At 36.0% G+C, this 72089-nt stretch overlaps 4 protein-coding genes and 1 non-coding gene across 7 annotated transcripts; 3 read left to right on the plus strand and 2 right to left on the minus strand.

The window, feature by feature from the left end:
- The first annotated feature begins 5391 nt into the window (after positions 1–5391).
- On the plus strand, positions 5392–8256 carry LOC110777428 (histidine-containing phosphotransfer protein 1). 2 transcript variants are annotated; one of them, XM_056843684.1, is made up of 6 exons: positions 5392–5903; positions 5993–6123; positions 6232–6300; positions 6909–6980; positions 7154–7226; positions 7994–8256. In XM_056843684.1, the coding sequence occupies exons 1-6, from the start codon at positions 5757–5759 to the stop codon at positions 8054–8056; spliced, it is 555 nt and encodes a 184-aa protein (XP_056699662.1). In that variant the 5' UTR covers positions 5392–5756; the 3' UTR covers positions 8057–8256. The 2 variants fall into 2 exon arrangements, with proteins under 2 accessions (XP_056699662.1, XP_021837723.1); XM_021982031.2 differs by having other exon boundaries at positions 5420–5903; positions 8016–8256.
- A 3763-nt stretch (positions 8257–12019) lies between these two features.
- TRNAV-UAC (transfer RNA valine (anticodon UAC)) lies at positions 12020–12092 on the plus strand. The gene has a single exon. It is a non-coding gene; the product is annotated as a tRNA-Val (tRNA).
- A 5868-nt stretch (positions 12093–17960) lies between these two features.
- LOC110777425 (uncharacterized) lies at positions 17961–20350 on the plus strand. The gene has a single exon (XM_021982027.2). It carries the CDS (start codon positions 18183–18185, stop codon positions 20094–20096), a length of 1914 nt encoding a protein of 637 aa, XP_021837719.1. The 5' UTR covers positions 17961–18182; the 3' UTR covers positions 20097–20350.
- A 1700-nt stretch (positions 20351–22050) lies between these two features.
- Positions 22051–24771, minus strand: LOC110777426 (gibberellin receptor GID1C). Of its 2 annotated transcripts, none has more exons than XM_021982028.2 (2): positions 24204–24771; positions 22051–23653 (listed from the first exon to the last, which is right to left on the minus strand). In XM_021982028.2, the coding sequence occupies exons 1-2, from the start codon at positions 24240–24242 to the stop codon at positions 22613–22615; spliced, it is 1080 nt and encodes a 359-aa protein (XP_021837720.2). In that variant the 5' UTR covers positions 24243–24771; the 3' UTR covers positions 22051–22612. The 2 variants fall into 2 exon arrangements, with proteins under 2 accessions (XP_021837720.2, XP_021837721.2); XM_021982029.2 differs by having other exon boundaries at positions 22051–23468; positions 24204–24619.
- An 18315-nt stretch (positions 24772–43086) lies between these two features.
- LOC110777427 (uncharacterized) lies at positions 43087–48511 on the minus strand. Its single transcript, XM_021982030.2, has 5 exons — positions 48118–48511; positions 46764–47355; positions 45594–46024; positions 43948–44046; positions 43087–43600 (listed from the first exon to the last, which is right to left on the minus strand). The coding sequence occupies exons 1-5, from the start codon at positions 48246–48248 to the stop codon at positions 43384–43386; spliced, it is 1470 nt and encodes a 489-aa protein (XP_021837722.1). The 5' UTR covers positions 48249–48511; the 3' UTR covers positions 43087–43383.
- Between the last annotated feature and the right edge of the window lie 23578 nt (positions 48512–72089).

Genomic DNA, 72089 nt, shown 5'->3' on the forward strand with positions numbered 1-72089 from the left:
GACCGTGAAATTACTGTCACCGTTGAAGACACCAATCAACTTCTCTCGGAGCATGGCTCAATATATCGATATTGCAACTTTTTATGATGTGAGTTACCTAAATTAATTTTTATCTCCTAATTTTTTTTTTTCAAATGTCTTAACGGTATTACGCTATATTTAGGGATTTAAGTGAGTTGTGTGATGAAGATGATAGACTCGACAATGCTTTTGGATTCATGTTCCCGGAGGTGATCTCGAAAACCATGTTGTATGGTGATACATATCGTATTCCATTATACATGACGAAATCCATTGGAACACTCAGTTCAAAGCCATTCATCTTATGTCCACACTACGAAAAGTTCGAAAATTTGAACTTCATTTTTAATTGATTGTTATAAATATAATTTTTTTCCCAACAACATAAGTTTATTGTTTGTACGTAGGAATCAATGGATTCTTTTAGTCCTTTTCTTGGGTAGACGTGGGATCTACATATTTAATTCTATAAAGAAGAAGAGAAATTTGATGATTAAGTGCCCACTGAACAAGTAAATAAAGTATTTTATGAATTCTTTTCATTTACATGATATAAAATAAAGTATTTTATGAAGTATATATATAAGTCCCCTTTTATCAAATGTGTAGTGCTTTTCGAAGTTACAAGATACTAACTGGAAAATCTAAAGGAACTAAATTGAATTGGATTGCGGAACATGTATAATTTGTTTATTATTTACCTAAAGATCAAGTTTATCAAAATCAAAACATATAATTTCATATAAATTTTACTTGTGTTATTTATTTTAATGCATGTAAAGTCCTCGACAACCGGGATCACTAGAGTGTGGTTACTACGTCATGCGTTTTATGTACGAGATAATTACAAATCATCATTATAGTCAAGATCTTACTACGGTATGTGATATACTTTATCTATTAATTGAAATAGACAAAGCTATTGATCATCGATCCAATTATTTACACTTGTGTGTTTTTTAGGATTTTTCAAGAACATTGTCTTATTCATTGGAGGAGATTAACGAGGTTAAAGATATTTGGGCTTATTACTTTTTGACCAATGCCGATATTTTTCTTTGAACTAGATCTCTAGCTAGCTCGTTTGTTGTAATATTTAACTTAACGTTTATGTTTAAAGTGTAGTTAGGTTCGTTATCAACATGTTGGTTAATCTATGATGGATTTTCCTTTTATAATATTGGGTTGTAAATTGTATCGACAGGTTTATGTATAATATAACATTCCCAATATTGGGGAGGGTCAAATTACAAAGGAGACTCTGCCAAAATTTTCACCTAATTTACTTTTATTTTTATGCTCTATATAAAATGAAGTTGCTAAATAAAAATATCTGGAAAAAAAAAAAAACACAATTGCGTCGCATATTAGCTAAAATTGCGACGTAAATCACATATTTTTCAACATCCTGAAAAGTCATTTGCGTCGCAAATTAGCTTAAACTGCGGCGCAAATGACTTTTTTTCAATATGCTGAAAAGTCATTTGCGTCGCAGTTTAAGCTATTTTGCGACGCAAATGACTTTTTTATGTTGAAAAAAAAGTCATTTGCGTCGCAGTTTTAGCTAATCTGCGACGCAATTGACCCTTATTTGAGTGGCCCAAATGTGCGACGCAAATAACTCGCCCAAATATGCAACGCCAATGACTTTAGTCATTTGCGTCGCACCGATGTGCGACGCAAATGGGCTTAAATGACCGAAGCAAATGAGCACTTTTCCACTAGTGCATATCATTATCATACTGGAAAACATATTAGCGTACACAACCTAAATCACGTTTTAGGTCCTTTTAAAGATTGATGTTAAATAGTACATTCCACACACCCACAAATGATATGACTTTAGACTTTCACAAAACTTCTCAACAATTTAAAAAAATGGCTTACTATGAAAACCAAACATTTGTTTTCATATATTACTCAAAACCATGTCATTTAGTTAAGGCTCTATTATGTTCGGCTTATTTTGACTTATCCAGATAAGTTCAGATAAGTTAAGTTAAGTTCATATTACTTCAGATAATATAAGTTCAACAAACATAACTTTTTTCAGACATTTTCACACACAAATAATTTTTTTTCAGATAAAATAAGTTCAGATAAGTTCAGTTAAATTCACATAAGTTCGGATAAGTTCGGTTAAGTTCAGATAAGTTCAGATAATATAAGTTCAGTCAAAATAAGTCCAATAGAACGGAGCCTAAATAACACTTTCAACTCTCAAGGGATAAGTCATTGAATTCAATGAAGGTTTGAAACTCAATATTTAATCTGTGATGTAAAAAAAACTTGAGCACATCTCCCGCATATAGATTAAAACAACCAAACATACTATCACCTTGGAAAACTAAGAACTGAAATTCTCCACACAAGTCATTACTCTAAACAACTATGAGAATTAAAATTCTACACAATCAATATGCATCAAGATATTGATGAGGTACATATACCATTAAAAAGGGTGATAAACTTAACACACAAAACAAATAACATAAACACATAATTCTTATCCTCAAGCATGAGAACTCACAGCTAATGGTTTTACCACTTACAATCGCTTTACATACCTTTGACAAAAGAGTGTGCAATATAGGAATGAAGGTCAAATCGTTCAAGAATCTAAGAATCTAATTTTGATACATTTACATTATAAAATAGCCTAAAATGCTAATAATAAAAAATTATCAGGTAATACATACAACATTCTATTAATAATGAAGTAATTGTAGTAAAAAAATAAATAATTTTAACGGGTGGATGGATGATGGATCGGGTGACAGGTTGGATGAACCTCCATCCGAATCCGACCCGACTTATCACCCGATCCACCCTCCACCCATTTAACATCCGATTTCATCGTGTTTTCATCCATATATTCGTTTCGGGTGGTTTGGGTATACGTCGGGCTCGGATGAAATTGTCGCCCCTAGTTGGCATCCCAAGTTTTTCTTTAAAAAACACGGTTACAAAAACACTTTTCGGGGTTTGGTATATCATCTATCATGTCATATGGTGGGACAAAATTAACTCCACTTTATCAATTTTTTTAAAAATATACTTAGGGGGCGTTTGGTTGGAGGTCTTCAGGAAAGGGAATGAGAATAAACTTGAATGATTCCCTTTGTTGTTGTTGTTTGTTTGGATTTTTTTATCATTCCCTTTACCCTCTTTTCTATTTCACTTACCCCCAAATGCTTCTACATTGATACCCTACCCCCCAAGGTATTTCTCATTCCCTTTCCTTGACCACCCTTGACAGACCATGAAACACCATCTACCACCTGCACCACCTTCACCGTCAACCCACCCACCGTGGACCCACTTACAAGACACCACAACAACACCACCTGGAACCACCTTACCACCGCCGACCCACCACCCCAGGGGTGGAATTAGGGGAGCTGGCGGGGGCCATGGCCCCCCATGATATGTTCAAGTATTAAATATGCACTACAAAAGCACATGTGTAGTATAGCTCAAGTGGTTATTTTCCTTAAAAATTGGAGGGTGCAACAAGGTACAAGGTTCGATTCTTAGCTCCCTCAGGTTTCGCCACCGCACCACCCCACCAACATCCACCTCCCAGACCGCCAATAACACCTCCAAAACCACAACTCAAGTCAAAGTTAATCGCCCTTGTAACGGTGATCGGAGGCGTCGGATCTCAACCTAGCAACAATGGCGGTCTGTAAAACAATACAATAATCTCCTGAAGACAGTGAAGATCTGAGATGCGTCCTAAAATATGCAAACAAGTCTGAGTTGAATCATTAAGTCAAATTTAAGACCAGTAGATAACTCATCTTCAATAAATTCCAAATTTTAATTAAATTTCCCATTTTCTTTAAATGCCTAAGGTACCCAAATCACCATTAAAGTGGCCATGTATTTCTCCATTTTGAAGTGAGTTAATTCGCAATTTATAATGAAGGATGGCGGCAACAGTAGAAGAGCGGCGACAACTTTTTGAGGGGACGACGGCAACGGAAGAGGGGCGGCGGTTGGAGGGCGGCAATTGAGGGTAGCGGCAGGGGATGAAAGTAGCAAAGGAAAGGATATAGATTAGAGGAGGAAGGGAGGTAAAAATAAATGTTATCAAAGGGTTTCATTCCAATTCCTCTCCTTTCTCTTTCTTCGATTCATTCCTTTTACCCTGTGTGAACCAAAACTAACATTTATTTCAAGTTAGTCGGTCTAACTATACTTGTCAATGCTTAAGGGTTGAGCCACTCGAGAACATTTGAACATGTGTTGGTTACTCGTTTTATCATATGCTGGGGCGAAAGTTAACTTGGAATAGAGAAGTGAATAAGGAGTATGGTAACTACAGGGAAAAAGAAACTTCCCATGAGAATGTACAGTAAAAGGAATGGAATTTTGTGTGGAAGTAACGCCTAAACGGCCAAACTGGCGGATGGGGTACCTACTTCCTATCTACTCCTTTCCTCGCATGATAATCTACAGTAAGGAATCTAGCTATCTCCCAATTTATCCATCCTATTTTCCTACTCCAAATATGCATGCCGGAGTACATTAACGGTCCGTTTGGTAGTCGGTCGTAAATTGTGTCAATGAGAATGAATTTGTATGTAAATTTGTAAGGAAAATCAAATCCATTCACATTGTAATGCTAGTTCACTCAAACTTATCTCTTTTTCTTTACAAATTTCCATTACCATCCATTGCCATTTAGGGAGTGGTATTATGTGGGAATGCAAATTTATGAAGAAAGACACAAGTAAGAGACAAAATTTCATTACCATGGAAATCATGATGTTAATTTCTTGCCAAATAACGCTTGGATTTATTCTCATTCCTACCGCTTATTATCGGCTACCAAACGGGCCGTAACTACTTTAACCGTAACTCTAGAAGAGCCAGTCGATATAACCCAAACCAAAACATCCCGGTTCATATCCGAATTAGGATCACTCAATTTGGATCCCATTTTAGTTAACTGACCTAGTGATCTTTATATATGTATACATGGTAAAACTGACACGATTTGAATCATAACCAAACTCGAATGACCTGACTCATACTCGAAATGAATGATTTGAAATTGACCTGAGTCGAAATGGATTCGACATGAACCTGATTTCTTAGCAGTAAGTGTCAAGGGTTTCATACTCTCTTAATTAAACGAGTCGAGTTGTTGTTGAGGTTTCAACCCGCTTATTATTCGGCAAAAGCTCAAACATGAGTCACATGACCCGACATGACATGTTTTCCAACTCCAATTATCTGCATGTTTGAGGCATTGTGGGCTTTTGGGAAATAAATACGGAGTAATAGTCTGCTTGTTTCAACTTATTTTATCTTGTCTTGACCATCTCAGCAAAAAAAATAGTTCAAATAAATTTTATTTAACAAAAATAGTTCAAATAAATTAATTTCAGTCAAATCCTATCGGAGCAAAACAGAGCATAAGTGCAAAAGATTCATTTCCAAATGTCATACACTTTCATACTTGTTACTCCGTCACGTAGATAATTGTCTTTTACCTGGTCTAAACACACACAAAAGCGTTCACCTAAAACAAAACACATAATTATTTTATTCAAATCAAAAAAATAAGTCATTATTTTATGAGATCTTCTCTCTGACTTTGTTGTTTATATCACTCTCTCTATTTATTTTATTTTTATAAAAACAATTCAAAAGTTAAGATAATTTTCTCTCAAAAACATTATTAAGTTAAGATAGTCTTTTCTCGATACGCTCTCTCTATATATATGACAAATCCTACGAACGATACAACAATCATAACAACCAACATTTTCAAATTACTGAAAGAAAATCTTCTTACAAAAAGAATGAGTAATCGAGTTACTGAGTTGCAGAAGGAATTCGTTTATTACACTTCTTCCTTGTTTGATCAGGTACTAATCACCTCTTTCTCTCTCTAATTAGCTTTCTTAATCTTCTTTCTCTCTCCAATTAAAGCTTCTTAATCTTGAATGAAAAACAGGGGATTTTGAATGATCAGTTTAATCATCTACAATTACTGCAAGATGAAAGCAACCCGGAATTTCTAGCTGAGATTGTCAATCTTTTCTTTCAAGATACTCAAAAGCTCCTTGATGATTTGACTAAAAATCTGTTCGTTTTGTTAATTTTTTACTAACCTTCTATTTTGGTGTAATTAATTAATTAATTAAATTAATTTTCTCTCTAATTAAACTAATGTATGGATGACGTACAATGCAGAGAGCAAGAGAATGTGGACTTCTTGATGCTTGATAAAACTCTCCATCATATTAAGGGCAGCAGCTCCAGGTCATTAATCTTTCTCATTCTCTGATCATGAAAATGGTGGTTAGTGAGGATCTAACCATTTTTAGTTTTCGGTTTTATGATTTTAAAAGTCATATAATTTTGATTTAATAATGAACTAAAATCAGTCATATTTATAGTTATCATGAAAATGACAACAAAAAAATTGAAAATTACTTTTTTGTAATTTTCATATTTTTGTTTATATTTTTCTATAAATCAGAAAATAAAAAAAACGATATCAAACGAGGCATAAGATTATCCTCTACTCGTCTATATTTAATACTTCGTAGTTGAATTGAGAGTGTAATTGATTTATTAATCTAGAAATATTTAAGTTGGTAAAAATAATGATTAAAATAATGTAGGCGGAATTCAATTTTATGTCTCGAGATTTTATTCCCAATATTAAACCATAAAATTTTTGTTACCATTTTCTTTTAATCGATTGGATTGTTGTAAATTATTTGGTTAATGTTAAGAAATTGCACCCTTTTTTTATAATATAAATGTTAAGAAATTGCACCTTTTGTAAGGAATTGATGATTTTTTATTTTAATTTTTAAATTATTTCGGCTAACTATATGTTTTGGGCCGACTAAATGATGCAGCATTGGTGCAGTAGGTGTGCAAAATGCATGTGTTGCATTTGTAACTTGTTCGAACGAGAAGAACATTGAAGGGTATGCACTATGCTAGCTTTATACGTAATACCCAATACAAAGTATTATTCTACACTACATACACAGAGTACTCCGTATCACGAGTAACTTGTATACTACGTACGTCGTAGTAGTATTACGGAGTACTTAGTACTCCAGTCGAATTACTAAAAATATGATGAGATTCTCTGTAGATGCTGGAGATGCTTGGAAGAAGCAAGGAATGCATACAACGTGGTGAGGAGCAAGCTCGATACCTTACTTAAGGTGAGGATCAATTTTTGGTTTTATGATTTCTTTTATGGTTTTATCAATCCCAAATATGTATGTTTTTTTTTTTTTTTTTTTTTTGTGTGGATTAGTGTATGATTGTATGAGCTAAAATGATAATAAAAATAGGAAAGGAGATTCAAACTTGTGACCTATGGTACAAAAGTCACCGGTGTTAAAAGTGATGGTTCTTAGTTAGGCCTTGGTAGGTCCTGCCCACTCGGGTGAAATATGTCGTTGTGTATTTTTAGTTCTGACCCTTGAAATTTGAACATAATTGTATAAATTTCCTACTATATTACTTACTTTTCTATAGGTTCTCCTCGTAAAACTGTTCAATATCTGTCACTGAATCCTAACTATTGAATCAAGACATGATTAGTAGTAAAGCGTGTATGCTAACCCGCTGCTTAATTCCGTGATCAAGAAAGGTCATGTATTCTTTGTCAAAAAAACTCTATTTTTGGATGTTCGGAAAAGCTATGGCTAATGTATACTCGATCCGTATATATATACACGGCTTATTATTAGACTTCTCATTATGCCATGAAATAATCATGTAGAGAGAGTATCCATCAATCATCATATTTATACTTCACAATTCTTCCGTTTTTATTTAATGGATGCAATTTCACTCATTCATACACATTTATTTTACCAGATTTTTATTTACGCGTGAGGTAAAATATACCGCGTCTCTTATTATGTTTTTACTTAAAGGATTGGGAGTCAGATTGGGACAATGTGACAACTAATTACACCAGGTCATTTGTTATGTTTTTATAGATAGAGCAAGAGATTGTAGCAGCTGGTGGGTCAATTCCTAAGCCATCAGTCGAGCCAGATGAGGAATAGTGCCAGAAGTTATTTCATCAAAGAAGAAACAACATCATGAAGAAGTATTTTTGTCGTTTTCCCTTCCTGTTAAAGAGTAGACCAAACCTAAAGGAATGGTACTAGTACTTTGTTCATATTCCTATTTTGATTTCAGTAATAACAACCTTGTAAGACAATTATATTTGCTCTCGATCTTTTTATTCCGTGTAAGCAAGCAATTTTATTTCTCAATAATCTACACCATACGGTAGATTGGAAAATTAAAAGGGAAACAAATCATGTGTAATGGATCTTATCCCGTCTAAAATATGAGAAACATGTGTTTGAAAGTTCTCATTGGAAAACACAAAGAAAAGAGAGTGAAAATTAGAGAATCCCACGTTGGAAAAACTATTCATATTCTCCTTGTTTATTAATTGGGGAATGGATTGTAACCCTTGTTTAAGAAAGTGTGAGAGTGGTATGGGTGGACACATAACATATTCGCGCGCACAGGCCGTGGTATGGGTGGACACATAACATACTCGCGCACACAGGCCGGGCCATGGGCCTTCGGCCTTGGGCTCTTGGGAATGCTGGAATGCGGTGGGTTTTGTTGGCCAACCTATTCTTTTTGGTACCCGGTCGTTTTGGTTAAGTCGTTGTTACGGGAATCTGCATTGATTACGTAACCGTTGGATTAATTAACCTCAATGACGTCCGTTACAGCAGTTATTATTTCTGACCGTTTTTTGTTGTTGCAATATTCATTGATTCAGTTGTTTCTTTCTGTTGATTTGCTTTCATTCTGATTACTTAAATCATAACTTCACTTCAGTTCAAATAAATTTACACATAAATCGTTCAAATACATCTTCCAGAAATTCGAAACACATTATTCTCTTTCACAAAACTTGCTCTCGGTTTTGGGTATAGTTCTGACTTCATCCGTTTCTGTGAGTGCACACAAAGTCGGAGTTGCGCTAATCCTGGAGGGCGACCGAATTCTGTTCTACTGCATCGGGAGGTAGCGTGAAATCGTCTTTTAGGACAGTGGGTGTCCACGACGCAACGATTGTTCTTCATTCAGTTCATCAAATCAGATAAGTTTGTTCTAATTTTGGTTTAATCACGACAACATAAACACTAGGCCATACCGGAAAAAACCAAAATACAACTGAAACAACTATTTAAATTTTGTTTGATCTACGTTTTTTTTGACATAGAGTTAACATACATAATTTAAAGTTTTACACACTATTACAAACACTAAGGTCTTTAAAGACCATTACATCTATTACAATAACAACAATGAAATACATAAACTTCGAAAGGCCCGCAAATTCCTCTCGATTGATCCCTTTATTGTTGACGCAAATTCCTATTAACTAACCTTACACACAGATCCCCAAGCATACTTCCAAAGGAAATTACTGCCCCCCACACACATACTTCACAACTAACAGAAACTACTTCATTACAGGGAAAATGAATAGCACTCAATATTTCCACAAGGTTGACTAACAAGCGCAAACTGCAAGCACACACATAGTGCTCACGCCAACTCCAAATTGAAAAAACCCACATAGCTTTTCCAATTAAAACCAGAAACCACAAAGGAACTTCCATCACAACAATCTCATAAGGGTGATAACTAACGACAACGAGAAGAAACCAAAATAAAACTACCCAAAACATTATATTAAAGGAAACCATACTTAGAACAACTAAAAAACAAAAATACACAACCAAACAAGGGAGGTATGGCACACGAGTTAGGCAAGATCAAAATCCCAAAACGGATAACCTTAACTAACCTTTACCTTTACCGTCAAGATCAGGATGGTTCGACACTAGCTACAAGACGGCAGCACAAAACTTTACCGTCTAGATCGGGGTGGTCCGACGCCACAAGACGGCGACGATTAGAAACTTGGGATATGGCAAGCCAAAAACTCAGAAAACGGACTCAAAAACCAAAACCAACAAACGGGAGAGAGCAAATCCAATTAGCGTTTCCAATTCCAAACTAAAACCCTAACCCTAAACTAACCTTTATCAACAAACATGGCGGCGACGCTTAGGACGGGGAGCTGAAAGAAGCGCGACAGTGAACTCGACCCGATCCAATACCTCCCAACAACTAAACACCACAATTCCGGCGAGAAGCGAACGAATTAAGAGGGGGTGGAAGCAGAACTTGGTTCCTCTTTCAACTCCTCAAACGAGAGAAACTACCCTTACTAGGCTAAAGAAACAGAAAAACCACTACAGAAGCGACACACAAGCTCGCCGGTGGTTGTTAAGGCGACGACCACCAACGAGCTTGTGGCGGCGACGCTAGGGTTTTGTTTTCGTGGGTTTCCTTGGAGAAGAGGAAAGTTAGATAGAGAAAGAGGGTTTTTTTTGTTCTGTTCGATCTACTTTAACATTTTACTAGAAAAGGCTTTTTTTCGATGTAACTTTGTTTCCTTACAATAATAAACTGAAATTCCAAAATGATAATATTATGGAACTAAAATCATCTACGTTCATTATTTTTTCAGAATAAATTAAATTAAATTAGGAGGCCATTCTTACCTACGAGAAAAGAATTGAATGACTTAATTCGAAGTGTTGAACCGAACATACATTCATCCTAAACTAGAAAATGTATGGTTTACTAGTCTTGGTCTTTATTGTCTATGAAAATGGAACATTACTTTTATGGTATGAGAAGTTGGGGCAGATATAATATTATAATTCCATGATACTATTAAAAATACCATTATTTAAAAAGAGTAATAACTAAGTCCATATTCTGTCCTTCGTTTTTTAAGGCTTTGTACTGTTAGCTACCCACTCATTTGGGTATATTCTTGATTCTTGGAGTGTATATACCTCAAATTATAGCAAAATAATACGAGAAATCTTTTAGCGCTTACTTCAAAGTAGTATATTTGCATCACGAAATATAAGCACCATTTAATCGATCAACATTTTCGGGTGAAACGTTGATCTAAAAAAAACGTTTATAATTGAAAAAAATGGTTGATACATGACATCCACCTTAGTAGAGCTTTGTTAATAAAAGCATTCAGTTAATGTGAGAAAATACATTTTTCGCACATATTTTAACAAAATTAACTAGTTTTTAGGCACATCGACGCCCCTGGTTACTGCATTACCAACATTTATATTATTTATATTTGAAAATTAATTCCTTTTTTTACATTTATTAGTATTCTTTTTACAATGATAGCATATAACGTGTTATAACTCAAAGGTAAACACTTCATTGTTATGAGGTTGTAGATTCAAATCTTATACAAGCTCCATTTCTAAATTTTTAAATACATGAAATGAATTACTCGTAAACAAAGCGATACATGACACATAAATTTCTTTACAAACGCATTTTATATATATATATATATATATATATATGTGTGTGTGTGTGTGTGTGTGTGTGTGTGTGTGTGTGTATATATATAGTATAGATTAGTAGTACACCCGTATACGTACACTAAGGTATTTGTCAAACTTTATAAAAGCTACTAATAAAACATACATATAATCTGCAGCACGGTTAATTACTTCTCGGTCTACATGCCGCAAAATATGATTTTCAAAGTGAAGTAGGTGTTAGACGTCATCTATAACAACTGAATTTTCCACGGACATTGAGCACGTTGTTGCAAATCTGAATAATCAGTAAATTATCTCCCTCAATAAAAATGTGTCTAATATGTCGAATATTGTTTTCAATTGCCAATAATAACCCATTGCTTTGATATGTCAAATATGTAGAATGTTGTTTTCAATTGCCAATAATAACCCCATTGTTTTGATAGTTTTATTGTTGGTATGTATCATTTACAAAAAAATCATATTCTTCTTTTGCCAGTGTCAAAAAAAAAAAAACAAAAAAAATCATATGCGAACTATTGTCTTTACATACAAACTTAAATACTAAATAGTAAGTAACATCCTAAGTTGCTGTGGTGTAGTGGTTATCACGTCAGCTTTACACGCTGCAGGTCCCCGGTTCGATCCCGGGCAGCAACAAAACTTTTATTATTTTGATTCACATCATGAAAATAATACTGTTTTATGGTTTTATTTAGGACAAATTATTTTTTACCACCTTAAAAAAATCCAAAAATTATTTTTTACCACCTAAAAAAGCAAAAAATGTATTTTACCACCTAAAAAAGAAGTAAAATTTGTATTTTACCACCTAAAAACGGGAAATTAAAGAAACCGTTATATGGATCCACAATAACGGTAATATTTCAGATTATTTTTCACTTATTCCCGCGATTTTCCGTATTTACTCTGTTGCCTTCTCTTCCCCATCTTTGTGTTCTTCACTTCTGCTAAATTTTGTACCCAGATTTCCTCAATTAATTCACGAAAATAAAATTTCTCAAATTCAATTACTTCTTCTGATCTTTGCAAAGGAGATACAAGAGATTATTTAAGGTATTATTTATTTGTGCCAAAAATCATATCTTATCAATTCGTAATGAGTAATTGAAACGATGTTAATTGTGTTTATAAACCAATTTGTGTGTGTAATTGATTCCAAAACATGATGTATTGTAAGAAATTTTCCGAATTTATGATTCCATGACTTAAATTAACCCCTAAAATTGAAAATAAAATTTAGGGTTCATAACAATTTTAAATTGGGGATTTATTGAATGTGAATTGTTTTTTCAAATTAATGTCAGAAAATGCTAATTGAATTTATTATGAACTAATTAGTATCGTTTTTTATATGTCAATTATAGGGGATGATGTCTGCAAATAAGCAGTAGCAAATAGCAAAGCATAGCATAGCAGATAAGCAAGCAACGCTCGTACATCATAAAGTAAAAATTAAACTAGGAAAACTAATGAACTTGTGCTTGAACTATCGAAATGACAATTATCATGGGATAAAAAGGAGATAACAACCTGTTTGTTTCTCTTATCAACGGAAAATTATTTTGCCTAATAAAACCAACTTTTCTTTCTTATTAACAGAAAATTCAGTCTGTTTGTTTGTTTCTAATAAATAAACTTGTTGAAGCAAAACAGAAGCAAATTAAGCAGAATAGCGTAGAATAGCATAGCATAGCAAAGCAGCAGATAGCAAAGCAAAATCAAAGCTAAGAAGCAGCAGATAGCAGATTCAATATAGCAGATGCAAAGCATTAGCAGAATAGCATATCAGCAAGCAGTAGAAATAGCAGATGTCAAGTCAAAGAAACTCACATGAGTAGTTGGTAAAACGGTTTCTTTAATTTTCCCGTTTATAGGTGGTAAAATATAATTTTTAGATTTTTAGGTGGTAAAAAATAATTTTTTGATTTTTTTAGGTGGTAAAAACAATTTGTCCTCTTATTTATTTAAGTAAATTTATAAGTAGCCTATAAAAGTGATTAGTTTTGTTTTGATTCACAAACTTTTTAGAAAGGCCGATCTACGATAATATATTGTATATATGGTGGCTTAAAAGAGGAAGGTTGTTCTGTTCTTTTAATTACCCTTATTGATGTTATAAATTTTCTTTATTATAGTTATAAGTTACCTTATTTTCAAGGCTATTAGCTCAAAGGGTAGAACAATGTACAATATTGTACATGGTGTGGGGTCAAGCTCCACATAGCCTACTACCTATATTACATTTGTGTATTGATATGGTGTATATTTTACAGGCGATTAGCTCAAATGTATATTTTCATTTGTGGTGTTGTATTGGTCATAGTTTATAACTTGTAACAAACATATCACTTTTGATTATGGTCACTTCATTGTTTATTATTAGGGTCGCATTTTTCAATCGTTAAGGTCACATTTATCTTAAAGTAAGGTAACTTTAGTCTCAAATAAGGTCACTTATATCTTTGATCTGGTTCACTTTTATATTTAGATGTACAGTAAAATACCGTAAATCGGAGGCATACAAAAGTTTTTGGTTTTGATTTCCATCATATTACAACTGCCTTGGGGATTCCTTTATTCACACAAGCTTTAAATGTTCGAGATTATTATTATATGCATGCCGATATTATACAAGAAACCAAAATTTGTTACGAAGTATGAGATTTTATAACTTTAGATTGCACAATTGCTTCCATATGGGAAAATAAGAAAGATTCTATACTCCGTATGTGATTTTATTATAATTTCCTTAATGCTTATTTCATATTAGATACAGCGTAATTATTTTTTAAATTAATTCAATTAAATTGTTGTTAATGAGGGTAGACAAATGCTTGTTCATTACCCAATATCTCCAGGTACGGGTTGCCAATACATTGACATATTTTTATACGCCACTATGGACCGTGGTGCACATAGAGCATAGTGCACCAAAAGAACATATGTGTATAAGCAAAAGAACATGACACTACGGCAAAAGAACATGCGATATAATATTTCACTTTTTTGTTATAAAAATAATATATTATTTTACTATTTATTAAAAACCTAAAAAAATAAAAAAAATACTCATGTTCTTTTCTCGTAACCAGATATTCTTTCAATTATATACTAGTGTTCTTAAGGTGCACCATGCTCTATGTGCACCATGGTCCACCTTCTAAATTGCGCAATTATAACTTCACCAATGAATATGCTAAATTTAATCACATCTCAATAAAATATACAAAAACGTGTATAATAACAACGTCATCATACATTACAAGTTTAGATGTAGTCAAATTCAACCATAAATGGTGTATAAGTCAAACCAAAATCATATTACACCCAACAATTGCAACAATAAAATGTTTATCATGCTTAAGTATCTTCATAATTTCATTTATTACTATGAATATATTGATTTTTGATGGGTCGGGTTGAAAATCAGTTTGGTCGGGTTATGACCGTTATTTTTCAGGTTGTTCGGGTTCGAATAAAATCGGGTTTTGAATCATAAGATTTTGTTTCAAACCTAGTATGTTCAGGTCGATTTTGTAACAGGTTTCATGTCGGGTCGATTTTTGACAGGTCTAATTAGTTAAGATTCTCTTTTGTTTAACTTATTAATTTGAGACAAAATAGAATAATTTCAGATAAAGTAAGATAAATTAAGGAAAAGTTTTCATCGGGGAAAAAAAAAATGTAACAATTACAATAGTCTTCCATCTTTACCATTTATTCTTACAGAACTAACCACGACTATTCATCATTTTGAGTTGAAAAAATTAAAATAAAATAAAAACACTAAATGAATCCTACATTTTGAAATGGGCGCATGCAACTTGTGAATTTACCAACTAAAATATTTGAGATTTTGGAAATTTTATCTATACTAATATAGTAAAAGGCGTTTTGAAGAACATATACGTGTCACGTAAATCTCTCCTTATTACGCCACGTCAACACTAATTAGCATCATGACATGTCATTACAACCAAAAAAATCTAACAAGGATCGAACACCAAACCTCTTTGATAAAAGTTATACTAATATATTAAAAGACGTTTTGAAGAACATATACGTGTCACGTAAACCTCTCCTTATTACGCCACGTCACCACTAATTAGCATCATGACATGTCATTACAACCAAAAAAATCTAACAAGGATCGAACACCAAACCTCTTTGATAAAAGTTACACTTCTTACCATCTTAACCAACTACAACTTATGTAATATCCTTCCATATAAGCCTATATATTCTTTTTACCATAAACAATACATTGAATAAAAGTGAATGCAAAAAAGGAATGATTATTTAATTCTTAAATGTTCAATTATTATTTTAAAGAAAAGGATCCGGCTTTGTTTAGATTTTTGGATGTGGGGTTTAATCGGGGAGGTTGTTAATCGACCACTAATCTTATGTCACCACCGTAATTTGATGATGACACCATCTCTACGTGCATATATTTAAAAAAAATCCCGAATAAAAGTCAAAATCCGGGGCAACTCCCGGGTTACATACTAGTTATTAATGAATCTAAGGTCGTGTGGGGGTTAAATAGCTACGAGGTAGCATTTGATGGGTTCACTAACGTAAACATATCTTAAAAACCTATTGACTAAGTGTTATTATAAGAAGTAATTGAGGACTTACCTATATGGATGTGAAGATTCGCCATCTTCTATGAAAACTTGGGCGATTTCCTAGAGCTTCTATTAGACCTACTATGAAAATCAGATATTTTGAAAGATTATTCAATTAAAATATTTTAATAAAGATATAACATGAGATGACACGTATCATTCCTGGTGTGTCTTTTTAATATTCAATTAAAATATGGTGAAATCTTTTCGACATGAAAAAAAAGGAAAAAGGAATTGAAAAAATACTAAGGGTTCGCCAAGACGTAACACATGTCATTCATAGTGTGTCTTTTAGTATATAGTAATAGATACTCCCTCCGTCTCAAAATCATCCTGTTTTCTAAATCGGGCGTCCCGGAATTATAATTTTGTTTCTAATTTTGGCTATTAAGGTCACCACTTTCTTGTACTATATTAATTAAACATGCATTGAAAACCTCATTCATGTACTATATTCCACTTTCATATGTACTACTCCCTCCGTCCCTTAATACTCGCACCGGTTTGACCGGTGCGGAGTTTAAGACATTTGAATTGACTTATTAATTTAATGGGTGTTAGTTGATAGTGGGGTATTATTTAATATAGTTAGTGGAAAATGTGTAAGAGGTGGGGAGTGGTGAGTGGTGAGTGGTGGTGTGAATTTTTAAATGATTTTTTGTAGGGAATAGGGGTGTATGTAGGGTTAGTAAGTAAGTGTGAGAAATAATATAATATTGGTATAAATTTCCATTTATAGAAGCGGTGCAAGTATTAAGGGACGACCCGAAAAGGAAAGCGGTGCGAGTATTAAGGGACGAAGGGAGTATATTCTCTTTCTGTGTACTTTATTCCACTCTTCCATACAACTCAATCATCATTTGTTCTTTATTCCATTTTTCCATTTACTATATTCCATTTTTCTTAAAACCCATAATTTTTATAAAACATGACTATAAATATGGGACAGAGAACTCTGATTGCCGAAATACTTTCGAAGAGCCGCTCCTCCTCTTTTTTTCTCTCCCTTTTCTCTCTTCCTCTTTCAAAACCCTAATTTTCTAGGGGCTACCACCAACCATTAGGTTGATGGTAAGCCCCATTTTTCTTGTTTTTCATAGCTTTTGATTTCATGTTCGAAATAAAAACTCCATTCTCTTCCTATTGGATCGTTTTTTTACCCATTTATTGGGTTATCTGTACCCATTTATTGGGTTTTATCTCTCTCCTTGTGAGAGTTTGGGGTCATGTTCTTAATTTCGCAGGAAAAGTTGATTTATTGATGAAGATTTGTGCGGGGTTACAACGGATGGCATTCTCACGCCTACAATCAATTGAATCGGATTTAATTCAATACCAAAACTACAAGGGATCGAAAGACCCCCTCGTTGAAAGCTGTAACAAACAACGATGTGAAAGAGGGTATTCATCATTGTCAGATCTCATCTACAACGATCGTGGTTTTGCCGGATTATAATTTTATTTAATCCAAATTGTTTTGTATTTGTTAGTTTTGATTTCTATTGTAGATGTCATATGACTATTTTATCAATGAACTATTTTTTACCTTAAAAAACAAAAAATGGGACGGAGAGAATAGATAGATAGATATAGATTTTCCCAAGGCATTAACATTTAAATGAGTCAAAAACATTGCATCAAAGCCCAACTTCTAGCCCAAGCCCAAACCCAAGCCAGTAAGTCACCAATCGTTAATTGGGGAATGAAATTTTAAATGGCAAACGAATAACCCTATCACGTGGAAAACACGTGGCATGAAGCAAGGCCTTCTTTCCACCTTCTTTGTAACACCCATAAAAATCAAAACGTTCCTCGAAAAGTGCAAAGACATTTTTGAATTTGAATTGCAAATACATCTGTCCTTTTATTTTCCCTCAGAAATTAAAACAAATAAATACTTCGTATAAAATTAAAAACCCTAGATTAAAACCCCTCTTTTTATCTCAACTCCTTTTCAAAAAATTCCCTTTTTATCTCCTCTTATTATCAGCCGTTGAATAACCCTAGAAATTCCCAAAACCTCTCATTTCCAATCTCCATTTACCCCACCAAATCAAGAAAAGTTGAAGCTAAATTGAATCAGACCCACTCAAATATGGCCAAAAAGAAGAATACCCAGCAAACTCAAACCCCAGAAATTCCCTCAAAAATGGAGGAAAATAACCAGCTTCCCGCCGCCATTGATGAACCTGCTGCAACTGAAAAGGATAAGGTTAAAAACTTGCAGAATTTGAATGCAATGCTTCTCAGGGAGACTGTTGAGAAGCGGCAAGAAGTCAAATCGCTTGACTCGGAGCTGAGTAAGTGTAAGTCGGAGATTGAGGAGCTGAGGGCTGAGTTGACGCGGGTGAAGGATGAAGGGGTTGAAGTGGGAGTGGTGAAGGAGGTGGTGTCTGTTTTCATGGAGTCGGAGATAGTAGGGTTGCTAAAGAGGGAGAAAGAGGAGGTGGTGAAGAGGTTGGAGGAAGTGGAGAGTGAAATGGGGGAGGTTGCGAAGGAGAGGGATGAGATGGTGAAGGCGAAGTTTGATGGGGATCATGAGATTGGGTTGATGAAGAAGCTTGAGAAGGATCTTAGGAATGAGATTAAGAGAGAGAAAGAGAGTGTGAATCAAGCGATTCGGGAGAAAAATGAGTTGAATCACGAACTGGCTGTTCGAGTTGAGGAGGTGAATATGTTGAGGAAGAATCTGGGTGTGGCGGAATCAAAAGAGAGGGATACAGTTGTAAAATTGGAAAGGTTGAAGGAGAAACACGAGGTTTCGGTGAAGGAGGTGCAAGAGAAAGAAGAGGAGATTGAAAGGCTGAGAAAGGAATTGAGTTTGATGGGGAGGAATTGTGTTGAATTGGAAGGGAGAATCGAGGGTTTGAGTGACGAAAAAGAGGCCATTTCTAGGGAGAATGGAGTTTTGTCTAAGGAGAAGAATGAGAGTAATGTGAGAATCAGTGAATTGGAGAGGGAAGTTGATCAGTTGAATGGTGTTGTGTCGAGTGCAAAGGAGGATGAGGAGAAATGGCGGGGGAAGTTTTATGAATTGGAGAAGAGTAATGCTGGTACAATGGCAGAACTGGTGGATGTGAAGAAGGGGTTAAGTGATTTGCTGGAGGAGAAGGCAGAGAAGGAGAGGGAGATTGAGAGTTTGAAAGGTGAGAAATGGAGTTTGGAGGCGAAATTGAGAGAGACGGAGAAGGGGCTAGAGAAAGCAAAGCATGTTAAGGAAGAACTTCTTCAACAGAAGAGTAAGTTTGAGGAGGTGCAAGAGGTAGTTTCTAGGATAAAGAATGACTTGTTACAGGCTCGAAGTGAATTGTCATTGGTGAAAGAATCAAACAGGGATAACATGGAACTGAAGAAGAAATTAGCCTCTGAAATTGATGATCACAAGAGTGAATTAGCTCGAGTTACCAATGAAAAGGATGAGGTTAAGAAGACATTAGATGCTGAGAAGAAGAATGGGGTGACATTGCAAGTTAAGGTATCGGAAATTTCGAAGAAAATGGAGGACACTGCCAAAGTGATTGAGGAATTAAGGGCTGCAAGTGATACCCTTGTGGTTGAAAAGAAAGAGATAGAGAGCAAGTATAGCAAACTGATGGAAGACAAGGAGTTGTCTGACAAAGATTTCGCTACAATCAAGGAGTTAGTCAATGAGTTAGAGGATTCAATGAAGGTGAAAACCAGGATGTTCGATTCTGTTGTAGCAATGGTGCGTAATGCTGTTGTTCAATTGTCAATGGAAAGCGAAAAGAAGAGTGAAGTTGAAGGAATGAAGGTGAATGAGCGAGGCATGAATGGTGAAATGGAACCGATATTGACAGAATTGGAAGCGATGAGGTCGGCATTTAAGAGTAGGGAAGAGAAGGTAGGAGAAGTACAACAGAAAGTGGAAAACTTGCAATGCTCTTTGATTGAGGAAAGGAAGAAGAAAAGCTTTTGGACTTTGGTTTCATCTGCAACAACCATTTTGGCTGCTGTTGTTACCTTTGCTTATGCTTCAAAGGTTCGTTGATTGGTGGTGAATAGTGAAGAAATCCTCCTTTTTGCTAAAAGAGATGTTAGAATGACTAATTTTGTTGACATTTGAAAAACTAGGATGTTTTCTTCTTTTATGAAAGGAAACATTGGTTTAATTTTGTTTTACTCTTACTTGTAGTTGTTGTACTACTTTAGTACTACTCCTCCTACGGTCCTACTACTACGGAGTAATGTTCTTGGTGAAATTGCAATGCAATAATAACATATGAATGCAATCTCGTTCGATTATTATGGAGTAGCATTCTTGGTCTTTCTTGTATATATACATGAGTACATGTAGTTTTCCTGTTTTAGTCGGTGTCAAATATAGTTGGCACTCGAGAGTATAATGGATATTTTGATTTGATTTGCAATGACAAAGACTGAGGAAGAGATGGTACGCAATAATAATACTCCCTCCGTCCCATAATTATAGTCCCGTTTGACCAAAAACACGGGTTTTACATGTGAAAGAGAATAAAGTACATAGAAAAGTGGAATATAGTACATGGGTGAGGTTTTCAATACATATTTAAATAATATAGTACATGAGAAAGTGGGGATCTTAGTAACCAAAATTAGAAACCCGTGTATATGAATATCATCTCGTTTGATTATTCTCGATCTTCCGTGTATATACTCCGTATACTTTTACTCCGTAATACACATATCCTTGAGTAAACCTAATTTGAGGTCCGTGTTAAATACTGTCGGCAGCACTAGAGTATATAATTATATATGGATATTTTGATTTGATTTGCAATGAAAAGGGCCAAGGAAAAAATGGTACGGAATAATAATAGAAGTCCTCTTGTTTGATTATCAGTATTCTATATTTTTACTAGTTTTAGTTCCGTATAAAATATAGTCCACACTCGAGTATATAATGGATATTTTGATTTCATTTGCAATGACAAAGACTAAGGAACAAATGGTACGGAATTTTGATAGCTGTTTGCACAAATAGGCAAAAAGGGGGGTTGTCCTATGAATAAATCCAAAGTCCAACCACCAACAATGATAAGAATTATTACAAAAAAACCAAAGAAAAAAAATAAAAAAACAATGAATGTAAATTGTTCTTGTTGGGCAATTTGCTTTGATAGTTTCTTCCAAAGAGGAAACCCCACTTTCTATCCAAAACAATCCAACTACAATCAAATCATATGTTTAAAACACACTTCTTAATTGCTAACATCCATAATAGAGCAAATAGACCACACATAAACTATTCAAAGGAAAAGTTAATCACATCAAATTGAATAAGAGGACACCTCCAAAAATAAAATTGATGATGTTTTAAGTAAAGAATAATTGATTGTTTGTCTTCCAATCATTTCAATTAGACTTATTAAGAACTTCTTTAAGAATGAATTGGATAAGATGAAGATGAAATGACTACCTAATGCCTAATGGTGTCTATTACTAAGGTTGTCTTTTTTTTACCTGATGGGCGTAGGTGATATTTGTAACAACAACAAATTATCGCCTCAAACTTACTCCGTATTTTACAAGCTATGTTATTTGAAAGCAAACGTGTGTCCAAGTGTTTGGAATCGACTAATTTGTGAAAATTATCCTTAGAAGATCCGACATTGATCATGGACGTGAAATGGAGAGCTGAGTAACATAGGCAACTTTAAAACAAACTGCAAATCTTATGAAAATAAAAATGACACAAGAAATAGAAAGACAGGAGAAAACACAAAGGCCAAAACACAGAAAAATGGACGCAGTTGCTCCGAAAACTGGCTGATGATTAACATATGGTGAAAACAGTTATATTATCACCTACAAATACTTCAAAACTGGTCTGATCCTCTGTTCTTCACCTTACTCCGAACAGCTCCCGCTTCGGAGAGTATGCGGGAATTTGTTCAAACAAATAATCCAGCATTAACACAAATAAGGATGAAGAAAATAAGCTGCTAAGTACAGGGTTTCAAGAATAGATAATAGAATTAGCACACTTCTACACTTAATATATTGAAGATATATATATGTATACACATATAAAGGTTTTACAGTATCTATGGAGAAACATGTTGTCCATGTCCTCTAATTAGCACTATACTACTATTAGCATAGTCACAAGCTCCATTCAGTAGAGCATTGAAGCCTGACTAATAATCTACTTCTCCACCTTTTCTCAGCCAGAAGCAAAACCAAACAACCAGCAATCGCCCCGAATTGCCCACAACTCTGTAAACACCTACTAAGACTACCAACTTCATACAATTCTGGAAAGTGCAAACTACCCCAGTTCAGGTAATTCGGACAATCTATCAAACAACACTAATTAATTCAGTTTAAGCCGTTCTGCACCCGCAAGAAAACCTACAATCATCATCACTTTGACCACTGAAGGCAGCAACTAGTTAATCTACCCATACATATTAAACAGATATCAAACAGAGTAATTAGCACTACTCACATGGTAGGTTGAACACAAGAATGGAGCGAGGTGCCCCCATAGTGCTTGTATTAACCTTACTCTTTAGTTTCATCGAACTAGCTAACAGTAAGACCCATAAAGTTGCGAATTTCATCCATTACCGTGTAGAAGTGACAGTTATTTGGCAACAAGTAGAACCCAATTGTTGCTTCCTCCAAATATAGTAGCTTCACATTATGTCCAGCTTTTTTCAACCCATCTACATATGCCAATTGCCAATCTTGAATAAGATCCAACCCCGCTACCACTACGAGACTTTTAGGAAACTTCAATCCTTTGAGGCTTTGACCATGTGGACCAAATATATTACATGCTGGATGGTCCCGATTTTCCCCTTCAGGAAGAAATGCTCTCCAATACCAATCACGATCCTGCAATGTCACAAAATATTTCCCATCTAAACGATCTTCTGATTTAGTTCTCTCTTGCCCACCAAACATAGGATTGAGAAGAATATTTCCCAGAACTTCGATTTCAGAATCAACTGCTCGTACAGCAACATGATGAGCTATATTACCACCGGAACTATCTCCGGCCAAGTATATATGTACTTTTGAGTCCTTACTTTGAAGCCACTTCATTGAATTCACCCACTTGAGAACAGTCCATCCATCATCATAGGCACAAGGGTATCTGTTTTCAGGAGCACGCCGGTAGTTCACAGAAACCACAACACCTTTACAAACCCCAACTAACCGACGACAAAGTATGTCATAGATAGCACTGTTGGAAGATGAATGAGCAAAGCTACCCCCATGAAAAAAGATTATCACAGGAACAACAACATCAGACTCAACAGGTTTCTCAAAGTCAATAAAGCTCCACACTTGACCGGGTTCCTCTTCTTCTTCTTCGTGTTGCTCTTCCTCTACCACTTCAGCTATGGCTGGACGATATATCCTACAAAGGAGACTATTACGGCGATCAACCACAACATCAAACGAAATAACACCATCAACTGGCTTCGGATTAGCAGGAACTTTACGATCAAGATATTCAGCCAGGTGACGGTTAAAAGTACCATCAGGACGCCGAAGCATATTGTAATGCAACTTGAAATTCGATATCAGGATCCATGTATTCAGAGGTACAACCCTCTATACATCAACAATAACAACAACAAATATTAACGATTGAATCCACCATCAAAGCTCAAAATCAACAAAACCCCACATCAATTTTAACAACCACAGTGTAAAATAATCCTTAAATCTTAACATAAAGCTATTACCCAATTAGCCCAAACTGATCAGTACAGAATTAGTAACATTAACTTGCTATAACTATACAATTGCAGAATCAAAACCCTAATTAGTGATACCCACCAGCAAAAAGAGGCTAAATCAGATTTAGAAAGCCACGGACCTAACAAAAACACAAGCTAAAAATGCTACTAGTACTAATATAACAAAAATGGCAATAAATCAAACACAAACATGACAAAAAAAAAATGCAATTTTATTAGCTAAATAACAACAATTATCCCTCAAAAAAGACCCAACAAAAAAAAGGGGGAAGCTATTAAATATAAATAAATAAGAACATACCCAGAAAATTTAAGAAATCTGAGCAAATATGAACAAAATCAAACAACTAAATAAGCCAAAATTAAGATGAAAAAAAACAAAAAATGGTCAAAAATTTTACCTTAGACTCGTTAACATTAACTTCGTTATTTCCAGCCATAGAGAGAGAATCTCGAAAAGAGCTCAAAAACCCAGATAAATTCTCCAAAAACCCAACTCACAATACATCAGAAATACAATATATATCCAACCCAGAACGCGTGAAAAAGGACAGTAAAATTAAAGAACCAGCTAAGACAAACCCAGAAATTTAGTTAAATTTTTATTTTAGAGTGATGGGAGTAGTAATAATAAATAAAAGAAGAGGAAGAAAAAGGGGAGCAGAATAATAACCAGTGTGGAAGTAGCTGCAATTTGAAAAGATGCTTCAAATTTAAGGAAAATTTTAATTTTAATTTTTTTAAAAAGGAAAAATTAAAAAAAGGAGTTTATTTTTTTGGTTCAGCAAGAAAACAGGGAAGACAAGGACAGGGAAGGAAAGAAGAGAAGGGGGGGGGGGGGGGGGGGGGGTGCACAGGATAAAAACGTGAGGCGTATAATAGTGACAACGTAAGCCACGGCTAGCAAGCAAGTTGGGTGAATTGGCGAATTGTATTTGGACGCGATTGAAGTCTGAGGATGAACAACACAAATTGAGCGGTGTGCTTTGTGAGTTTAAGGTCTTCAACAAGCTTTTTGTGGGCCCTTCTCCAATTTTGGATTTTAATCAAGTTTTCAACAATATTGATGACGTTTCTGCTTTTTTTTTAATGTCATTTTGTTGTTTTCTTACTTGTTCGTCCTTTCCTCCGTGTTAACTTTCGAAATTATTTACTCGCTATTGGGAAGACGGTTGAAAAAGTTTGAATGGACGAAAGAAAAAAAATTAATAAATTGAATTATGAGTATTTTACGGAACGATTTCTTTCAATATTATTTGAAGATTCGTAAATTTCCAAAATACGCTATTTTTTCACTTATTTCTCACTCTACCGTCCACGTCAGCAAGAAAACGGTCTAATATTTTTTATAAAATCTACAATAAACCGCTATCTGAAACAGTGTTTTAAAGGGGTAAACCACTATCTGAAATAGCGGCTTATGTATTTAAGGAACGACCATTTCAAGTAGCGGTTAACCCCTTATAAAACCACGCGGTTTTATAATAAAACTGCCATCTCAGATGGCGGTTCAACGCTGAACCGGAAAAAAGAAAACTTTTCTTTCTGCCTTGCTGACGTGGACGGTATGGTGGGAATTAAGTTAGAAAGTAACGTGTTAAATACGGGCCTGGGCCGCACCCGTCATCAAGAGAGATAGTCCACTTAACAAGTCCAAATGAGGTTCCACCTTAAAACCATATGGCAATAAGGGGAGTAGCCCCTTAACCTTATTAAGTGATTAACTCTCTCATCTCTTCTCAATGAGTGTCTTCTTTGGGAAGGCTTTCTTCAACACTCCCCCTCACGTGTGAGGTCCACTTTTTAGTTCGGTCACATGTGATGTTTCGTGGGCCAGAGTGCGTTTCTCGACACTCCCCCTCACACGTGCCATTTTAATTTGGCCCAGAATATTAACGGTCCAAGGTCCAAGTCGTGGGCCAGGCTCTGATACCATGTTAAATACGGGCCTGGGTCGTACCCGTCATCAAGAGAGAGAGTCCACTTAACAAGTCCAAATGAGGTTCCACCTTAAAACCATATGGCAATAAGGGGAGTAGCCCCTTAACCTTATTAAGTGATTAACTCTCTCATCTCTTCTCAATGTTGGACACTCACATGTGTTCTTTGGGAAGGCTTTCTTCAACATAACATATTTTGGGAATTATTGAATCTTTATGCAATATTGTAGGAAATCGCTCTATTTTATGAGCGGTGAATTAAAATAGCGTAATTAAGTAAATCAACGTGAAATTAGACATCGCTCGAGTTTTTATGGCAGACGCATTTGTATTTTATAAGGATATCCAGAAAATCAACATACTCAATATAAAGAAGTTATACACTTAAGGAGACAATCTTTTAGCCGTCAATTGTATCAAAGAGATCTGATCTATACCGTGAAAACTTCACAACATTATTAATGACATCAATGCTCTTTTGCAACACTTTGATTTCTGGGATATCAATCATGTCTACTAAGAAGCTAATTAGGCAGCAGATTGGATTGTTAATGTTGGTAATTTAGTTATCAGTAGTATATAGGGGGGTACAAATGAACTGAGCAGATTATTACCTTGTTCATGTTCATTTAATTTAGGCGAGTTTGAGCCCAAGCCTGACCTTTCAACCGAGCTCCAATAGTTGCTCAAGCTCGGTTCGTTTAAGAGATTTTTTGTTCGTGAACGATTCGCGAATGTCTTGTTTATTAATCGAGTCGAGTTCATAAACTAACTGTTTTATCAAAGGAGCTTCAAAAGTTGTTCAAGCTTTGAACCCGTTCGACGAACGGGCTGGTTATATGTTGGTCGCGTAATGGAGTTTATAAGGTATGTTGTTCTTAAGCAGGTGTTAGATGGTGTTTAAACCAAATGACAATAATAAAACTTTACAACTTATGAAGTCTTGTCTTTTTAATCATTATATTTTTCTGCGTAGGTTAATCTTCCTGAAAAAATAGATCCACTTTAAATCACCTATTACCACCAATAACATAACATTTATACAAAGACCAAACAAATTTGCAATTATTACAGTTTAAGACTATACTCATGTTATCCAATTAAGGGAAAGGTTTAACAAATTCTAACTATGGAACTATACTCACAAAACTTTTCTTATAAGAGAACTAAAACTAATTGTAAGTTCCCTTCAAACTGATTTTGAATGAATGCTGCAGGAGAAGGGGAGAAGATTTGGGGATTGAATTAAATTGACATTGAAAATAATGTAGTTTGGAGAGTTAATGGGAAGGTGAAGAATGAGGAAGATGAAGTAGGGGACAGTGGTTTAGGTATAATCAAGTTGAGTATCGATCCTAATTTTTGGTATAATTCTAGTAAATTAAAGAGACGAGATTAGTAGTATACTACGTAATAACTAATGACAATAAAGTGGAATAATGAATAACCATTAATTTTTTTATAACAAATTAATAAGGTTGGGACACATGTCCTCAAAATGGCATTGCTTACGTGTCATTGAAATGATGTTGGTTGACACATGTCCTCAAAATGGTGTTGCTTACGTGTCATTTAAATGATGGTGGTTTTGTTTTTCAAATACTAGGTATTGATGAGCATGAACGGGATTAAACCGAGCCCGAGTAGTTTATTGAGAGTTTCGACTCATTTGCACCCCTAATTATGTATATGTATATTGATCTTTTGTAATAGATTGTATTTAGTGTCAATTGTAAACAATGATTACTTAGGTGTTCCCAGGGGGCCTCCTAAGTTATTTTTCTTACCTTGTATTAAAAAATAGAGTAAATCAACGTGAATAAAAAGGTATACGAAGTAATTGTCTTCCAAAAAAATCATTTTCGAGTTGGGATTGGGTTCCATGGTCGAGGATTATGGTTGATTTAGAACGCTAATTTATGGTGCGGTATTTTCATTCGTATTATTTATCGATTTTTTATCTTATGTTTATTACAATTTTTATATAAGGTGGTTTTACACAGAAGATCATCTTGGTGTCATATAAGTTAAGCGATATAACCAATTAGTTAAGCACGAAAACTAATTAGTTAAGCAATTGAACTAATTATTAAGCAATTGAACTAATTAGTTAAGCAATCAAAGTATTCTTATCGGTAAAGAGGTCTTACACAAAAATTATAGTTTGTTTATAATGATTTTTTTTGGTAGGTAAGGAGAAAATCTTATTAGGAAAAAATCATGCAAGATAAGTGGACAAGGCCCTTTAGACCATGTGCATCCTTGACCTTCAGTCAAATGGAAAATAATTTCTCTTTCATCATTCTCCTTCTTCCACCTCATCTTCCACTAATTTGACATACCACTTACTTAAATCCCTCATTTATCTTCTACAATATTGACTCAAGGTCATGATTTTTTCTTACTACATTTTTACTTTTACTTTTACATATACTCCACTTTAAATTCACCTTCAAACACAATTATTAATTTTAACAAACAAAGAAATCTGAAATTAAATTAACATACGTGGCATTGTAAAAAACTTATCCTGAAATTTGTACACACGGGGCATTGTAAAAAACTTATCATGAAAATTTTCTTAAAAAAATAAGATGCATCGCATGCGTGGCAGCACATGAGCCCAAAAAAATAAATATGCATTGCATGCATGCATACAGTAAAAAATGATTTTAGCCAATATTAATTAACCTAAAATAATACTTTTTATGCAAACAGGTAACAATTATTGCATAGGCTCCATGCAAATTGCGCTTTATTTGACCCCACATCCCTTTTTAATTAACTTGACCTTGGGTCACATATACGACCCGAGTCAAGTTAATAAAATTTTAACCCTTACACACTGTCAACATTGTAGTCATTTTGTCCTGTCAATTATCACTTGACCCAAACAACATGTCAAGGTTGTATGTGCTCTTAGGGAGAGGGGTAGCAAGCGAATCCTAATCTCATAACGTCTCCTTAGAAGATTTGATCTACAAATTTGAGGTGATTACCAATAGAGCAAGCCTTGTTTGGTATGTCATATTGATAGTGAATGGGTATTGTATAGATTCATCACAATATATGGAGTATGTTCTTAGCATGTTATTGCACTTTCTTTTCTTTCTTGTCTGATTTCGAGTAGAAATGTAGGATATAAAATGGGTATTATACGAGTCTATAATATCTAGATTATTAACATTAAGTAGAGTTAGATAAGTTATTGGTTCATATAGATCGTATTCTGACTAGTCTGATCAAGCTCGGTTGGAACAATATAGACTCGTATTTTCAATCACTATTCGACAATATCAAAATTATTCAAAAAAATGTTGCTGATATTCGTACGCGCATAATGACATACTCCATACATAAGATATGAAGTAAGATATTATATACTTCATCCATTCCGCAAAAGATGCATCATTTTTATTTGCACGTATGTCAATACGCTTATATAAACATTAATATCTCTAAATTCGTATAAGTAAAAATTATAAAAAATTGATATTTGGAATCTTTGCATTAATACGAAATTAACAAGATCTCACTTGACTATGTTTTTTCTTACACAACAGCGAAAAAATGATTGTCAAAGAAGATTGATAAATAGTACACAAATGAGAAACGATGCATCTATTGTGGAACAGAGAAAATATATAACTTGAACCGATTAGATCCAATTAGTAACCAACCAAAGTCCATATTTAACACCTATATTGGCTCTACGTGGCATGATTAGCTGATGAATTGGATCCGGACCGAAGTCGAAAAGAGTGGGTCACAAACCCGTACAACCATGCTGCCATTCAACTGACAAAAAAAAAAGCTGTAAAGAAACTGAATTTACTGTCTCCACAATTACATCTCAACCCCTAATTCCCTAAAATGAATGGACTTCACGTGACATTGAAACATAGATTAAAAATGATCACGTGACAATCCGCCTACTTGAAAGTAGAAACGAGTTCTACCAAATTGGTGATTTGATCCGAAATAAGAAATGGTGCAAATCTAGAATACCCGAAACGAGCAACCAAAAAATCAAAATGGAGTAAATGTGGACCCACTCTAGCTTACTACGGAGTACTACCAATTGTTTGTACTTGTATTTTTATTTTAAAGATAAGGACAATAGTAATAAAACAAATTGTTTTAACAAACTTTATTTTATGTCACATCTTCAAATTACGGAGTATATGCCTTATCTCTTTTTTTTTTAATATGAGGTGGAGTATGTCTATTTAACAATAAATGAACCAATCATTTTTTTTTGGCAAATCATTATTGGAATATTATTTTAATTATGTCAAAATATATATCCAAGATCAAAAGGTCTTGCACTACTCATTACTATATTAAATCCCGTTACTACAAGAAATTGCACCATTAACAATCGAAAATTCAATCGCTAAAGGCTATAGTGGTGGAATATCATGTCGCAAACTCATCATAAAAGGGGGCCGTCATTGATGAAAAATTATGTCGTTAGCCCGTCCTAAAAGGCATTTGTTGCGGTATATGATTCCCGATTTTATTTGGTTGTTACCTCTTGGGCGTTGAGGTGGTGTCGTCTCTTGGGCCGCTGAAGCCTTGGGGTGGTTTCGACTCTTGGGCAGCCGAAGCCGAATGAGAAGAAGCCGGGGAGAGAGAAAATTCAGCCACCGCAACCGCGAGCACCGTCAAAACAAACACCCAGAGCTTCTCATCTTTCGGAGAAGCCAACGTCGGAGAAACAAACGTCGTGGGTTCGATGATGATAGGAGACAGAAAAGAAGGGATTTCGAGGGGTGATGAGGTTGATAATTGGGCCTCTATGAAGAAGTCAATTTCAATGATGGATAGTGGAAGAGGGTAGTGGTGGTGGTGCTGGTGGGGAAGGGGTAGGGGTGATTCTCAGATAATGGTAATGACGAAGAAGAGGAGAGAGACTTCCATGGGAAGAGGAAAGAATAAAGAAAAAGAAAAGAAGAGAAGAAAGAAAAATAGAAAAAAAATAGAGTTAAAGTTAACGGAAAAGTTAACAGAATAGACGGAAAATGTTCAATAAGGGTATTTGATGATATTGTGTTAAACCTCGGGGGTATTTGGTGCATTCTAGAAAGTTTAGGGGTATTTGGTGCATTTAGTTAAACCAGCCTCATGAGCATTTCATGAAAAAAAAAAACCGTTTATTTATTTATTTTTAGTATGAACTTACTTTTGGCGTCAAGTGGAACATGGGTTGTAAATGACGCAATTTGGTGAATTTTTACCCCCAATTTTCTTCTACTTTGACGCTACTTGCCAAAAAGTTGGACCAATCACAACCCATGATTTGACATTATTTCAAACCAGTTGGGTACATGTAGCCTTTTCAACTTTTAAATGTACTTCATCAATAAAAAATATCTATTTTATCCTTTGGCAAAAAAACACTATCAATCATCGTTTTCTTACACAATTTTCATTTTTCTTAATCCTCGCGCATTCTTCCAAATATGACACTTATTTAGAAACGGAGAGGGTACTTCGTACCATATTACTCCATATTTAAATAGGAGATATACTTGGTCAGACACGGGTATTAAGGAAGAATAATTGAATGAAATAAAATACTCCATATGTTATGTGTCATATTTCTATTTTTTAACTTTTTCTAAAGTGGTGTTCCCTTATGTGTCATATTTCTATTTTTTAACTTACACTTTTTTCCACTTTTCCGTACATTTTTCACACTTTTCCATAAATCATGATTATTTTTTCTTACACATTCTACACTTATTCACTTTTTAATCTCCATATTCACTTTTATTTGTACTTTAAACAATTATCTACTTTATCCTTTCCCCCACAAAATGTTAGGTTATGATTCGACCTGTCAAACGGGTCGGTCGGGTCGGGTTGTAAAAAAATATTTTCGGGTTCGGGTTGAATCGGGTCGGTCACTTTCGGGTTCGGGTTTACAAATGCTTGTTCAAGACCCAGAACTTTCGAGTTCGGGTCGACCCAACGGGTTGAGAGATTTTAAAACGCACATTATATTTTCATTAATTTAGGTGATAAATATACAAAATATGGGTACAAATTAACAAATTTTCCTACACAAGTGTATATTTAGTAAAATTCAACCATAAAAGGCCGTATAATTCAAATTAAAATCATATTACACACAACAATAGTAAAAACAACGTGTTTATTATGCTTAAATTTTCTCATAATCTCATTTATTACTATAAATACAATGATTTTCAATCGGTCGGGTCCAAAACGGGTTCGGTCGGGTTTTGACCCATTACTTCTTGGGTTGCTCGGGTTACGGGTCACAAAATCTTGTTCAAGACCCATTATTTTCGGGTCGGGTTCGGGTCGGTTTTCGGGTCGGGTCGATTTTTGACAGGTCTAGTTATGATACATATGAACAACATAAATCATGCGGAAAAACCTTAATGTCAGGAATCATATTAATTGCACATAATCATATAATTAGTCTAGGATGCATACACTTTGTAGCGTGCCCTCCCTAGCTGCGCCCGAACCGAACAAGAACAAGTCTTTAGGACTCCAAGTGTCGTCCCTCCGTAGAAAGTCCACAGCACGTCCGAATCCGCCTTAAGATTGACCAACTAGAATCGCCCTTAAGGTACTACTTATTTTCGGCTAATAGGGCAAGTGTTTTGGCTGAATTTTTTTCTTAAAAATCTTACCTTTTGAATACTTGAATTCGTATCCATAAATTGTGATCCTAGGCACATATTTATAGAGTCATGGAAAAGGATTTAGAATCCTATTAGGATACCAATTAGTTTAATTTAGAATTCCATTAAAACTCTATTTAAAATAATTCTATCTATTAGGATTAGGATTTAATCATAGAACGAATTCTAATAGTTTTAGGATTCGTATCGAACACAAACGTCGTACGACCACGAGCCTACCGCACGACCCGCGCAGGCCTTGCGGCCCACACGAGCATGCGTAGCTCGCAACCCCCGAGCGCGCGCGCCATGCCTTGCTGGGCCTGGCCTTGCGCTGGGCCTGGCGAGGCTTTGGCAGCGTGTGTGTTTGGCGCTTGGCTTGCTGGACGCGGGCCTGGCTTCGTGCTGGGCCTTTGTCTAGCAAGTCTCGTCCGATGCTAATTCGTACGATGCGCTTCCGATTAAATTCCCGATTCCGGAATTCATTTCCGATACGAACAATATTTAACATTTCCGATTCCGGAATTAATTTCCGTTTCGGACAAATATTTAATATTTCCGTTTCCGGAATTATTTTCCGATCCCGATAATATTTCCGATTCTGACAATATTTCCGTTTCCGGCAATAATTCCAATTCCGGCAATATTTCCATTTCCGATAATATTTTCCTATACGTACCATGTTTCCGTTTCCGGCAACATAAACGACTAGGATAATATTTATATTTCCGATACGATCCATATTTCCGTTTCCGGCAATATCATCGTTTCCGGAGTACTCATTTACTTGCCTTTGACGATCTTAGCTCCCACTGAAACCAAGATCCGTCGATTTCGAATATCCATAGATGGAGTATTTAATGCCATTAAATACTTGATCCGTTTACGTACTATTTGTGTGACCCTACGGGTTCAGTCAAGAGTAAGTTGTGGATTAATATCATTAATTCCACTTGAACTGAAGCGGCCTCTAGCTAGGCATTCATCTCACTGAATTATTAACTTGTTAATTAATACTGAACCGCATTTATTAGACTTAACATTAAATGCATACTTGGACCAAGAGCATTATTTCCTTTACAAAAAACACTCACACATATTGTTTTTTTACACACTTTCTCATTTTTATTAATTATCGCGCTACCCTCCATAAGTAACACATATTTAGGAAATGAGAGAGTAATAAAGCAAGTGGGGTTGGGGTAAATATTTTAATCAAGTAAAATAAGTGGGGCCCATTAAATTTTAGGTGTGGGGTGAATGTTTATGAAATTAATTGTTTAATGTGGTAGTGGGTCATAGGGTATTATTTAATTAGATAATGGAGTTGAAAAATTTACTAAAAATGAAATATATCCCCTATTTAAACACAGCCGAAAATGGTAAGTGTATTTCCTATTCAAATACGGATGGAGGAACATATACTCGGTATAAACCTTAACTTCTCTATAGAAGTTCGCACCCTAAGAATATTCAAGTGTACCTTTTCTTCACGGAATTTCTCTCAATGTAGAATGAATTATATGCATAGCTATATGTAGGTCTAGCGTATGAAGTATGTAGCCATCATCCTGGTAAGGTGGTTTCCTCCTATCTCAGGAGTCTTCAAACTTAACTTTGACGAATCGCGCAAATCAAGCTCTGCAACAGCAGGAATTATCATCAGAGACAGCAGCGACAACGTAATCACGACAACGACCTTCAACCTCGGTACTATCCAGTGTATATGGCTAAAGTCATGGCTCTTCACGAAGGTATTATGGAAGCTTTAAAGCTTAACATCAAGAATCTCCATATAGAGGGAGACAATCTCCTTTATTAACACTATTAAAGGCACCTGGAAGACCCCTTGGAAATTGCATAATATTATAGAAGACATTCAGAACATGCTTTAGATCGAGCTTTGATAAATTCACAATCAAGCATATCTTCAGAGAGGCTAATAGGGCAGCAGATTGGATAGCTAATGTGGGTCACCTAGTTACAGATTCCATGTATATTCAGATAGTAGTGGTCAGGAACTTTGTAAAATTCTTCAGAAGGACAGCTTAGGAGTTTACCTCGAGCGGAGGGTCTCCTAACTGTTTGTGTATTCTTTTCGTTACCATATACTTCCTCCATTCTTTATTAAATGACACAATTTTTTTGTCACGTTTGCCAATGCAATATTTCAACCATTAATACCTTTTATTATTAATGGTTAAAAATTATAAAAGTTTGATATTATAAAACTATAGGATGAGACGATTATAACAAGACCCCACATGACTATATTTTTTGTTAAGTATAAATCACAATTGATGGTCAAAGTATATTATAAGAATAGTACCAAAAGTACAATTGTGTCATTTGAAAAAGAATGGAGGAAGTATATATAAAAAATAAAAAATAAAAAATAAAAAATAAAAAATAAACAAAAAGAAAAGTGTTGGGGTATGTAGTTATATACGAATGTACCTACCAATTGAGGTTGGCATGAGTGGTTAAGGGCCTCTTGCTCCTTAACCAAGGTCTCGGGTTCGAGCCTTGGAAATGGAAAAAATCTCAACTGGGAGGGATGCTGCCCATCGAGGTACCCATGCAAACTCCCACGGGAGATTACCTCGCCGAAGGCGGTGGGAACTCCTCGTAGTAGAACCAAAAAAAAATATACGAATGTACCTGCTGTACTCTTAGAGCAATAATTGGAGAAAGTTGTCAATTCATTTTTGAAGCGCGTCTTTGATCGGTTCCAACTAGCTAATGACTCGTTTGGCTAGACTATGGAAAGATATTAAAGGTCACAAAACAGCTTTAACTATGGGATAATTATTAATTTATCATTGCGTTTGTTTTGACTTATTTAACTTATTAAAGTATAAGTTCAAATAAGTTCAGTTTTGGAAAAAATAAATTTAGAGAAATTTATTGTCAAATTTAGTTAAATTATTAAACAGAGACTAAAGGGCTCGTTCGGTATCACTGTCAGTTTTCGATTTTGGGTTTTTTGATTTTGTAAGTCATATGATTTAGATTGAATTATTAACTAAAAATAGTCATACCTATTGTAATCATGTTAATTTTGAAAACTGACAACAAAAAACTAGAAACTATGTTTTATGGTTTTCATATTTTGGTTTTTAGTTTTGTAAAAAACAGAAAACTGAAAACAAAAAACGATACCGAACGAGCCCTAATATGTTTAACAGTTAAATAAAACACAATGAAGTCATGATCTTGAGATTCATATTAAGGGTTTGTTTATGATTCGTCACAGGTTATGATCCCCTCTTCCCGATCGGCTTTTAGCTCAATTTACACTGAAAAGGTAGTTAAACCAAATTATTCTTTGAACAACTTTATTCCAATTATATTAGTAAAACAACATTTAAGATGAGCAATTGGAAGAAACTATTTGAAAAATAAGTTATTTTTAATGTGATTTGACAAAACTATGTGGGGATGTGAATTAGTGCATGTGCCATTATAGTTATATACCGCAATTAGCACTAACCCTGAAATGACTTTATCCGTTAATACATGATTTGTTTCATGCGAAGGAACCATTAAAAGAAAAAATTCACTGATAAGGTGTACAATAAATTTATTGTACATCGGTATAACTTTTATCCAACTTATAAGTTTTAATATGTTTTTATTAACTTTTATATTACGAAAAAAAAATTAATAGAGAAACATTAGGATTAAAACTCTGTTCTATTCGGCTTATTTTGACTTATTTCAGACAAAATAAGTTCAGATAAATTCAGATAATATAACTTCAGAAAAGATAAGTTCTTTTTAGACATTACCACACATAATAAGTTTATTTCAGACAAAAAAAGTTTTTTATCCAATTCAGATAATATAAGTTCAGCCAAAATAAGTCGAATAGAACCGAATCTAAATAGTTACCTTTTACAAAGTACTCCCTCCGTTCCTAAATAAGTGTCACATTTGGGACTTTGCACGGTAATTAATAAAATTGTGAAGTGTGTAAGAGGTAATGATTGAAAATGTTTTTTTTGGGGAATGGATAAAGTAAATAATTGTTTAATTGAGTAAAGTACAAAAAGTAAAGTGAGACAAGAGAGAGAAATCAGAAAAGGGATGGACCACTGCCACATCATCAATCCACTTACTTAAAAAGCAACCAATCAAATTGCAGGAAAAAAAACCAACAGCCAATAAGATTTCATTAACATCAAATACACGGATGAATCAGAAAAGTGGGGACAAATCCCTTTTAGAGGGAAAATTTGGCACCAAAAGGGGACTTTTCCCTCCATTTTTCATTTATTACATGAGGAGAGAGAATTTCTTCAAATCAGAAACAAAAAAACAACAGAAAGTCATAGAAAAAACGCCAAAAAAAACAGGGGAAGCTTCCTTGCTTTGGCTTCTTTTTGCTCAGACCATGGAAACAAATGATGAAGATCAATGGCAAGAGGCTGCTTGGAACATCAATGATCATTGGGTGCCTGAATCGGATGAAGAAGGGGACATCATTGATGAACAGGCCCAATATTTTGATTTGAGTGACCCGACAGAAGATACGAGGGAACACATTGTATTTCCTTTTGACCTCAATGAACCAGCAACCAATGAACCCACTGAATATTTCCAACAGCAACATTACAGGCCACGGGGTCATCAACGCAAAAAAAAGCCAAGGCTCAGCTGTGACACAAGGTTGCAAATCCTAATGTGGCTTTTGAACAATCACAGCAAAGGGGACAAGGGCAAACCCTATTTTGGGGCCATGACACACGTTGCTCGAATCTACAATTATCCTCCAAGAACAGTTTCAAGAATATGGAAGACAGCAAGGGCACAAAAAGAAGCATTCCAGAGATACAATATGGCAACCAAGGCAAAAAATGCAGGCAGGAAAAGAATTCAAGTTGAACAAGACAGCATCACAAAATTAGGCATGGGGGACAGAACATGCATACGGGATTTGGCTGAAATGTTAAGTATTGGACCCACAACACTTTGGAGAATGATCAAACGAGGTGATGTTAGACCACACACAAACCCTCTACATCCCGGTTTGCAAGACCCTAATATGCTACAACGTGTCAAGTGGGTTCTAGATTTACTAGAAGGGGACAGTCCACAAACAAAGAGGCAATATCTACCAATGTTTGACTTTGTACACATTGATGAGAAGTGGTTCTACTTGACCAAAAAACAACAAAGGGTGTACTTAGGGAAGAATGAACGAGGCAAGTACAGATCAGGCAAGTCAAGCAAATTCATACCAAAAGTGATGTTCACAGCAGCACTGGCAAGACCAAGGTTCAATGAAAACGATGAATGCACATTTGATGGGAAATTGGGCATATTTCCCTTCACTTATCAAGAAGCAGCAAAGAGGACATCAAAGAACAGAGAAAAGGGGACAATGGTCACCAAGGTGGTTGAATCAGTCAGAAAAGAAGAGACAAGGAACATGCTCATCAATGAAATCGTTCCAGCAATCATGCAAAAATGGCCACCAAGTGAAGGGCCAAAAACAATATTCATACAACAAGACAATGCAAAAACGCACATTACTCATTCTGATCCACAATGGCAACAAGCACATCAACAAGGAGACTTCAAATTCATTCTTGTTCAACAACCACCAAACAGCCCCGACTTAAACATTCTAGACTTGGGTTTTTTCAGGAGTATTCAATCTTTGATGCACAAAAAAATGCCTAAGGATGTTGATGCTATGATTGATGCAGTGAATCAAGCATAATATGAATTAGAAGCAAGAACACTTGGGAATGTGTGGTTATCATATCAATATGTCATGAATGAGATGTTAAAGGCAAAGAGTTCCAACGATTACGATTTACCACATGTGAACAAGGCAAGACTTTTTAGTCAGGGAATACTTCCTATTCAAGTCATTGCACCAATGTGGGCAGTACATGAAGGTTGGGACTTATTATATGGTATAGAAAATGAGGCAGCAAGGCAACCAGGGGATAATGCACAAACAGAGGCAGCAAGGGCTAATGCACAAGTCAGGCTACATATTCCAAATGCACAAACACAAGCAGCAAGGGCTAATGGACAAGTCAGGCCACAAATTCCAAATGGACAAACACAGGCAGCAAGGGCTGATGCACAACATAACAGAGCAAGGCAAGCAATGTAAGACATACCAGAAAGGTCTAATGCACAACAAAACAGAGCAAGGCAAGCAATGGAACAATGGGAAGAATGGGAAGACATACAAGACCCAACCAGACCATCTAGGGGACTTAGGATTTTGGGCTGATACGAGGGTACAACACTTGTTTGTTTTGGGGACATGTATTATTTTGGGCCAAGTAGTCACTTTTTGGAAGCTTGATTGTAATCAATACATGTATGCAAAACAATTTGTAAGATACGTAACCTTTTGAAAACATGAATGAATGAAATTTTTGGAAATCAACAATGTAATCATTTATAGCTTCATCACACATCAAACATGACAATATCATATAGACTCAACTAACAAAAAACCACCAATAATGATCTCAGAATGTCCCCTTGCATCATAGAAGTAAACCCAAACTACAAACACTTAGCGCCTGAAAAGCATCAAAATTGATACTAGTGGCAGCACGAGTGTTTGTAGTTTATTGGATTTATTTCTCAGCGTATGAAAGACTCATCACTGATCACACACAACAACGGGACTTAAAGGGACATTTAACAACTCAACTAACACGAAATGAATTGCCTTCCCGATCTAATGCCAGTTTATATGTGAAGGAAACTATTCGTGTCCTAACACATGAAAACTGGCAAAAGATCAAAAAGCCAAAACAAATCATGATACTTTGATCTCAGATGTCCCCAAGCTTCATCGAAGCACACCATGAAAATAAACCATTAGCACACAAAAGCCTCGAACAGTCAATGACTGGATGCTAATGGCGCACTGTGGTTTATTATACATGGATAGTTCTCAGCAAATTTAAAGACTCATCACAGACCAGCACAACAGGGACACATTGAAGACTCATCACAAACCAACACATCATGGCAGCACGTACGGGCAGACATATTGTGACACTTATTTAAGAAGAAGGGTCAAAACACCACACATGAGATCATCAAATGGGGACATATATGATCATCAAATGGGGACATATGATCACCAAACAAAGGGACAATTTGCATCAAGTAAAATTTCAAGTCAATATCATCAAAGGGACATATGATCACCAATTTATTGCCTTTAACATACATTGTATTTGCATCAAGTAAAATATGGGCATAAAATAGGGGCAAATTTTCATCAATTTTGACCAACAACATAAAACGGGGGCCAATTTTTTCACTACCAAACATGGCAATTCAAAGGGGCATATAATCATACATGAATCAAAACAGGGACATATAATCATGATTCAAAACAACAGGGACATATAATCATGAATCAAAACAGGGACATATAATCATGATTCAAAACAACAGGGACATATAATCATGAATCAAAACAGGGACATATTTCATGAACAAAAAACAGGGGCATAAATCATGAATAAACCCTCCAAACTCCACATGCAACAACTACTCTCCTTCAACAAACAACAAATCCAACCCTGCCAGCAAGAGATCACACTTGCTGGCCTACATTTCAACAGCTAAACATGCATTCTAAGGAAAGCCAGAAATAGAGAGAGAGAGGGAAGAAGAGAAAACTCCCCTTCGTAGACATGCAACACCCACAAACTTAGGAGAACGAACATGCACCCTCAGATTTTTCACCAGCGTCATCAGGACCGTCGTTCACAACCACTGCTTCCGGTGGTTGCCCAGAAACTAGGGTTTCAGAACCCCCCACATCGACGGTTGTTGAACCACCACCAGGGGACTTTGGTGGTGGCTGATCAACCTCATCGTTCGGAATCAGAGATTTAGATCCACCACCAGGGGACGGAGGCGGCGGCGGCGGAGCTTTTCCCTCCACCGTTTTTTCAGAGCCGGTAGAAGGAGAAGCACAGAAAGAATCGTATCTCCGCCGTAAGTACCGGAGATATTCACGGCTGTAGCTGTGCTCACCTTCACAATACTCACCAAGATCACAGTGAGAATCGGTGCACTCATACTCAAACGTTTCCGTCTTTCCTTTGTTATCATCGGAAGACGAAAAGCCATGAAAACTCTCCGTTTTCTTGGAATCCATCAAACCAGAAATAACAGGGGCCAAAAAAACCAAGATCACCCTCAAAGAACACCGAACAAACCCAGAAAACCCTAGATCAACCAGGTTTCCCACAAACACAACCAACAAACCCAGAAAATACGAGATCACACAAAAACCCAGAAAACCCAAGTCACCGACAAACCCAGAAAGATCGAGATCACACAAAAACCACAAGATCAACCACAAATCGAGATCAAACAAAAACCCAGAACACCAAGAACACCCAGATCAAACCGAAAAAAACAGATTAGCCCAGAAAACTCAAGAACAACGAAAAAACAGGATCAAATCACTCAAAAAAACAAGATCTCACAATAAACCCATATCACCCAGAAACCCTAAATCACCCAAAAAACACCGATCTTCAAGATCTCCAACCCAGAAACCCAGATCAACCCAAAAAACTCGAAAAAACCCAATTTTTTTCAGAAAAACGAACATGCAAAGAGATCTCACAAAAATTTCAGCCACAAAAACACAAATTCAAAGGGACTTTAGATCAGAAACCCTAAAAACCCAGAAAACCTTCGCAAATTTGAGAAAACGATTCAAATTCTAGAGAGAGAAAGAGAGGAACGAGAGAAACAGAGGAGAAAAATGAGAGAATGAATGTGAGAAATGAATGAGAGAGAGAGACGAGTGAATATGAGTGGGTGGGTGGGGGGATTTATGGGGGGACCAATTTCCCACAAAACACAACTCCCCATTTCTGACTTTCCTATTTTTTTTTAAAAAAAAAATCGGTTTTTTTAAATTTTTTATTATTTTTTCAGCACATTTTTTAAGAAAATGTTGGTATTTTGTGTAATTGTTGGGAAATGCAAGGGTATATTGGTAAAGTGTACGTGTCCAAAAAAGGAAATGTGACACTTATAAGGGAACGCTATAAAAGGAAATGTGACACTTATTTAGGAACGGAGGGAGTATTAGTGATTTTGAAGGAATAAATTTTATTAAAATGAGAATAAATTTCATTACAGTTTTACATATATCGTGGTAACCTTTACTCCGTAAATATTTTGAGTTACACCACATGTAAAAAAAATCGTGAAGAACCATTAATCTCTTTTATTTGCTACTTTTTCTGAAAAGATGCTTGTAAAAAGTAACTCCATTTTGTAAGTAAAAAACGCTTTGTATTTCGATATCGGTTTTTGTTTCCATTTTCCTTTTTTATACAAAATTAAAAACCAAAATATGAAAACCATAAAAAGTAGTTTCCAGTTTTTTTTTTGTGTCAATTTTCAAAATTAACATAATTACTATAAGCATGTTAGTTTTTAGTTCACGATTCAATCTAAATCTTATGACTTTCAAAACCAAAAACTGAAAACTTACGATGATACCGAACAAACAAAGCTTTTAAGTCAACGAAGCAACGACTTGGCTGCCTGAATAAGCTATAAACATGACGTTTGACCCAAACTCTATAATAAATCGTTTCTCAAACGACTAACAACTACTCCCTCTGTCCAAAGGAATGTTCGCAACGGTTTGACTTTTTGTACTATTCACATAGTTCACTTTGAACCTATTTTATTTATAGTATATGAAATTAATATATTGTTGGCTTCATCTTAATATATATTTTCAAAATATTAATATTTTATAAGTTTATATAATATATAATTGATGATATTGATGGTCAAAGTTGTGCATTGACAAGCGTGTTCAGTCAAACCGTTGCGAGTTTTCCGTGACAGAGGGAGTAACAATTAACAAAGGTCTTGTATATGGCTATATGGGTAATCGATATTTAGGTGTAACCAAAATTTATTCTCCACCAAATGATCAGCTTTTCTTGTTTGAATATAATTTCAAAATGAGCGAAGAATTTCCACTTATACGGATATCACAATTTCTTATTTACAAGTGGTGTGCAATAAATATTTTAGACCGAAGTAAAAGTTAACCTAAAATTCTTAAAAGTTATGGTTTTTTTATAATAAAAATTGTTTATTCAAATTACTAACAATGTATAAATTAATCATTTAAAAACATACTAAAAATTATAAAAATTAAAATAGAAGTTACAAAAAAAAGCTAGTAAAAGTTATCCAGGTGTACCATAAATTTATTGCACAACTTATGCATACATGACCTTTTATACGAATATAACTAGTTTTTGGGCCCGGGCGATGCCCGGGTTACTACATTAATGACATTCACATTTACTTATATTTTCTTTTTGCAATGATAACATGAACACATGTAGCTTAGTGGTAAAGACTTTAATGTTTAAACTCAAGGTCAAACCCAATGCAAACCAAGTTTGATATTTTTTTAATGTGTATGAAAATTACATTGAGCAAACCACCCATAAGAAGAGCGCCACGTGTCACATAAACTTTCTTTTAAACGCCTTTTAATATATAGTATAAAAATAATATTAGAAAAAATATAGAGATGTACGAATATAACATCCGAGTAGATTTTGTATGCAGACTTTGTACGGAGCATTAGATAGACCAAATTTACATGGTACTTGTGAATCTGTGAGACATGGAAAATTTCAACACAACATCTGTAAAATAACTTGTAAAAGACAAAATATACAGATGGCAGAGTCCAAATATGGACCATTGTTAATGAGCTTGCTCTAAATTCATGAATTAAGATACAATAACAAATTCCCTTTTTCAATCAATTGAATACATCATCAATGGTTAACACTAGACATACATTAAGGTTGCTACACTAGATCATCATCATTCACAACACTATCTCCAATAGGTAACACTGTAACATGAACAGATGCATAACCAGGTTACATACGAAATTGCTAGAACAGCAAGGTCGTTCATGAAGATGATGTCCATATGTAAACCTGACCGCCACTAGTAGCACCAGCCAGCATCCCAACGTTGCAGGGGTGAGCATCATACCGACATGGAATAGCCGTCATATGAGAGCTTTCCAGTGTATGCACCATCTTTTTCTTTGTCACTGATAGCACATCTACTCTTCTTTTCATATTTCCAACATAAAGGTGTGTATCATCCCAACCCCATACAGCTCTGTTCACATCAGACACCAAAATAAGTCATAAATGTGAAGTATGAATCAATGTGTATAAGTTGGGGAAAGGGCAGAAGTTGCAACAGTTGCATGAAGAAAATTCAATTTCTGGCTTTCTGCTAATGCATGGACATACTAAAAAGCTATGTTAACATATATATAGCGCAATCATTGAAGTACGTCTATCCCAATATTATGTAGTTTGAACTTTCAAAATAAACTAATCTGAAGTATAGAAATTATACAAATACATATACACCAGCTGATAAGTAAATGTAAGTTGCATGGTGAGAACTGAGAAGCGATGTTTTTAACTATAGAACTACAGATTGGAAGTATGGTATACCTGAAAGTCGAGATCCATCTATTCGTCAAATTATCATGGGGAATCATGAACGTATCCTCAAAATTTACACCTCCAAGCACACCAATGGTGTCATCCAAACTGCACAAGAGGAGAAAAAAATAAATAAACAGGACATAAGAAACCATGGAGCAGCAATCATCATCCACAAGATGACAAGATTAGCAATCTACTCATCTCCTTTTAATAAAGCAACTTGCTCAAGAAAACAGGCCCCCGTATTGGAACTAGATTGTATTGGCCCATGGGAGAACAAAAGGGAGTTTCAAAATTCATAACCATTCCAATGTACTGAGACAAGAACCATGAAGAGATCTTCCAGCTGAAACAAAAACAAAACTGAATCTAGTTCCCAGCAACTGTGGTGTAAGGGAAGTCAAAATGTTCGCAAATCTCTCGTTCAACCCAAAAAGAAATATTTATCAAATACTCGGGTCATATCTAACTTCAATAAAATACTCCCAATAGCATCAACTGCCTGAAAGACGACTCTGACCTCAGATCCAACAAACCACAATCTATAAAATGTAACTAAGTAAAAGGAGCTTTTAAGGAGGGAAATGACTCAGTTAGCTTGATTCAGATACTGAAAGCCCCGGCAGCTATTAACACCATGAATAGCAGTTTGTGCAAACATATTGCAAAGTATCTTCACACAGTAAAACTTGAGCATGAAATATCAGAATTCTTTCCAAAAGTTCATAAGCATCAAGGTACGAGGTTCCACAGGTTACAAAGTTAAGATCATGCTCCGTAATACCAACAATACTTTCTCACTTCTAATAATAAAGTAGGAAAGTCTAATACAAGAGTCCAATAACTCTTGAAGCAAAGCAACAATTCTAATACAAGAGTCCAATAACTCTTGACGCAAAGCAACAATTATTATATTTTTCTTTACAGCAAACTAAAACCTTGTAACACTTAACAGTGACCGAGGTTTGCTAGATCGAAATATCATCACAGATGAAGACAACAAACTCAACAAGATATCACTTACCCAACAGCCAGTATTCTATAATAACAGTGACCAAGGTTTGCTAGATCCAAATATCATTACAGATGAAGACATCAAACTCAACAAGATATTACTTACCCAACAGCCAGTATTCTATAATAACAGTGACCAAGGTTTGCTAGATCCAAATATCATTACAGATGAAGACACCTAACTCAACAAGATATTACTTACCCAACAGCCAGTATTTTATGATAAAAGGAATAAATATGTCTGCAGCTACCTAATAAACATGGAGTAACATTTTGAAAACAACTACAGTATAAATTTGTTTTGCAAACTACCCTTTAAAGACGTTTTCTTAAAGTAACATTACATTTAAGCTAAAAGTAACCAAATTTGACCCTCGACTCCATTGTCAGTCAAAGGCGATAGCATAATCAATATTACATTCACTGGCAATTCAAAGTTGTATGATGATCAATTTAAGTCAAGTTAGATCATGAATGAAATTTAGGTAGTAACAAAATGTTTTAAAAGGTAGTTATTTGAATAACAAATTGCACAAGGTAGTTTTTTCTATTAGAGTAGTACATGAGGTGGTGTTAAAAATTTTCCCTGGGAGAAAATATGCCAAATGAATATAATTTCCTACATTGTGGTTATATACCTTGTTGTTGCCACGCAACGACCAGATGGAGAAAAATAAGCAGAGTGTACAGCTCGTTTATGCTTGACATTCCACAGAGCTTTGCCTTCAGGATGATCAGCTTTTATTTTAACATCCATTTTTCTAAGATCCCACAAACAAGCAAAACCATCTGTAGAACTAGTTGCCAAGATATTTGTGTCTGTTTGGCTAAAATCAATGGAATTTATCCTTCCCACATGCGGGTACAAGGAGAACGAGATCTCCCCCGCTCTTTTATCAAACATATTTAGACCCCCTGGACCCTCACCAAAGTAAACAGAGTTCACATCATTTGGCTGTTGCGCAACAGACAATAAAAAAGAGCGATCAGTGCTAGAGTATACAAGTTCAAACTTCTCCCTCTCAATATCAATCATCCGTAGAAACCCATCATAACAGCAAGAGTATACCTGGACACAAAAAAATCAATACGATTTACAAAAACAGGGAATTTAATGAAGATGACTCGGTTCTAATACAAACTTGGGAACGAAAAAAACAATCATCCCAAAAAACAGTCAGAAGAGAAACTATCATCCAACCAAACCAGAATATCAACGTGAAAGTTCCTTTAAGATTGATGTACTAGTATTTCAAGTTTTCAACATAAACATGTTTTCACTTGAGCACATAAATTTCTCACAAAATAGTTGGTTCATTCCATCCTTAGAATCTATATTTTTGGTATCTTTCTCCTTCATACAGGATGAGAAGGAGACACAACCATAACCATTACCAAAAACAGACCACGCTAAAATATTGTTATTGTTGCAGATACCATATGATTAATATGAAGTTCTCTATTTAAATATGCTTAGCAAAGAAATCCAACAAAACATTTTATGATAAAAACCCAGAATCGGGTACCCTAAAAATGATTATACCATGAACTATGATAGATTTTTCTTTTGAACATCACCACAATCTACAATAGCCAACAACAGCATGCATACAAGTAACATTTAAAAATTACATTATAAAAAATTAAGACAAAAATGATATGATTTTGAACCTCCTATGAAGCATGAGTGCATGCCAAAAGAGAATAAGGGGGATTTACAAATAACTGACCATTATTATGTATGTTAGTTTAATTACCACGATCATTGGCATATTTCAAATAAAAATAGTTCAATGTCAATTCATCACCTTTGACAGGGAAAAAGGGTGCACAGAAATTCCAGAAATAGGAGCTGAATGTGGCTGGTAAAGATGAATCACATCTTCCTCCTCATTTTGTGGTTTAACATCCCAAAACCCTAAATAGCCATTCTTATTCCCTACGACAACCATAGTCATCTCTGCTGTAGGAAGGAACCGAATAGATACTATCCTTCCAGGCACCACTCGGGCTACATTATCATATTCTAACTTCAACGATCGTGGATCAACAGGCTCCTCCAGATGCACCCTTTCAAACTCTGTAGAAAGGTTTAAATAGCCATTCTCATCTTCTGATTTAGTGTTTCTTGTAAGTCTACCGAGTTTTTCTATGAGTCTCAGGTGGGAACCTTCCCCTTCATAGGCTTGTTCCATACTAAGAGTCTCAGAGGGCTCGAGGCTTGATTGTGGCAACCAAGATGATTTAGTGGGCTTAACGGATGAATCTTTAAAGCTTTCAGGCAGGCCGGACAAATCAGGAGGCATCCCTCGAGTGCGCGGGGAACGACGAATAACGATAGGACTTTCAGGCTCAGGCGTCTTCCTCTTCTTTGAGGTTGCCTTGTAGTATGACTTCTCTCTGTAGTATAATCATTTCAGTTATTATTAACAAAGTAAACCTAAAGACTTCATATTCATCTACAGAGGAAGGGGGGATTGCAAAGGGAAAAACACATAGTGGTAATTGTATTTCGATAATGATTTTTTTTTTTTTTAAGTTGACTTGTGCCTTCGAGTATTCTTCCATTTCTCTTTTTATTTTACTTCTGCAATACAAACTAGTAAGAATTCCATAAATATTCCTATCAACCCATCCATTATAAAGGGATATACTGCATGAATTCAAAACACCATCGCATTTTTTTACTCCACAAAAGTTCTTATAATCAACAAAAAAGTTCCAGAAAGGGCGAGTAGAATGAAGAACATCAATCTTCAAGCAAATTACAAAATATAGCCCAACCCTAAAATAATTGCAATTTTAAATGTTCATCTAAAATTCAAAGCAATTGCTAGTAAGTTGGTGAGTAATCTTCCAATTCTCCTTCATGAAATGTTAATTAAAATAAAAAAATTGCATAAAATTTCCTCGCTGAATATGCAATTTCATTATAATATAGCATCATGAGCATAAAATCCATAAAACTCTAAGCAATCAAAGTATAAATTATTGCATTTATTCACTTCTGTACAACACCATTTCAATTAAACTGGGAAAAAGAATGCAACAACATTCAGTAAGTTCAATCAAACCAGGAAATCAGTAGATCAAAATAAAAAATTAAGTATATGAACATCAAATTTCAGAAAAACAGTTCGAAATCGACGGAGAGAGAAAGACCTGAGGCGCTTGGAGGAGGCGGAAAGATCGGCAGCGTGAGATTGAATTTTGAGAGAAGCCATCACATCGTTGTTGCGCTTGATATTCTCGAGTCTTTTGCGTTCGTACTCCGTCATTTTCTCGGACGCCATTGCCGCCGGCGAGGAGAGAGAAAACAAGGGTTTGAGAGAGTGAGAAATGGGGGATTTTAGGGGTTTTGTTTTCCACTAAGCTTTTGGCGGTTACTTTTGGGGGGAGGGTTCTGTATATATTCTGATTACGGGTAACTAAAACTGGCGGGAAGGAAGCCTCGTGTGGATTAGGTGGGTTCGGCCGTCCATCGAATGATTTCCATCCAAATTCAGGCGTAGCCCTTAAAGCATTCTCACATCTTTGCCATCACAAATCAGCTTTTTCCCTAAAGTCATATACAACACTATTAATTTTAAGGTTCTCGAGACAATTCACAGCTACTATCAACTTATCAAAAAATTTCTTAGTCAGTTCTCCAGTGTACTTGGACCAGACTCCCCTTGGTACAGTGGAGCTTTACTCTGAGCTACCTTTTTGAACATTTTCCCAGTCGGACATGAACTGGGTTCTTCCTAGCCTGTGATGGATTATGAACTACATCAGCTAGTTGCCTAAACACATCAGTTATTCCTTGGTTAACCATATCTCTTCTCCTGAATGAAATAAAAGACTAACTTTAACGTCTGGGTTTGACATAGACAGTGCTAAGACTATAGTTCAGATAAGTCAATCAATTTCTATGCAAAAACGCATCAAACATTTCGAACACGTGGGAAGAAGTGGCGAAACCCATGGCCCTTCTTCTGATCTGTTCGTATCACATAGCTAAGTGGTATACAGATACACCACAATGCATTTAGAATTTCATTAAAGAAATAAGCACACAATCCCTTTACGTTAACCACTCAAACTCACTTGAATTGGAATAAATTAGAACTTAGAACTTGAAGAATAACGAAAGAAACTAAATACTTCCATTACTTCAATAAGAATCCTACATCATTGCATAACAAAGATTGCTCCACTAAAACAAAAAATAGTAGTTTTTTTACTTAATTTCTCAACAACAAATGAAAGGATCAACTAAACAATATAATGCTCAAATGCTAGCGGCATAACACCTACTCCCTCCGTCCCGGAATACTTGACCTGTTTTCCTTAACGGGCCGTCCCTTAATAGTTGACCTATTTCTAAAAATGAAAATATTCTAACAATATTATATCATTTATCACTCCACCCCTATTAACCCACCTACCCCCTACTCCATACAAAAAATAATTAAAAATTCAACCCCTACTCTCCCCCAACCCCACCTCTTAACCCACCTCCCACTAACTACATTAAAATAATATCCCACTATCAACTACTACCTATTAAATTAAATAAGTCAATTCAAGTCCCTTAAACTCTGTGCCGGTCAAACTGGGTCGAGTATTCCGGGACGGAGGGAGTATCAACTTTCTCTCTCTCTGTAGTGCTTTGGAGAGAATTCTTGATCTTCAGGATCATCCATGTCTTCTTCTGGATCAGAATATTCATCCATAAACTCACCATCTTGTTGTAGCACACTATTGACCTCATCATTAGTTTCAGGCTATGCCTCAGATCCACTAGACATCTCAATAGTAGGGTCGGAAATCACTGGGTCCGGATTCTCAACCTCAACAACCTCATCATCACTACCATTATCACTATCCTCAATTGCATTTTCAGTGTCATCATTGCCTTCCACAGACTCTAAGCCCAGACTCTCAGCAAGTTTACCATCCTCATTACAACTCTCAGCCAACTCCAAAACAGTAGTCATGATCTCAGTTACCTCCATCTACTATCCCCATTACCATACTTATGCCAATTAGGCGTATCATCCTCATAGTGCATATCATGAAACTTATTCTTAAGTGATATGTAAGGTGTCCTATGGGGTAACTAATAGATGATCATCTCAGCCATAACATCTCTATTCCTCAAATGTGACATGTTCTTGAGGGTAGCAAAATACTTGCATGAAAATTCAATTTTCTTCACATACAAGTGTGGAGTCTCACTATCAAGCTTCTCTAACTATCATAGGTTGGAAAACTTTGAAGGCAACATTCTTAATTCCTGGACACAGACAACTTAAAAGTCTTACTAACGTATTCCCGTACAAGATATCAACCCACAAAAGAAAGAAATTTAAGTTCGTGGAACCAAAACAATTTCAATGCACAAGTACATGCTTAATCATGAATTATGATGCAATTAATCACATAAAGCAAAACAAACACATGATCAAAGCTTTAAATGAATTCAATTAAGTAAACTAAGCAGATAAAAGACACTTAATGCATACTTAACTAAATATGCCCTTATCTACCCTTTCCTCACTCAAAATAAATAATAATTTTCGAGAATAATTAAGAAATAACTCCTAAATAATCAAAAATTATTTAAATTAAAATCGAAAATTATTATTAAATAATCGAATAGTAAAAATAATTAAATTCGAATTTAAATAAATACTTTTCCGAAATTAAGTAAATAAATAAATAAATAAAACTTTTGGAAAAATAAATTCAAAAATAAATTGGAAAAGAAATTCGAAATTCAATCAAAATTTTGAAATTTGAAATTAAATAAATAATAATTAAATAATTAAAAATTCAACTTGACTTCAGACAAACTTAAATACTCGGTATTTGACTTTTCAAAATATTTAGTACTCAAAATATCATTTTTGACTTTAGGGAAATAAACTTTCAAAATATCCTAAAGTTCCGCAAAATCATTCGAATAGTATGAATTACTATTAAGTAGACATTTAAATCACAGCTTAAGGAATTACCACTTTGCATCTCTATTATATAAAGGAACAACCGAGGTTAATTTGGTAATCACGCTTTTCGTGTCCCCCACATAAAAGACAAAAATACCCCACCCCTGAAATAAACCCCAGCCCCCATTCAGCCGCCATTCAGCACACACTCTCTCCCTCTTTGACTCCATCGCCCTTTCTTCATCTCTCCCTTTCTCTCTCCTCTCGCATTTTAATCTTTTTGAATTTTCTGCTCCTCATATCTCTCCCCTCCTATAAATTCTAGACCATTAACCTAGCGGCGAAGTCCGACAAGCAGATAGCACAATCATCGGAGAGTTTACCGGCGTGTTGGTCGATGGAGTAAGGCACCTTTAAACCTTAGTTCGCCGGAGCTGAAACACCAGCACTAGAAAAGCGGTGGAGCCAGACGCATCTTGCGACGGCGACGAGGCCGAGCACGCAGATTAATGCACAGAGGAGAGCGGCAAGGATGACAACGAAGTCGGAGTCAATGGTTTTATTATGTCTCAAACAAATCCACGTTTTATTATTTCTCCCAATTTCATTTGTTTTTGTATTGAAAATTGAAACTCCAAATTGAATTTTGGATCCTCTGTTGTCATACCCTTCAATTATTTTGGGCAGAGAAAGAGTTATTATTGTAAATTTGGAGGTATAATTTCTTGCATAATTTTATTATTGTCAATTTTTTTGGGTTTTTTCTGGTGTTAAATTCTGATTTTTTTTGAATTTATTTGGTGGGTTTGCATGATTTCAGCATATCAAATCAATTATCACCGTAGAGGAGGTAATGCTTCTTTTCCAATCATTATAAAAAAATTCTCCAATTATTTATATATTAATGATCAAGTTTTTTTTTTCTCTTTTTCACTTCTACTATTGAATTCCCTGAAAATGTTGACCTGTTTTTTATTTAATTCAACAATTGCTTAATTTATCCATCTTACTTCATGCCTGAGTGAGTAATTTTAATTTCCCCCAACTTGGGTTTGATGGTAACGAATCACCATTTTTGTGTTGTTGGTACCGAAGATGCTTCCAAGGATGAAGGTTAGGGAGGGAGTGGGGAGAGGAGAGATAATGCTGCTGGTAGGAAGAAGTTTGTTGTTCCTGATAATAATCATCTTTCTTCTGGTGAATAGGTTTGTCCAACTTTTCTCGGTTAATTTGTTTGATTTTTCGATTAATGTATGTGTTAATTCAATAATTCACATTCTCCGAGTTTGATTTTTGACGATCGTATAAGGAAATGTCCGATCCTTTCAACGGGGGCTGAATATGGATTTGATTGTGATTTTTTAAATCTTTGATGTATTGCAATTAATAATGTTTCTAATGCTTGGGATACAATGTTGTTTGTATGATGTAGTTTGGTTTTTAGTTGAATGATTTTTGTGTAGTTGAGGTTTTGAGCTTGACCACATTTTGTTTTCTATGGGGTGAATGTATGCTTAACGACCGAATAGTGTAGTGTTAATGCATTTATTTTCATCAGCGGCAATGGTAAGGTTGCGGGGGAGTTGATGTGGGGAAGGAAGTGAAGGAAATAATGCCCTTGGTCCAAGTATTCATTTAATGTTAAGTCTAATAAATGCGGTTCAGTATTAATTAACAAGTTAATAATTCAGTGAGATCAAGTGAGATGAATGCCTAGCTAGAGGCCGCTTTAGTTCAAGTGGAATTAATGATATTAATCCACAACTTACTCTTGACTGAACCCGTAGGGTCACACAAATAGTACGTAAACGGATCAAGTATTTAATGGCATTAAATACTCCATCTATGGATATTCGGAATCGACGGATCTTGGTTTCAGTGGGAGCTAAGATCGTCAAAGGCAAGTAAATGAATACTCCGGAAACGATGATATTGCCGGAAACGGAAATATGGATCGTATCGGAAATATAAATATTATCCAAGTCGTAGATGTTGCCGGAAACGGAAACATGGTACGTATCGTAAAATATTATCGGAAATGGAAATATTTCCGGAATCGGAAATATTGCCGGAAACGGAAATATTTCCGGAATCGGAAATATTATCGGAATCGGAAATATTGTCAGAATCGGAAATATTATCGGAATCGGAAAATAATTCCGAAAACGGAAATATTAAATATTTGTCCGAAACGGAAATTAATTCCGGAATCAGAAATGTTAAATATTTTTCGTATCGGAAATGAATTCCGGAATCGGGAATTTAATCGGAAGCGCATCGTACGCATTAGCATCGGACGAGACTTGCTAGACGAAGGCCCAACACGAAGCCAGGCCCGCGCCCAGCAAGCTAAGCGCCCAACACACGCTGCCAAAGCCTCGCCAGGCCCAGCGCAAGGCCAGACCCAGCAAGCTAGGCATGGCGCGCGCGCATCCTGGGCTGCGAGCAATGCTCATGGGCTGCGAGCTGTGCAGCTCGCGCGGGCCGCGAGGCTTGCGCGGACTGTGCGGTGCTCGTGCTCGTGTGCGGTTGTGTGCGATACAAATCCTAAAGCTATTGGAATTCGTTCTATGATTAAATCCTAATCCTAGTAGATAGAATTTATTTAATAGAGTTCCAAAGGGATACTAATTTAACTAATTGGTATTCTAATAGGATTCTAAATCCTTTTCCATGACTCTATAAATATGTGCCTAGGTTCACAAATTTATACACGAGAATTCAAGTATTCAAAGGTAAGATTTTCAAGCAAAAATCAGCCAAACACTTGCCCTATTTAGCCGAAAATTCTAAGTACCTTAAGGGCGATTCTAGTTGGTCAAGCTTAAGGCGGATCCGGACGTGCTGTGGACTTTCTACGGAGGGACGACACTTGTGAAGGAAATAATGCCCTTGGTCCAAGTATGCATTCTATGTTAAGTCTAATAAATGCGGTTCAGTATTAATTAAACAAGTTAATAATTCAGTGAGATCAAGTGAGCTGAATGCCTAGCTAGAGGCCGCTTCAGTTCAAGTGGAATTAATGATATTAATCCACAGCTTACTCTTGACTGAACCCGTAGGGTCACACAAATAGTACGTAAACGGATCAAGTATTTAATGGCATTAGATACTCCATCTATGGATATTCGGAATCGACGGATCTTGGTTTCAGTGGGAGCTGAGATCGTCACAGGCAAGAAATGAATACTCCGGAAACGATGATATTGCCGGAAACAGAAATATGGATCGTATCGGAAATATAAATATTATCCAAGTCGTAGATGTTGCCGGAAACGGAAACATGGTACGTATCGGAAAATATTATCGGAAATGGAAATATTACCAGAATCGGAAATATTGCCGGAAACGGAAATATTGTCAGAATCGGAAATATTATCGGAATCGGAAAATAATTCCGGAAACGGAAATATTAAATATTTGTTCGAAACGGAAATTGATTCCGGAATCGGAAATATTAAATATTGTTCGTATCGGAAATGAATTCCGGAACCGGGAATTTAATCGGAAGCGTATCGTACGAATTAGCATCGGACGAGGCCTGCCGGACGAAGGCCCAACACGAAGTCGGGCCATCGCCCAGCAAGCCAAACGCGCGCCACAAGCCCAGCCAAGGCAGTGAAGGAAATAATGCCCTTGGTCCAAGTATGCATTCTATGTTAAGTCTAATAAATGCGGTTCAGTATTAATTAACAAGTTAATAATTCAGTGAGATCAAGTGAGCTGAATGCCTAGCTAGAGGCCGCTTCAGTTCAAGTGGAATTAATGATATTAATCCACAGCTTACTCTTGACTGAACCCGTAGGGTCACACAAATAGTACGTAAACGGATCAAGTATTTAATAGCATTAAATACTCCATCTATGAATATTCGGAACCGACGGATCTTGGTTTCAGTGGGAGCTAAGATCGTCACAGGCAAGGAATGAATACTCCGGAAACGATGATATTGCCGGAAACGGAAATATGGATCGTATCGGAAATATAAATATTATCCAAGTCGTAGATGTTGCCGGAAACGGAAACATGGTACGTGTCGGAAAATATTATCGGAAATGGAAATATTGCCAGAATCGGAAATATTGCCGGAAACGGAAATATTGTCAGAATCGGAAATATTACCGGAATCGGAAAATAATTCCGGAAACGGAAATATTAAATATTTGTTCGAAACGGAAATTAATTCCGGAATCGGAAATATTAAATATTGTTCGTATCGGAAATGAATTCCGGAATCGGAAAATTTAATCGGAAGCGCATCGTACGAATAAGCATCGGACGAGGCCTGCCGGACGAGGCCCAGCACGAAGCCAGGCCATCGCCCAGCAAGCCAAGCGCGCCGCACAAACAGCCACGCCAGGCCCAGCGCAAGGCCAGGCCCAGCAGGCTGCGCGCAGCGCGCAGCGCACAGCGCGCACAGCACGCGCAGCGCACAGCACGCGCAGCGCGCAGCGCGCGCGGGCGCTGAGTGGGCTGCTGCTCGCGCGCACGCATGGGGCCCATCGTGGCTGCCGTGCGTGTGTGTGCAAGTGTTTGTGTTCGTGCACGTTTCCTAAAACATGCAGAGTTCGGTTAATGATTAAATTCCTAATTCTATTTCATAAATTAATTAAATTAGAGTTCTTGTAGGATTCTAGGTTTGATTAATTTGTATCTGAATAGGATTTCGATTCCCTTTCCATACCGCTATAAATATGAGGCTAGGGCTCACAATTTATAACACAAGTTTAAAAGTATTCAAAGTGAGTTTTTGAGAGAAAAATTCAGTCACTCATTTGCCTATAAAGTGCCGAAAATAATAGTACCTTAAGGGCGATTCTAGTTGGTCAATCTTAAGGCGGATCCGGACGTGCTGTGGACTATCTACGGAGGGACGACACTTGGAGTCCTAAAGACTTGTTCTTGTTCGGTTCGGGCGTAGCTAGGGAAGGCACGCAACAAAGAGTATGCATCTAATCTATGCTAAATGATTATGTGTAAATAATATGTTTTCCTGGGTTTATGGTTTTTCCGCATGATTTATGAATTGTCATATGTATCATAACCTAACAGTGGTATCACGAGCCCCTTATTATTTTCATAATCTAAATTGCATGAACATGGTTAAATATTACAAATTTGCAAGAATTAAAAGGGGTGATTAATTTTCGTAATTGTTAATTAATTGCAAATTGCGTTTATTTAATTATACGTACGCAGTTTTTCGGCAGTTTCTTCGTTACTCATCCGAATTGAGTGATTTTTGTGTCAATTCCGCATGTAAAAGGCATTCTAAAATTTTGACAAAAATAGTATTTTTCTGCCGAACCCAGAATTCTCAAATTCGAAGCCTAACTATGACTTTTCGAAGGTTTTAGTTTTTCGAATGCAAAATTTCGTAAATTTAAGATGTTAAATTAAATATTTGCGATTCTTGTTGATAAATCTTGAATTTTTGATTGACCTACTGCATATGTTTAACAAGTTTGAATGCCTAGTCTTGTTAATTATGCAATCTAATTTGTAATTATGATTAATTTGTTGAAAATTAGAATAATTTAGAATTAATTTGATTTTCATAATTAATTGTAATTTAATTAGAAACCTATGATTAAAAACCACCATAAAAATTGTAAATTTATGATAAATTTTAAATTTTTATGACCTAGACTTGAATCCATAACAATCGGAAATCAATTGGATAATAAATTTTCGATTTTTCGCCCTAAAATTATGAAATTAATATTATTTATTAATTTGTCATTAATTTTAAATATAAATTTTAAATTTTTATGCGATTCGTTCATAAAACTTGCACGCACGAAGCAATGGACGCTTCGTGTTACCCTTAAGGGGTGTTGTATAATGCGGGCATGCGACGACGAGCAAGGGAGCTCGTCGCCCGTGCGGCACGAATGCAATGAGCAAGGGCGTAGTGCACGAGCACAAGGCAGCAACCCTGCCTTGTGTCGTGTGCCACGAGCAATGGACGAATGGGCATGGGCGAAGGACGAGCCAAGGCAGTCGCGTGTGGGCAGCAAGCGAGCTGCGCCACAACGCGCGCTGCCTCGCACAAGAACGCGCAGCCTCGCGCGCAGCGAGCGCAAGCTCGCGTGCCACGAGCGCTGCGCCCAGCATTGCTCGCGCGCACAGCGAGCGATGTCGCCCGCCCAGCGAGCGATGTCGCCCGCCCAGCGAGCGATGTCGCCCGCCCAGCGAGCGATGTCGCCCGCCCAGCGAGCGATGTCGCCCGCCCAGCGAGCGATGTCGCGCGCCCAGCGAGCGATGGCTCGCGCGCCCAGCGAGCGATGTCGCGCGCCCAGCGAGCGATGTCGCGCGCCCAGCGAGCGATGTCGCGCGCCCAGCGAGCGATGTCGCGCGCGCACTGGGAGCGATAGCTCGCGTGCGATGAGCGCTGGCGCGCGCAGCGAGCACCAGTGCGTGCGGAGGCTTGCGATGGAGATGCAGCAGCTATGCGACGAGCGCATGGGCTGCGCGCACATGGCCAGCGATGGCTGTGTGCGTGCGGCCCATGGGCGTGCAACGCGTAGGGTGTTTGCGTTACGATTAGATCGTTTTGAATGTTTAATTTGAAAATTTCAGTTCACGTAATTTTAATTAATAATTTAAATTATTTTCTTGGATTTTAATTTTGAATATTATAATTATAATAAATGTTATTTATTCTAATTATTTTACTAAAATTAAAATCATGAATTAATTTAAATACGACTGAAATTAAATTAAACTTTTTGGATTCAATTATGAATTTATATGAGCTTTAAATTTTAATTAAATTTGTATGTTTCCGGTTAGACTAGAAATACATTTTTATGTTTAAAATTGGTAAAGCATATGAATTTATTGGTTTAAGTGGGAGCGCTTTTTAGTCATAAACTCTTGATTAGGTCTACAAATCCTTAAGGTTAAAACAACTTGATTAGAATTAATAAGGACTGAATAATTGGTAGATTATTGGTGCCCTTGATTAATTGCTGCAAATGTTTACGTGATGCATAATGTGTTTTACTAACCAGCTATGTGGGCCATTCATGATAATGAATGGGTGAATGGTATATATTGTATATGTACTGTTTTGCAGGTTATGAAGTGACTAGTATGGCCCAAATAGGATAGAAAATATGGTCTGCGTACCATTAATTTGAATGTAATTGGTCTAAAGTACCAAAGTTATTTTTCAATTCAAATATGGTCTGCGAACCATCAAATAGTTGTAATTAGTTATAGCTTATCCTATTTGAAGAAAATGGTGCCTCCCACGGAGATTTTCAAGACGGACTTTGAAGTCAAAGCTTCAAGATGAAGTCGGGCCATACTAGATCACAAATATCTTATGCATGTTTTAAGTTATTTATTGTTTTAAATATGTCTTAAAATGCATGAGATCAAAAGCTTGATTATGTTGCATGATTAAGGATTTTAGTTCACTTAAAATCTAACCAACATAGTAAGAGCCTTAAGTTCCAAACTTAAAAATTGAGTTAAAAGGTGCCATGCCAAAATATACACTTGCTTGGATATCCTTTACATCAATCTAGTAATAGTTTTCGCTCAGCGAGGTGTTACTTATTGGTCCTAAAGGGGCAAGGTACACAAATAATTGTGAGTACATGTTAGTTTTGGTGAAACTCAACGATATAAGTAAGGAGTCCTTTTATGTCGTGGCAAATTCGATAGGTTTACCTAATAAGTTCTTAGACGTACCTATCAACCAAGAATAGTTTCTAGACTATTAGCAAAAGACTTTTGCTTACCTAAGATGTTCTAGGATTAAGTCGACAAACTGTGCTTAGTTCTTCAATGATTTTAGGATCTTGGAATCATTTTATTCACACCTGCCGGAACAATAAAATCGAATAAAATGCTAATAACTTGTTTGAATTGCATGGTTGCTTTAATTTCAAGTTATTATTCATGATAAATGTTTAGACTTTGCATGCTTCAATGTATGTTTTAATTATTGTTTATAATTAAATATCTTGCACTGCAATAAATCCTTTTAGAAAGGTAACAGTAAATTTCCTCGATTGGTAGTGAATCCAAGAACGATTCACGGAAATGAGAGAAAATGAGCAATTTAAAATGTACGTTTCTTATATCGACTTTTATGGTTGTTTTCGAATATCAAAATCGAATGGCAAACCAATTGGTGCTTGTGAATTCAAAATACACTGTAGTTTTGAGATCATAAAGCATTGAGTTTAATACGCTCAGCTTTACCAATGGTTAACAACCTAATATCTTTGTCCATTTAATTCTCGAATGAGTCTAGTCCCTAGACATTCGAATAGATCGATGCTTAGAGAACTTTAGAAGCTTCTGGTAAGATCATCTAGTTGAAACAAAAATATTCAACATAAATTAAAATGGTAAAGAACCTTGTTGGTGACATTGGACATGTCTAACAAAGTATAAAAGTCAACGCTAAAGAATTCAATTCTTAAGACTATAAGAAAGGGTACAAGAAATAGGAAAACAAGGAACAAATGAAAGGAATTTACAATTCCGTTTCTACCTATAAGTTTATGTTTAAAGAGAAGTGACCTAGCAATCAAACTTCCTTGGTATCATATACCGCTTGAGGTTCTTACTTCGGTAATAACTCAAACAATGGAAGCTAGGATACACTAATGACCTACAAGTGGGAAATGAAGCATGGCAATGCTACATTAGTTGTAGGGTCATCTAGTTTGTTTTAAGTCCTTTCAAAGGCTGGAACTAAATGGCTATTTTGTTCCATAATCAACATACCTAAATTTCTGTTTTCAAACACAGAAAGACTCACATTCAAGAAAAACAAAAACAATGTTTGTTTGTTTATTTGAATGAAATGGTCAATTACAGGTTGAGTCAATATGCTTGATTAAAACAAACAACTCTTTAAAAGAACTTTACTAGGTTCAAATCAACCCCTTGATTTGAGTTCCACTAATCTTTGGCATTGTTACTTAGACTATATCAACAAGTTAACATTCAAAAGCTCTATTTTAATGGACTTTTGAAAGTTCATTGATTTCTAGATCAATTTAAGACAACTAGTCTTACTTGTTGAAAGTAACAAAAGATATGAACTATTGTTAGAACGCCTAGACAATAGAGTTCAAAGCTAAAGAAAGATTTTATGACTTTATTATTTCACATGGATTCGAGTGAATATAGGTTTATTTACTCAAATGTGATATAAGTTGAATCTGTTTGGCTAGTTCAAAGATTCAGAAGTATAAAATCCACTTGGCAAGAAATCATAAAGATCTAGGTTAGATCATGTTGATGATTACTTGAGACCAAATATGATCATCAATGATTGTGTGTTGTAATTTCACAATCTAGGTCCATAAGATATGGCATATCTTAGTTGGAATAATCGAAGTCAATTAGTACTTGATTCGATCAATGATGGATCATAAAGACTTTTCCTATAATTTCTAAAACAAAATGCTCAACTACCACCAAACTAAACCAAATTCGTCAAAGCTATTGAAAAGTAATTTCAGGATATCTTTTCAATTATATATATCTAAAGAGTTGCTAAACTCAGTGGGAGCTTAGTGTTTGTTATTCAACAAACTAAGGCCCAAGTATAGATATATGTTTCATTGTGATTTATTCAAATGAGACACAAGGGTATTGTTTCTACCACGAATTTTTGAGAACATAATGTTTGTTTGCTCGAAATAATGTCCTTTTGGAGATTCGTTTCCAAAATGACAAGTGGGAGAAAATAGACCTCGAAAGTTTTCGAGGCGAACAACAAACATAAACGGACATTCCGAAGGCTTTTCAAAGTGCTTCAGAAAATCCGAACTTATTCTTTAAGGACTTTAGAAGTGGCTTTAAAGAATAGACATCTCTTAGAAGACTTCACAAGTGCTTCAAGGAGAACAGAATATTCAAAGGACTTTCAAGTGGCTATTGATATTCTATTGTTTGATGTTCTATACCCAAGTAGGCATAGAATTCAAGTCACTGAAACTATGAGATTCTTCTATTAAATAGTGAAGAAACATATGAGATTCTTCTATTAAATAGTGAAGAAACCTACAACTTGCAGTCAAACTATTATCATGTAGATTAATGAGTTTGTGACTTGTAAGAAAGCTATGACGAAACCCAGATTCCCTAAAATGGTTAGAGGCCATATATAGACTCAAATGTTTTAAATGGTTAAAGGCCATAAAACATACTCAATGTTTTGATGACAAAATTGAAATTTTGTTGATTTGCAAGAATAGTTTCACACCTATTGGTTGCAAGTTTGTTTTAAGGATAAAAACCATCAAACATGGAATTGTGTTCACACACAAAGCTAGATTAGTTGCTAAAGGTTACAAGCAAATTCATGGCATGGATTGTGTTGAAACCTCATGCAAAATCGTAATGCTTAAGTCTATAATTCAAGCAATGATTGCATATTGGTACATATGGCAATTGGATGACAAAACGTATTCCTCAATCAAATGTTGGAATAAACTATGTACATGGTATGTCATAGGATTTGTGGATCCAAATAAATGCTTGAAAAAGAAAGCTAGCTTATGAAATCTAAGTACAGATTTAAGCAAGCAATTGGGAATTAGAAATGTATTTTAGTGAAGCTAATAAGTATTTTAGTTTCATAAAAATGTACATGATTCTTATAGATATATAAGAAGTTTAGTGGGAGTACATAAAACTTAATTGGTCCTATGTGTATCACACACATATCTCTCTATTGTAAAATAACATTCAAATGCTAATGACTTAGATTTGAAATTATTCATCAATGATGGACCATGGCGAAACTTAGTACATACTGGGTATTAAGATCTATTTACAAAGATCTTATGATATTGTTTTGGATTAAGTAATGGCATTTACTAAATCAAACACGAAAGTCTCCATTGGAGATATTCGACCCATGTGAATAAATCTAAGTAAAGGATGTTTGAACTATGTATAAGCATTTACTAAGTTAAACATCAAAGAATCTAATGAGATTCTTCACCTATATTATATGTCAAAGAATTTAGTTGGATTCAGTATCTATAGTAACTGAATGAGCTAAAGTTACATGAATAGAATTCAATTGGGAATTATTCTGCAAAAGAATTTATCATGTATATAATATAATATGAGGATCGCCAAAAACGTATCGTATGACTTTAGGCATGACGAACATATACCAATCTCTATTGATCTAAGTGAAGATCAACTAGATTGAGATCAAGAATACTTATGGTGCTTGAAAAGGTACATAGGAATAGATTCTTGATTCAAGGAAATAAAGATATGCTAAATATTGATGCTACACGCATAAACACTGGCAAAGGATCAAGCAAGACCCTTTGGAGTTAACCATTGATAAGGACGAGCTATAGAGCATCGTGTTTTGAAATGGCAACATGGATTGGAGACCATGAGTTGTTGCGTGGGAAATTAAAATAATAATTTCTATGTTCTAAGATATAGTTGGAGAGTCTTCCACATATCTATGAACTGCTTGGATAGGTAAATCCAAACAAAGCATCACTAGCAACCTATACAGTTGAAGTAAAAGTAATTATTGCCTAAGAAGCAATAAAACAGGGTTGTTTAAAGTTCTTCACTGAACTTGGGTAGATCACCTATCTGCTGGCTTGATGGTTCTTCATTGAAAAATGCGTAGAACCACTCTTGAAGCAAGAAAAACGTCTGCTAACTTGATGGTTCTTCATTGCAAAGTGAGTAAAACCACCATCGAAGTAAGAAAGACTAGATCACATAATAAACAAACTCGAAAAGATCTTATCATCATATCTCGAAGAACATTCGATGAAAAGGATATTAAGATTGGCAAAGCATGATAACTAAACCTATGCAACAAGTGAGAAGCAACACTCACGTTGTAGCACTGGAAATCAAGCATAGCTTTGAATTCCATGAATTGTTTTAGAAGATGGGTTTGAGGCCCATGGTTATAAAACATTGGGGTTGAACATTTATCATATATGAAATGTATTTTCATATTCCATTTAATCTTGGTTTAGTATTAAATGATGAGTCCCTTCAATTTGACAATATATTCAAGATAGACTGTCAGGACCAGTCCTGTGACTAAGAAATGTCTATCAAGTGAACTTGAATGTCAAAAGTTGAAAATGGTCCCTAGTCGGAGTTTTCTATAAAATTGGACGCATAGAAAACGTTAGACGACTAGAATGCAAGATGACTAGTAGTTCTGTTTCTTGAACTATGTGGACATGGCAATGTCATAATCATTTGCATAGATACTTACTTTGGGAAGACTAGTATCGGACGAGACCTATGAAACTTTACTGTAAGAGATGAAAGTCTGTCATAAGTAAATTTCATTAAATTATTAGACACTAAATCCTCAATACCTGAGTGATTTGAGATTACTTGTTTGAGAACTGGTTGCTTTGACGTTGACCAACCGTCGCACCGTAAAAGGAGGCTATAAAGGCAACACTCAGGTAATCACCTATCAAACGAAGTCTAATCTCAAGATCGCAAGATTGGGATTGTCCTCCCATAAATCGGGATGAGATGCTTAAAAGTTGTACAAGGCCACTCGGAGAGCTAGAAACTGTGAAATGCATGGCCGTGCTCGGATGAATCATAGGCTATGATTATCTGTTTATTTGATCAGTTGAACTCTGAAACCGAGGAACACCTCTGGACATAATAAGGATGACAACTCTTACCTTATGTTCAAGAGCAAGCATCGAGCGACAAAGGAATTAGGAAATGCACACTTGTCCCTAAGGACAAGTGGGAGACTGAAGGAAATAATGCCCTTGGTCCAAGTATGCATTCTATGTTAAGTCTAATAAATGCGGTTCAGTATTAATTAACAAGTTAATAATCAGTGAGATCAAGTGAGCTGAATGCCTAGCTAGAGGCCGCTTCAGTTCAAGTGGAATTAATGATATTAATCCACAGCTTACTCTTGACTGAACCCGTAGGGTCACACAAATAGTACGTAAACGGATCAAGTATTTAATAGCATTAAATACTCCATCTATGAATATTCGGAACCGACGGATCTTGGTTTCAGTGGGAGCTAAGATCGTCACAGGCAAGGAATGAATACTCCGGAAACGATGATATTGCCGGAAACGGAAATATGGATCGTATCGGAAATATAAATATTATCCAAGTCGTAGATGTTGCCGGAAACGGAAACATGGTACGTGTCGGAAAATATTATCGGAAATGGAAATATTGCCAGAATCGGAAATATTGCCGGAAACGGAAATATTGTCAGAATCGGAAATATTACCGGAATCGGAAAATAATTCCGGAAACGGAAATATTAAATATTTGTTCGAAACGGAAATTAATTCCGGAATCGGAAATATTAAATATTGTTCGTATCGGAAATGAATTCCGGAATCGGAAAATTTAATCGGAAGCGCATCGTACGAATAAGCATCGGACGAGGCCTGCCGGACGAGGCCCAGCACGAAGCCAGGCCATCGCCCAGCAAGCCAAGCGCGCCGCACAAACAGCCACGCCAGGCCCAGCGCAAGGCCAGGCCCAGCAGGCTGCGCGCAGCGCGCAGCGCGCACAGCGCGCACAGCACGCGCAGCGCGCACAGCGCGCACAGCACGCGCAGCGCACAGCGCGCACAGCACGCGCAGCGTGCAGCGCGCGCGGGCGCTGAGTGGGCTGCTGCTCGCGCGCACGCATGGGGCCCATCGTGGCTGCCGTGCGTGTGTGTGCAAGTGTTTGTGTTCGTGCACGTTTCCTAAAACATGCAGAGTTCGGTTAATGATTAAATTCCTAATTCTATTTGATAAATTAATTAAATTAGAGTTCTTGTAGGATTCTAGGTTTGATTAATTTGTATCTGAATAGGATTTCGATTCCCTTTCCATACCGCTATAAATATGAGGCTAGGGCTCACAATTTATAACACAAGTTTAAAAGTATTCAAAGTGAGTTTTTGAGAGAAAAATTCAGTCACTCATTTGCCTATAAAGTGCCGAAAATAATAGTACCTTAAGGGCGATTCTAGTTGGTCAATCTTAAGGCGGATCCGGACGTGCTGTGGACTATCTACGGAGGGACGACACTTGGAGTCCTAAAGACTTGTTCTTGTTCGGTTCGGGCGCAGCTAGGGAAGGCACGCAACAAAGAGTATGCATCTAATCTATGCTAAATGATTATGTGTAAATAATATGTTTTCCTGGGTTTATGGTTTTTCCGCATGATTTATGAATTGTCATATGTATCATAACCTAACAGGCAGCGCCCAGGCCTACCGCAAGGCAGGCCCAGCGCGCGCCAAGGCCACGGCTGCGTGGGCCTCGCTGCGTGGGCTGCTGCTCGCACGCACGCGCATGGGCGGCCCTTGTGGCTGCCGTGTGTGTGAGAGTTTGTGTTCATGCATGATTCCTAAAACTATTAGAATTAGTATATGATTAAATTCCTATTCCTAAAAGGATAAATTAATTAATTAGAGTTCTTGTAGGATTCTAAGTTTAATTAATTCGTATCCTACTAGGATTTCAATTCCCTTTTCATAACTCTATAAATACGTGCCTAGGGTCACATATTTTAGAGATTAATTCAAGTATTCAAAGTGAGTTTTGAGAGAAAAATTCAGCCATATTTCTTACCTAAGAGTGCCGAAAATTCTAGTACCTTAAGGGCGACTCTAGTTGGTCAATCTTAAGGCGGATCCGGACGTGCTGTGGACTATCTACGGAGGGACGACACTTGGAGTCCTAAAGACTTGTTCTTGTTCGGTTCGGGCGCAGCTAGGGAAGGCACGCAACAAAGAGTATGCATCTAAATTATGCTATATGATTATGTGTAAATAATATGTATTCCTGGCTTAATGGTTGTTTCCGCATGATTTATGAATTGTCATATGTATCATAACCTAACAACTTGGAGTCCTAAAGACTTGTTCTTGTTCAGTTCGGGCGCAGCTAGGGAGGGCACTCTACAAAGTGTATGCATCCTAGACTAATTATATGATTATGTGCAATTAATATGATTCCTGGCATTAAGGTTTTTCCGCATGATTTATGTTGTTCATATGTATCATAACCTAACAAGAAGGGTCTAATTAAGTGGAGTATTGGATTTTGGCTAGGTGGTGGACATTGGACAGATGGTCTCTTGCAAAAATTGGGGGTTACAGAAATAGGGTAGTTACTGGCTTTGTGGTTTAGAGATACCAAGTAGGGGAGAAGTTGAGATGAAGGTAATGAATGGAATGGTACAGCAGTCTGTATCTTTTACTTTTTGATATAATAGATGACATCAAAGGTGGCAGTCTAGGAAGTTCCTTCCTCTGCTTTGGGGCTAAGGTTGTTATGGACATTAGTTCCATGTTTGTCAAGCAAACAACTTAGTACATTTCAGGGAGGGGGTACTCAAATTACAGACTTTGTGTAGATTAGCCATTGGCATTTCGCTAGAGCATAAGCTAATTGGTTGGCCTTCCTTCTTTTAAAAATCAAAGCGATTGTTTAGAAGTTGTGACAGAAGGTCCTTGCATTTTTTCAGTATAGAGCTTAGGCTTGATTGTTTAACCTGGTCACCTAGAGTTTCTTGAAGAATCTGATTACTGTTAGTAGCCAGAATACAATGAATCGATCATTTTAGATTGATTCTACTGCAAAGCATGAATAATGACACCTTGATAAATGCTTTTGATATCTTGATGCTAACTTCCAGTTTTATATCCGAAGAAAATAAAAAGAAGTATTTGTTACTGGAGTTTCTAATATTTATAAATCAAGGGATATATCTGATGTTTTAGTAGCTTGAGGCAGTTTTTGCATTGAAGATTTTTGTGGGAATTCAGGAGGTAATCTGAAGCCAACAGCCCCTCATAGGAGTTCTGTAGAAATAGGGCACGAGGATTGGATTCTTTTGTCATTGTTGAACTATTTATCTAGGCTTTATCTTTCAGAATATAGCTGATGCTTTATGGAGCATCGACCTTATTTGCTGTCTCTTGAATGGTGTTATATATCTCTAAAATGGTTGTATTTATATGTTCAATATTACTTAAAATCCACATATATTATGTATTATATGTGTAGTTTCTTTACTTTGATAATACAATTTAGAATTATTTTTTTTGTCATGTAAGGGCATGCTTATTACATTTTTGCATTATTTAGATGTTTTTAAATAAAGATTATGTCAAATTTTTCTTTAGATAAATGTTGTGAATAATTTTCCTTGCTTATTACTCCCCCCGTCCCAATTTCATTGTCACGTTACCTTTTATGTTATGGAACCACTAAAGTTTATTACATCTCTTTTCCATTACCAAAAGTTAGGGTCTCATTTTCTCTCATATCTCTCAATCTCTTATTCTTATAAAGTATAGATTAGAAAATAATAACTTATCGTAGAAAACTCCGTGAAAATCATATTACGACGATTAAATTAGGATGAAGCGAATATGTGAGTGTAGACACCTAATTCGTGTCTCCCCAAATGGGATGATGACGATACTATTATCCTTGCTAGGTGGTTGGTGCAACTCCGTGCGGAAGTCCCAATTGCTAAAGTGTATTCCACAATCCAAAATCCAAAGCCCAATTCCCGAGCCCGTTCCCATCATGGAACTCAGTACAAAATTCAATTTCCAAAAATCAATTTCAAGATCCAAACACAATCTCACCCAATGGACCTCTCCATTGGTTTTACAAGGCCTTTTCCAGTCGAAATGACATTAAGCAATCCAAATTCGGGTGCCGACCCACAAAACCGAGCATGTCGGGCCCTGTCCCGTAAAACCGAGTCCAAACACGAAATCTGAATTAAAAAACAACTTGTTTTTAGACGCAAACCAAGACTTAATCTCCAAGAAAACACTACGTTCCAAATTCGTACAAACCGTACAAAGGTACAACAATACAAGACAAAATCAAGGACGACGTCATCGTCCTTGTTTTGGCGGAATCTGGGCCACGTCACCGGCGCCAGGCGTTGGGCCTGCGCCAGGCGCATGTGGCTTTTGGATTTTAGCCTCTTAATCCCGTATTTAAACCCTGATTTCCTAAGCATTTGGGGGAGGCAGATTGATAATACATCGTCATAATCTCGAAATTTCCTCTCAAAATAAAATACAAAATTCAAGTTCAAATCTACAATTTCCATCACAATTCCAAAACAGTAAAGCAATTGGGAGCACTAATCGGAAAGCTAACCTAGTCCTAAATAGGTAATTACGAATCGCTAATCAAATCATTATGATACTTTCTACTCTCCTACATTTCTAAATACAATTCCAAGGATGTTGTCATTTGAGTTCATGCTCATGACTAACTAGGAAAAACATGTCAAAAGTGCCATCTTTGGGGAGATTTCATTCTTGAAGTTCTTCCCAAATGATTGTCCATGCACCTTTTCAATAATACCATACAAGATTCAAGCTTTGATTTCAAAAATGATTAGTATTTGATGCTTTTATTATTAAAAGTATTCCTTACAACAATCACACAATTTTACAAAATCCAAACCTTTTCAAAAAGTTCAACGATGTTTATGAAAAGTGCAATTCTTTTTCTAGACTAGAACATATGAACATTCATCTTTTATGTTCAAATACAAGTCCCATTTTCAAGATTCTATGATGTTAAAGGTTGTTTGTAATCACTTCCTTAAACTAGAATTAACTTCAAAAGTTATGGAGCACATTAAAGGTGAGACCTTTAACATTAAAAGGTTTAAACTTTAAGAATTAAGTCTCCTAATTTCAATATTCAAGTTCAATATTCAAATTTTATTTCAATAACCACAATCAAAGATACTTTATGATGAGCAACTCATCCTAAAGTGGAGATTTTAGAGAATTGAATTCGTGTCGGACGCACTTATCATTAAGTAGTAGTTTGGCGTTCGGATCTCAAATACAATAATACAATTTCAATATCGCATTTCAATACCGCAATTTCAATATCGCATTTCAATATTGCACTTTCAATATCGCAATTTCAATATCGCAATTTCAATATCGCATTTCAATAACGCACTTTCAATATCGCACCCTTATCTTTGCAATTTCAATTCCGCACTCTTTACTCACCTTATTTAAAGGTGATGTGGTTTTGTACGCATTTCAATAATTTCTTTATTTCTTGTAATGATGCTTTACATGTTTATTGCTTTCATCACCTCACATGCTAAATTCAACAAAATACAAACGGTTACATCACGCTTAACAAAGATAATTCTTGGACAAACCGGCCATAGGTTCCTTTAATTAACTTTAAAGCAAAGTGACCACATACAAGTAGACATTTCTATGTTCTAAAATTCATGCTCCAACCAACTTAGTGTCAAGATTAGGATTATTCGAAAACGATCCTTGTTTTGCATTCGAATGTACTTTCAAAGCTCGCCAAATAAGAAATTCGTTCCCTTGCCTGAATCTCAACCATTCGGTTTCTAAGATTTAATGCCTTATCCACAAGAGTCAACTTTGTTCTTTCCAAACCGGACCCTTAAATATTGTTTGGTGGCGACTCCTACGAAATTTAAAAATCTACAAAACTCGTAGGGGAAAACAAAACCACTATGATGCGGGAGAAAAATAACCCCCTACAATCTGGCGACTCCACTGAGAGTTCTAAATTTCAATTCGATTATGCGAGCAGTTCCATGAGCAACCTGCCACTGCTACACTCAAGTTTTGGATGCCAACAGTACCGTTGGGCGCAGGCCCCTACGTCAGGCGCTGCTGCCTGCATTCAGCACAGTGGCTTCCAGTGGCTAGCTGCCCATTCTGCCCAAGCATTCGAGTAGGAGTTCAGTTCAGACTTTGAATTTCGAAGAACGCTCTCAAACCTCGAGAACGAATGCTAAAAAACGAGCTTTTCAAGTACAATTGTGATTCTAAGCATGGCATGCATATTTTCAAAAACCATATTTGTGCAAAACGAATTTTTACCTTGCCCAACATGAATGTGTTCTACATTCGGGTTAGCCCCCGGGGCAACGAAATGGCCACTCTCCATACGGTTCCTGACTAAAGTGTGTGACCATTTCCGCTCCTACCGAAACTTGACATTTGCTTGACGTTCCTGAAGGAAATAATGCCCTTGGTCCAAGTATGCATTCTATGTTAAGTCTAATAAATGCGGTTCAGTATTAATTAACAAGTTAATAATTCAGTGAGATCAAGTGAGCTGAATGCCTAGCTAGAGGCCGCTTCAGTTCAAGTGGAATTAATGATATTAATCCACAGCTTACTCTTGACTGAACCCGTAGGGTCACACAAATAGTACGTAAACGGATCAAGTATTTAATGGCATTAAATACTCCATCTATGAATATTCGGAATCGACGGATCTTGGTTTCAGTGGGAGCAAAGATCGTCACAGGCAAGAAATGAATACTCCGGAAACGATGATATTACCGGAAACGGAAATATGGATCGTATCGGAAATATAAATATTATCCAAGTCGTAGATGTTGCCGGAAACGGAAACATGGTACGTATCGGAAAAATATTATCGGAAATGGAAATATTACCAGAATCGGAAATATTGCCGGAAACGGAAATATGGTCAGAATCGGAAATATTATCGGAATCGGAAAATAATTCCGGAAACGGAAATATTAAATATTTGTTCGAAACGGAAATTAATTCCGGAATCGGAAATGTTAAATATTGTTCGTATCGGAAATGAATTCCGGAATCGGAAATTTAATCGGAAGCGTATCGTACGAATAAGCATCGGACGAGGCCTGCCGGACGAGGGCCCAGCACGAAGCCAGGCCATCGCCCAGCAAGCCAAGTGCGCCACACGAACAGCCAAGGCCACGCCAGGCCCAGCGCAAGGCCAGGCCCAGCAGGCCGTGGCAGCGCGCACAGCGCGCGCAGCGCGCGCAGGAGCTACGTGGGCTTGTAGCTCGCGTAGGCCTCGCTGCGTGGGCTGCTCGCACGCACGCGCATGGGCGGCCCATCGTGGCTGCCGTGTGTGTGTGCGTAAGTGTTTGTGTTCATGCACGATTCCTAAAACGTGCAGAGTTCGATTAATGATTAAATTCCTAATTCTATTTGATAAATTAATTAATTAGAGTTCTTGTAGGATTCTAGGTTTAATTAATTTGTATCTGAATAGGATTCCAATTCCCTTTCCATACCCCTAAAAATATGTGGCTTGGGCTCACAATTTATAACGAGTTTTCAAAGTATTCAAAGTGAGTTTTTGAGAGAAAAATTCAGTCACACATCTTGCTCAAAAGTGCCGAAAATTCTAGTACCTTAAGGGCGATTCTAGTTGGTCAATCTTAAGGCGGATCCGGACGTGCTGTGGACTATCTACGGAGGGACGGCACTTGGAGTCCTAAAGACTTGTTCTTGTTCGGTTCGGGCGCAGCTAGGGAGGGCACGCAACAAAGAGTATGCATCTAAATTATGCTATATGATTATGTGTAAATAATATGTATTCCTGGGTTAATGGTTGTTTCCGCATGATTTATGTAATATCATATGTATCATAACCTAACAGTGGTATCACGAGCCCCTTATTATTTTCATAATCTAATTTGCATAAACATGGTTAAATATTACAAATTTGCAAGAATTAAAAGGGGTGATTAATTTTCGTAATTGTTAATTAATTGCAAATTGCGTTTATTTAATTATACGTACGCAGGTTTTCGGCAGTTTCTTCGTTACTCATCCAAATCGAGTGATTTTTGTGTCAATTCCGCATGTAAAAGGCATTCTAAAATTTTGACAAAAATAATAATTTTCTGCCGAACCCAGAATTCTCAAATTCGAAGTCTAACTATGACTTTTCGGAGGTTTTAGTTTTTCGAATGCAAAATTTCGTAAAATTAAGATGTTAAATTAAATATTTGCGATTCTTGTTGATAAATCTTGAATTTTTGATTGACCTACTGTATATGTTTAACAAGTTTGAATGCCTAGCCTTGTTAATTATGCAATCTAATTTGTAATTATGATTAATTTGTTGAAAATTAGAATAATTTAGAATTAATTTGATTTTCATAATTAATTATAATTTAATTAGAAACCTATGATTAAAAACCACCATAAAAATTGTAAATTTATGATAAATTTTAAATTTTTATGACCTAGACTTGAATCCATGTAAATCGGAAATCAATTGAATAATAAATTTTCGATTTTTTCGCCCTAAAATTATGAAATTAATATTATTTATTAATTTGTCATTAATTTTAAATATAAATTTTAAATTTTTATGCGATTCG

This window comes from Spinacia oleracea, chromosome 4 (genome assembly GCF_020520425.1).
Source record: "Spinacia oleracea cultivar Varoflay chromosome 4, BTI_SOV_V1, whole genome shotgun sequence".
NCBI lineage: Eukaryota > Viridiplantae > Streptophyta > Magnoliopsida > Caryophyllales > Amaranthaceae > Spinacia > Spinacia oleracea.

Bases quoted from the DNA above. Each gene is read 5' to 3' on its own strand.
- LOC110777428 (XM_021982031.2), top strand. From the start codon at position 5,757: ATGACAAATCCTACGAACGATACAACAATCATAACAACCAACATTTTC. The intron at 6,301-6,908 runs GTCATTAATCTT...TAAATGATGCAG, and splicing joins ATTAAGGGCAGCAGCTCCAG to CATTGGTGCAGTAGGTGTGC. The intron at 7,227-8,015 runs GTGAGGATCAAT...ATGTTTTTATAG, and splicing joins AGCTCGATACCTTACTTAAG to ATAGAGCAAGAGATTGTAGC.
- LOC110777425 (XM_021982027.2), top strand. From the start codon at position 18,183: ATGGCCAAAAAGAAGAATACCCAGCAAACTCAAACCCCAGAAATTCCC.
- LOC110777426 (XM_021982028.2), bottom strand. From the start codon at position 24,242: ATGGCTGGAAATAACGAAGTTAATGTTAACGAGTCTAAG. The intron at 23,654-24,203 runs GTAAAATTTTTG...GTTGATGTATAG, and splicing joins TTAATGTTAACGAGTCTAAG to AGGGTTGTACCTCTGAATAC.
- LOC110777427 (XM_021982030.2), bottom strand. From the start codon at position 48,248: ATGGCGTCCGAGAAAATGACGGAGTACGAACGCAAAAGACTCGAGAAT. The intron at 47,356-48,117 runs GTCTTTCTCTCT...ATTATACTACAG, and splicing joins GCCTCCTCCAAGCGCCTCAG to AGAGAAGTCATACTACAAGG. The intron at 44,047-45,593 runs GTATATAACCAC...CCTCTTGTGCAG, and splicing joins CGTTGCGTGGCAACAACAAG to TTTGGATGACACCATTGGTG.